Source organism: Pelobates fuscus, chromosome 9 (assembly GCF_036172605.1).
Source record: "Pelobates fuscus isolate aPelFus1 chromosome 9, aPelFus1.pri, whole genome shotgun sequence".
NCBI classification, from domain to species: domain Eukaryota; kingdom Metazoa; phylum Chordata; class Amphibia; order Anura; family Pelobatidae; genus Pelobates; species Pelobates fuscus.
The window spans coordinates 167007822-167079910 of NC_086325.1; the positions used below are offsets into that span (position 1 = coordinate 167007822).

Consider the following 72089-nt stretch of genomic DNA (forward strand, 5'->3'; position numbering starts at 1 on the left):
GACGACTCAGAAATTTGCATATCTGATTAACAGTCACAATGTGCCCTGTTTAATCTTTTGAAGCATAACGAATTAACCCGCGTGTTCCCAAGCGGTGGATAAAAAAGAATAAGAAATTAATGTTACAAAGAGACATCCAAGCTGGGGCATTTTTTGCTTTGAATGTTTATCGGTTCGTTTTGAAAGTGTTAGAACTGAGTCTTCGTCTTCGTCTTCATCTCCCTCATATATTGAGTTTACAGTGATTTTAGGCATTTCCCTCCTCATTGGACACAGCATAGTGAATAAGGAAGGGCTCCATAGGGATTTGGGGTGGTGCGCAGTAATCTTGACTTAATTACGCCAAAGTAAAATTCTGTTTTGTGGACCTTATTTCTCACGATTCCCCTTTCGACATCAATAATGACGAAATCCGCACCTTTTATATGTCTAATATCTTTTGTTAGGAACGAACTGCTCTGGAGCAAAGCATAAACATTGGAGCAATCAGCAGGAACCGTGTGTTCCACGGCGACTGCTCCACATTCAGTGCTTTGCTCCGAAATTGCTCTTTATAGTGAACTGGTGGGGGTCAAACAAAATGGCGCGAGTTGTAAAAGTGCGTTAATCCCACCTACTGGCGTAGCGCGGGTTGACAGTTCTCAGGGCAAAGCAAGTATTGCGCCCCCTGTAGAATACTTAAACATTGTGACGGAGAGGTTGCACTATTTTTTATTATTAATGCTTTCTTTTTTTATTTTATTTTGAAATTAAGTTCCCAGGGCAACCGCCTCTGTGGCCCCCCCACATACTATGCCACTGATCCCACCAGTCTTGTTTTCATTCCTCGCCGCGGCGATTGCCCCAACATCTGACCTTTGCACCATTTTTCATATGATGACACTTTGCTACCGCCTCTCCACCCAATGCGTCTATTTGGTGCAGACATCAAGAAAAAATAAATCTTATTCTTCCCAACACTCGGCCATTAACCAGAGGATTTGCCAGGCGCAAGAGTATCTTTTACAGCATTGCCAGCGCCTGTTTATATAAAATTCATTATTTCAATAAGAAAACTGAGCAAATGATAAAGAAACGAAGACGTAAGCACAAAAACACGATGGGAAAGGGAAAAGAATGAAGAGGAACTGCGCATCTAATCACCAACTCTGATCCAAAAATACGCCACCACTAATTCATTTGCAGTTTTAATTAGTTCTTGTCTGAGGATGGGAGGGGGCACTTTAGCACAGAGGGGTTGCAGAGTGAAGGGTGGGGGTGGCTTTAGAAATGTTACCGGTGAAACCGCGTTTTTTTTAATTACTACGCCGGGGCTCGGGCCCGGATCTGCTGATGTCTGGGGATCGAGTTAATTAAAATCCGCATTATTTTACTTTTAATTAGTTTCCCTCTTTTGTTTCCTCCTCGCCATATGGCCGCGTCCCGTAGTCAAATTAACTTAATTAAGCTAATTACACTGATCAGTTTAATTATTCACGAGACTCTGATTGGGTGAGAGGGGAATTTTTTTTTTCATACCCTGAAGCTTTTTGATTTAAGATCTCTCTTTCGCCGCCGTTGGAGACACATCACAGATTTTAACCCTCTGTTGTCAAGGCATTTTTGCTGCTAGTTTTCAATGAGTTAACCCTGTGTTAGTGGATGATGTGCATTGCTGTGTATAGTGCAGGATCCTTGCTGTGTATCTCAGAGCCTTCCACGGCGAAGTGCAATATTCTCAATAATCCCAGCAAGCGCTCGATTTATGAAGCATTACGGAGCGGTTCTTGACGTTTTCTCTATTGCTGCTTAATAGTACAGTATACAATCAATAATCCAATTTTAAATTGGGGGAGGGATTGGTTGGTGAATATTCTATCCCAGCAGAATCAGTCTCATTAAATATTATTCATACAGGGTTTGAATGGGGCCTCTTCGCAGTTTGACAGGGAATATACGCCTCCTCAACGTATTATGTTTTAAGTCAGGTCCGATCTCTCATTGGCTGATTATGAAGGCAGTCAAAGAGGAAATTGCTAGCTCGACATGATTTAATTAATATTTTTCTATGGCTGGTGATGAGGGAAATTGGGTTTCCGCACATTTTTGCACCCCCTTCATGCCTTGGCAATGTTCACAGCCCTACCACCATTTTGCAGCTGCCTGTAACGAGATCAATCAGAAGCAGAGTTAGCGTTAGACTTACAGCTAGCATTAGGAGGAGTTATTAAATATCAAAATGTATACTGTTAATGCTTAGAAATTCTAATTTATGACCAAGGGGTAGAGGAAGAGTAACATTGATATAATACGGTGGTTAGGCTTAATTTTCCATAATCCTAATTATACACCAAATCTTGAATCTCCTTTTTTTGACAATGAATTCCTAAATCTGACGGCTTGTGATTAAGTACCATGCAGGGTGCGAAATGCACCAAGTACAAAGCTACTTTTCTTTTTTGATGAAAACTAAAGGTTATGTTTTAATACTAACCCTTTCAGATGATGTGTCATTTCTGGGGATTGTCTTGGTACGAGGTATCTGTTGGGAAAACCGAATTCTGGATAAGTCTATGATGTCAGACGTGCCCACCATGTGGTTTTAAAAGCCACGCCAGGAAGATGCCACGTAGCAGTAGTAGCTCACGCCACGAATCAAGATGCCACAAAATAAATTGAGATGACGTGTCATCCTTAAACAAAGTGCTAACTGGGGACATGGATGTGCTTTACTAATGTATATAATATACAACATCTTACATGTTCACAATGTATGATCTCTCAATGTGTTATATATGATATGGAACACATGTGACATTTGGTTTCCAACCAAAAGTCCCACTAATGCAATTAGAAACCTTGTTATCTCTCTGGAGCCCCTTGTTACTAGAATTCCCAGTCATTTATAAATATGTCCAGTCAAGTTTCCTGCACCCTACGCAGCGTACGGCGGTAAATGTCGCTTTGTTGCGCAGAGATCCATGTAACTAACACTACATCGAGTTTAGCACATGGCATTTAATACAGGATGGTTATTCACTAAGAACTTGTTCCTCTGCTCCTAATGTTATATATCTGTTAAGCGTTAAGGGACAAATGGCTCTATTTAATGACAGGTCCCATGTATACACAGGATTCCAGTACGTTGATTAGCGTTTTGCGGCTTGCTGTTTGCATATATGGCAAGAAAAGGCACGTTTTACAATCGATTGCAATAGCAACTGTGAACGGTTTGTTCAATGCCGACGTGCTCCACCTGAGATGGTCCGGACAAGCTTCCCTTACACCTGGATTTAGTGCTTTACTGACCAAAAACCATATTACATGCCATGCTTTAAGATTTAACATGGAGTCACGAATGTGTCTTTATCTTCACACCTGACGGGCCGCCATTATTACCATCTAGCCTTGGAACCAGATTGTAAATAATCCTGCAGTGCTTATAGTGATTTCATTGCCCCTTTATTCTTCACGCTTTAATAAGGTCAGCGTGTTGTTATAAAGTATCTGAAACGGTGATTTGTGATTGGATGTAACATTGCTAATGGCTCATCTGCAGCCAATAACATCTCCATAAATATCTAATGATGGATTAAGAATGACCCCAGAATGTTTTAGATCCCACCTTTCAGACATTGCGTGTTTTATCAAATTTTAAAACACTTCCTATTTAGTCTTGATATAGGGAACAATTCATATTTCCCAAAAAAATTTTTATGCGATACCATATTTTTCCATTATTTTGTGTCTGCTTTAAGATCTAAAAAAAATTCATATACATTTTAAAAAGTGTCTCTCCCTGCCGATTTCCAGTCTCTGAACTGAATTAGCTTAATCAGCGTGGAATGCAAGCTCTGTGTGTAAATAAACAAAATGTGCAAATAATCGGGCGCAAACGATGTTTTGAAAAGTAATTTCCTCTAACTTGTGGTTAAATTGCCCTCAAACAGTCAAATCACTTTACAAAGTGCGTAGCGCCTCTGATCAGTACAGCCGGCGATATTTACTGATATTGTCTGTCTTCTAAAACACCTTTATATAATCTGTCTACTTTTGTAGCAGACACAACACAGAAACCATAATTACTCAAATTCCAAATAAAGCAACGACTCCCACATTTTGATAAGAGAGTCGGCATCGAGCCTTTGTGTGCCTTTGGTTGCACACATTACATAATCCCGTTTTGCTGTCCCCTGTTCAGACCTCACTTCTCTTGAGATCTCTTTCTCAGACTGTCAGGACATATTAGGCTCAATCTAAGAGCAGAATAAATTAACAGGGATAAACTATCATGTAAATGGATTTAATATGATGCATCAATTTATATGAGCATTTTGCAAGATGATCGTTCTACGTTCATTAAATGATCACACTCTCTGCTATTGAGATAGAATCTTTTTGAAATACTAATATTGTGCTAGAATGTGACTGAACTTCCAACCCAGTCAAGCGATATACTGATACAAAGTAGGGACTCTGTATTTGTCCTACACCTGACACTTCTTGACAATGGGTGGAGCTACTGCCGTCTAGCAGTGTCAATAAACCCAGCCGTCACCCACCAGTGACGGCTGCAGGCAATTGGCTTTGTCTATGGAGGATCCTGTGGGATCCTCTATAACCACAATTATGTAACCTCACACATGCGCAACAGTACAGCAGTGACCGGCTCCTGGCATAGATCCGCCTGAAGATGGTGGCACCCATGAGGGACAGGTTCCGGTAAGTAGAACTCACCTTTGCTTTGTATTATTACTGTGGAGCTCTTTTATACACTCAGACACATTACTGGAAGTATTATTGCTGGGGAGCTCTGTTATACACTCAGACACATTACTGGGAGTATTATTACTGTGGAGCTCTGTTATGCACTCAGACACATTACTGGGAGTATTATTGCTGTGGAGCTCTGTTATACACTCAGACACATTACTGGGAGTATTATTACTGTGGAGCTCTGTTATACACTCAGACACATTACTGGGAGTATTATTGCTGTGGAGCTCTGTTATACACTCAGACACATTACTGGGAGTATTATTGCTGTGGAGCTCTGTTATACACTCAGACACATTACTGGGAGTATTATTGCTGTGGAGCTCTGTTATACACTCAGACACATTACTGGGAGTATTATTGCTGTGGAGCTCTGTAATGCACTCAGACACATTACTGGGAGTGTTATTGCTGTGGAGCTATGTTATACACTCAGACACATTACTGGGAGTATTATTCCTGTGGGGCTCTCTAATACACTCAGACACATTACTGGGAGTATTATTACTGTGGGGCTCTGTTATACACTCAGACACATTACTGGGAGTATTATTGATGTGGAGCTCTGTTATCAGGGCCAGATTAAGAGCCCAGTGGGCCTGGTGCTGACAATTATGATGGGGCCTAATTACAGAATCTTATCGACCAAAAACACTAAAACAGTCATACCTCTCAAGCATCATGTATCTGATGGAGTTGGTGTTGGTGGGAAGAGGATGCAGCTATAAGAAAACACATACTCTATGCTAATCTCTATCTTATTCATGCTTTCATCTTTCAAGTTAATCCATACCCCATAATAGCAGTGTCCAGTGAAGCAGGAAGTCAATGGGCAGGGTAAAAGGATGTGCCACTGACATGAATCACGTGACCAGAACTGCCAAAAGGGGCGAACATGCCAAAAAAATGGGGGGGGGGGGGGGGGGGGGAATGTCTGTCTAAAGAATTGGAAGGCCAGCCTGGCATCAGTATCCCTATGTATCACAGTGTCAGTGTCCCCATGTTTCCCAGTCTCCCAGTGTCCCCATGTCTCAGTGTCTCCCTGGTCATTAGGATACTAGGGAACACTGAGAGACATGGGGACACTGAGAGACCCAGGGACACTGGGAGACATGGGGGCACTTGTGGATATAGACATGGGGACACTGGGAGACATGGAGACACTGGAAGACATGGGGACACTGGGAGAAATGTGGTTACAGACACCAGGGACACGGAGACATGGGGACACCGATATTTAGGGTAACTAAGACACTAGGGACACAGAGACATGGGGACACAGACATTTGGGGTAACTAAGACACTAGGGACTCTGAGAGACATGGGGACACAGACATTTGGGGTAACTAAGACACTAGGGACTCAGAGACATGGGAACACAGACACTTGGAGACTAGGGGACACTGGGAGACATGGGGACAGACACTAGGGGCACTGGCTGGGAGGCATGGGGACACAGACACTTGGAGACACTGGTAGACATTGGGGCACTTGTGGACATAGACATGGGGACACTGGGAGACATGGGGACACAGACATTTGGGGACACTGGGAGACATGGGGACACTAGGGACACAGAGACATGGGGACACTGGCTGGGAGACATGTGGACACAGGAAGACATGGGGACACAGACATTTGGGGACACCCTGAGACATGGGGACACAGAGACTGGGAGACTGGGAGACATGGTGACACTGAGACACTGTCGGGGGAGACATGTGGACACAGGGAGACATGGTGACACAGGCATTTGGGGACACTCTGAGACATGGGGACACAGAGACATGGGGACACAGACTTTGGGAGACTAGGGGACACAGGGAGCCATGGGGACACTGAGATACTAGGGACAATGGCTGGGAGACATGGGGACACTGGGAGACATGGAGACACTGTGTCCCTAGAGTCTCCGTGTCCCATGTGTCTCAGCATCCCCATGTCTCACAGTGTCTCAGTGTCCACATGTTTCCCGGTGTCCCCAAATGTTTTAGTGTCCCCACATCTCCTACTGTCCCCTAATGTCTCAGTGTCCCCATGTGTCCCCTAGTGTCTGTGTCCCCATGTATCCCTGCTGCCTTTCCCCCCATCCTTCACCTACCTGAGCTGTAGTCTGTCTCTGCAGGCTGGGAGCTGCTGTCTGGACTTTCTGTACTGTGTAGCTCAGTGGTAGTCAACCTTTTTCTGACTACCGCCCACTAATGCATCTTTTTGGTTGAAAAAATTTCCTTACCGCCCACCAGTTTTCGCGCAAGTGCAGAATATTTTTTTTCGAAAGGAGGGTGTACGTACATTTATCTTTTTATTTCCAATTAATGCATGTTTATAATGTTTTTAACTTTATAAAGTTTAATGAGAAAACAATAAGTAAATTGAAATTACCTTTACTAGTGATTAATGAGACCCTTGAGGTTGATGCTGCAAGACTAAATATTTGATATCTGGTTCGATTTTCGTAAGGAACAAACAAAGGTCTCCTCTTTCGGTGATATTTAGACGACTTCTCTGTTTGCGCATAATATGATTTCTCATCTGTGCGTCAGCTCCCCTCTTCTCCCTCCTCAATTCCCCTCCCCACCTTTTTTTGCCTTTTTTTAACCTTCCTTATAGCAATGCCCATTAGGAAGGCTGAGCTAGGTATCCCTACAGACACACACAAAACATACATACAAAGACACATACACACACAAGACATACATACAAAGACACACACACAAGACATACATACAAAGACACATACGCACACAAGACACACACACAAGACATACATACAAAGACACACACACACAAGACATACATGCAAAGAAGACACACATACACACAGACATATACACACAAGACTCATACATAAGACACACATACAGACACACACAAGACATACATACAAAGACACAGACACAAGAAACATATACTTTCAAAGACGACACACATACATACACACACACACACGACACATACAAAGACACACATACAGACAGACACACACAAGACATACATACAAAGACACACACAAGACATACATACAAAGAAAAGACACATATATACAGACACACACATACAGACACACACAAGACATACATACAAAGACACATACATACAGACACAAGAAACATACATACAAAGACAAGACACACATATATACAGACACACACACGACACATACAAAGACACACATACAGACAGACACACACAAGACATACATACAAAGAAAAGACACATATATACAGACACACACATACAGACACACACAAGACATACATACAAAGACACATACACAAACAAACACATATTTAAGTCACCCTCCTGTTTCCTACCTTTAAGGTGCAGGAGGGTGACTTTCCCTGGGGTCCAGTGGTGGTTTAGGTGGATGGGAGTCAGAGTTCCCACTCTGACTCCCTCTTCCTTCTTCCTCCCGCGCAGGCTGTCTGTATGCTGGGAGGAGTGACCGGGGAATCACTTCCTCCCAGCAGAGATGATGTCATCACAGGGGGCCCGGTCACGCTGTTAAAGCGCCCAGCGTAGACCGGGCCTCCTCACAATCCACATCCATCGGGTGGCCCTGACAGCATGGGCCACCCGATGGACCCCTCCATATGCGGCCCCGGCGGTTTGCCGCCCGGGCCGGGGCCGCAAGTGGTGATGGCAGTACCCGGTCGCAGGGGTACCGCCGGCTCAAACCCGCCCGCCCGCTCACGCAATCTGTAAAAAAATTAGAAAATCCCTACCGCCCACCTGGAATCCTGAAACGCCCACTAGTGGGCGGTAGGGACCAGGTTGACGACCCATGGTGTAGCTGCTCCCACGCGGATCATTGAGTAGAGAGAGGCAGGGAGATGCTGTAACTTCATATCCCTGCCTCGCTTCATATACAGTGACCCCTACTGGCCGGTGCTGGTATTGCAGAGTAATCTCCATTTACACTGAGAAAAATATTTGCATTTATATTGCTGGTATTACTGCAATAGCGTCACGGCCAGGCAGCCTCAAATACCGGATGTGCCTTAAAATACCAGTCAGGTGTCAACCTGAGAGTAGTGTGTGTGTAAAAAAAAAAAAAAAAAATTTTTTTTTTTTTTTTTTTAAATGGGCCTATTACATGGGCCTGGGCCTGGAGCTGCAGCTCCATCAGCCCCTATGTTAATCCGGCCCTGTCTGTTATACACTCAGACACATTACTGGGAGTATTACTGCTGTGGAGTTCTGTTATGCACTCAGACACATTACTGGGAGTGTTATTGCTGTGGAGCTCTGTTATACACTCAGACACATTACTGGGAGTATTATTGCTGTGGGGCTCTGTTATACACTCAGACACATTACTGGGAGTGTTATTGCTGTGGGGCTCTCTAATACACTCAGACACATTACTGAGAGTATTATTACTGTGGGGCTCTGTTATACACTCAGACACATTACTGGGAGTATTATTGCTGTGGAGCTCTGTTATACGCTCAGACACATTACTGGGAGTATTATTGCTGTGGAGCTCTGTTATACGCTCAGACACATTACTGGGAGTATTATTACTGTGGAGCTCTGTTATACACTCAGACATTACTGGGAGTATTATTGCTGTGGAGCTCTGTTATACGCTCAGACACATTACTGGGAGTATTATTACTGTGGAGCTCTGTTATACACTCAGACACATTACTGGGAGTATTATTGCTGTGGAGCTATGTTATACGCTCAGACACATTACTGGGAGTATTATTGCTGTGGAGCTCTGTTATACACGCAGACACATTACTGGGAGTATTATTACTGTGGAGCTCTGTTATACACTCAGACACATTACTGGGAGTATTATTGCTGTGGAGCTCTGTTATACACTCAGACACATTACTGGGAGAATTATTACTGTGGGGCTCTGTTATACACTCAGACACATTACTGGGAGTATTATTGCTGTGGAGCTCTGTTATACACTCAGACACATTACTGGGAGTATTATTGCTGTGGAGCTCTGTGATACACTCAGACACACCAACAATATGGAGTTCCAGCTCAATGAAGTGGTCTGGGTGCCAGGTCCCTCTAGGATTAACCCTTTTTGCTGTAAACATAGCAGTTTCAGAGAAACTGCTATGTTTACATTAGGGTTAATCCAGCCTCTCGTGGCTGTCTCATTGACAGCCGCTAGAGGCGCTTCCGCGCTTCTCACTGTGATTTTCGCAGTAAAAATATGCCAGTGTCCATAGGAAAGCATTGAGAATGCTTTCCTATGGTCTGACTGAATGCGCGGGCGGCTTGTGCCGTGCATTCGCATTCAGCCGATGACGGGAAAGGAGGAGGAGAGTCCCCAGGGCCGAGGGAGCCCGGCAGTGGAGAAAAGTTTAACCCAGAGGGTGAAGGGGACCCAAGGACCCTATAGAGCCAGGAAAACAAGTATATTTTCCTGGCACTATATTGATCCTTTAAGTCATTCTTACAGAGTCTTCGCCATGTTTTTTCCGCCTCCGCTAGGTCTAAAGGAACGTTCTCTGCAAACTCTCCATATATCCTCTGTACGATAGGAGATTACCTACATTGATAAATATCTGTCCCATTGCCCGGCCTCTGCTGGTTACACTGTATAAACACCCTGCAGGGAGAATGCTTTATATTCCTGCGTAAACCCCAATGTCTTATCTCCCAGCTGTCCTTAAAGGGAACACTCTACTGAGAATGTCACATTTAAGGTGAAAATCCACCTACGCTTTCATTTCGACTCCTCTGGCCTTAAATTTTACTTTAAATTCTCACTTAAGTAAATATATAGTATATACCACCCACTAGTGGGGAAGGTGCCAGGATCACCCGCACTAGACTTAACTACCAATATATACGTCTTCGGTTCCCGTCTGAACAGCCAGATATAAATATATACATCCATCCGTCAAGCGGCCATCTGAAAATAAATGTTCAGAGGAAGGGGGGTACATGTGATCATTAGCTGCGCCAGCCATTACTCATCACAAATAAAAACACTTCACTTCTCGGAGCAGCTGGGAATCATACAAGAGATTGAGTGATATTTATTATCTCTCCCAGATGCTATAGAACCGGCTCTCCAATCACAAACCCAGGATTGTATTTCGGTAATTGGCATCTTTTAGAGCAAGTTGTTGGTGAATAGCCTGATGAGTAGTTTAAGGAGATAGTGACCTATTAGAATTTGGGTTCTACGGATAAAAGCCGTTCAGAAAGTTGTTTCCTGGTAGTAGAGCCACAGGTGATACATTGTCATTCAGGTAGACCGAGAACCTGTGTAGACGGGGCCGTGTAAGCACTATTTATCGGCGTAGAAGCAGATGTAGCTTTGGGGTGGAGGTTAGCTGGTAAATGTGTATTTATTGAAAGCTTTGTTTATGTGTCTCGGCACAGGCTGTCCAGCTCAGGCCCCTGTGATCTCGGGGATTAATGTCTCTGCAGGTGTCTGACTGAAGATGAATTGTTAATTCAAGTCTTCAGTTTCCATTTTACCACCTGACGGAAGGAAGTCCAGCCTGGGTGGTCTGTGGCCACGTCTGTCGTTCCTGGGCCTGGAAGGAGTTTACAGATTATTAGGGTTAGGGTTAAGGAAATCTGTAAAAAACCTCGCTATACACAATACATGGTGTGCATTATACACTATACACAGAGTGTGTTATACACAGTATACACTATACACAGAGTGTGTTATACACAGTATACACTATACACAGAGTGTGTTATACACAGTATACACTATACACAGAGTGCGTTACACACAGTATACACTATACACAGTGCGTTATACACAGTATACACTATACACAGTGCGTTATACACAGTATACACTATACACAGTGCGTTATACACAGTATACACTATACACAGAGTGCGTTATACACAGTATACACTATACACAGAGTGCGTTATACACAGTATACACTATACACAGAGTGCGTTATACACAGTATACACTATACACAGAGTGCATTATACATAGCATACACTATACACAGAGTGCATTATACACAGTGTACAGTATACACTATACACAGACAGAGCAGTATACACAGCGTGCATTATACACTATACACAGTATACACTATACACAGTATACACTGTACACAGAGTGCAGTATACACAGCATGTATTATACACAATATACACTATACACAGAGAATGCTATACACATAGTGCACTATACAGAATATACACTAAATACAGAGAGCACTATAAACAGTATACGCTATACACAGAGTGTACTATATACAGAGATGCATGTTACACATTGTGCACTATAAATAGAGCATGCTATATGCAGAGTACACATTACACAGAGCATGCTATATACAGAGTGCACTATACAAAGTCAGTACTGATCATTACAGACCCTGAAACAGAAATTAGCTCAGAAATAAGCAAAGTTTGGTCCAGGAGAATTGATTATACTGTTTACTGATCAATTCTGGCAGACTGTTAAATCCTATTGGATGGAAATGACAAGTTAATAATAATAATCAGAGATCTCCGGGGATTAGAGGCCTGGAATCCCCATCGGGGAAAGTGTGAGAACGAGCAAGGTATCGGTAGGGTTAAGGCTGGAGCTAGGATCCTTTTCACCAACATCTGCCGTGCAGAGCTCGGAGCAGACAGACAGGAGTCTGAGGGTGCAGAGCCTCATTAGTTTCAACAATCTGAGCTGCAAAAAAAGATGGATGCCTCATTAATCCCAGCTAATGAACACTTCTCATTAACTAGTACAGAAACAGAACAGGGCAGCCTCCCCCCTCCATGCGGCACCCCCCGGGGGGGGGCTCGTATTGATACCAGACGGGTGTTTAGCTGCACTGAACTCACTCTCCGCACCGAGCAATTAAGAGTTTAGATTTGATTGCGGCAGAGTCTCCTTATTCAGGCCCGCAAGAAAAGCGGCTAAACTGGAGAACCTTCCCCCGGGACCTCCGCCACGGTCAGCTTCGGAACAGCTGCACAAGGCCAAATAATTATTATTATATTTATATAGCGCCAACAATACGGAATAATTGGCCTTTATCAGCTCCACACCCTCTCCCAAGATTAATTACAATTATCGTAACCAGCTTTACAATGCCGGCTGCTGGCAGACTGGGCGGCGGGCTCGGTCTAGTCATTACGCCTTTCAATGCCCAGAGGATGCGGGCAGAGGTAGACAATGCCCCGAGACCCTGGCAGAGCTATTCACTAACCTCTGAACTGCAACAAACACAATGCAGACAGAGCTATTCACTAACCTCCGAACTGCAAAAAACAAAAAGCAGACAGAGCTATTCACTAACCTCCGAACTGCAACAAACGCAAAGCAGACAGAGCTATTCACTAACCTCCGAACTGCAACAAACACAAAGCAGACAGAGCTATTCACTAACCTCCGAACTGCAACAAACACAAAGCAGACAGAGCTATTCACTAACCTCCGAACTGCAACAAACGCAAAGCAGACAGAGCTATTCACTAACCTCCGAACTACAACAAACGCAAAGCAGACAGAGCTACTCACTAACCTCCGAACTGCAACAAACGCAAAGCAGACAGAGCTATTCACTAACCTCCGAACTGCAACAAACACTAAGCAGACAGAGCTATTCACTAACCTCCAAACTGCAACAAACGCAAAGCAGACAGAGCTATTCACTAACCCCGAACTGCAACAAACAAAAAGCAGACAGAGCTATTCACTAACCTCCGAACTGCAACAAACGCAAAGCAGACAGAGCTATTCACTAACCTCCGAACTGCAACAAATACAAAGCAGACAGAGCTATTCACTAACCTCGAACTGCAACAAACGCAAAGCAGACAGAGCTATTCACTAACCTCCGAACTGCACCAAACGCAAAGCAGACAGAGCTATTCACTAACCTCCGAACTGCACCAAACGCAAAGCAGACAGAGCTATTCACTAACCTCCGAACTGCAACAAACGCAAAGCAGACAGAGCTATTCACTAACCTCCGAACTGCAACAAACACAAAGCAGACAGAGCTATTCACTAACCTCCGAACTGCACCAAACGCAAAGCAGACAGAGCTATTCACTAACCTCCGAACTGCAACAAACGCAAAGCAGACAAAGCTATTCACTAACCTCCGAACTGCAACAAACGCAAAGCAGACAGAGCTATTCACTAACCTCTGAACTGCACCAAACGCAAAGCAGACAGAGCTATTCACTAACCTCCGAACTGCAACAAACGCAAAGCAGACAGAGCTATTCACTAACCTCCGAACTGCAACAAACGCAAAGCAGACAGAGCTATTCACTAACCTCCGAACTGCAACAAACGCAAAGCAGACAGAGCTATTCACTAACCTCCGAACTGCAACAAACACAAAGCAGACAGAGCTATTCACTAACCTCCGAACTACAACAAACGCAAAGCAGACAGAGCTATTCACTAACCTCCGAACTGCAACAAACGCAAAGCAGACAGAGCTATTCACTAACCTCTGAACTGCAACAAACGCAAAGCAGACAAAGCTATTCACTAACCTCCGAACTGCAACAAACGCAAAGCAGACAGAGCTATTCACTAACCTCCGAACTGCACCAAACGCAAAGCAGACAGAGCTATTCACTAACCTCCGAACTGCAACAAACACAAAGCAGACAGAGCTATTCACTAACCTCCGAACTACAACAAACGCAAAGCAGACAGAGCTATTCACTAACCTCCGAACTGCAACAAACACAAAGCAGACAGAGCTATTTACTAACCTCCGAACTACAACAAACGCAAAGCAGACAGAGCTATTCACTAACCTCCGAACTGCAACAAACACAAAGCAGACAGAGCTATTCACTAACCTCCGAACTGCAACAAACGCAAAGCAGACAGAGCTATTCACTAACCTCCGAACTGCAACAAACACAAAGCAGACAGAGCTATTCACTAAAGTAAGAATTCAAAGAGAATTTCACATTATAAGACACAGTAGTCAGATTATAAGTCACAGTAGTCAGATTAGAACAAAATCATCGGTTTTAGCTATATTTTAGGTTCAGATACGTAGGACGAATTTTTTTCATTTTTTTTTCAACTTTTTATTATTATTAAATTTGTCACTATAATTACATTTGTACAAAAAAGTATTTTAAAACATTCATATACATAGACAAAGACAAGAGAAAAAAAAACAACACCCCACCCCCCCACGAGAGTTCTCCAGACTTCCAACCCCTCTATCACACTTCAGATGGTAGTAATATTATATCTGTAGTAATTTTTTTCCCAGTTGTCCCATAGGCTCCTGTCATCATTCAAAAGCTCGCAGTGATCCTTCTCCATTTTAAGTTGGTAAACCAACTGTATTGTTATTAACTTGATGTTAAAGGGGGTGTCTCCCTTCCAATTTATTGCTATTACTATTTTACAGGCTATTAAACCATTTGTAATTAGAAATTGTTTTATTTTATTAAATTTTGGCCATTGGCAGTGTAATAGCATAATTTCAGGTTTTAGAAATATTTTAACCCCGCACAGTGTATGAATAATAAATTGAGCCCATTGCCATACAACAATCACTTCTTTACATGATCACCACATGTGGATATAGTTTCCTTTTTCCTCTCTACATTTCCAACACTTTATATCCATAGATTTATCGAATTTAGATATTTTAGTTGGCGTCATATACCATTGATAAGCCATCTTGAAGTGTGTTTCTATCAATACAAAGGAGTGAACAAATGTATACATTTTTTGGAAGATAACCATTTCCGTTAGTTCTATATTTATTTTTAAATCAGTATTCCATTTTTTAATAGCACTGGGAGGAACAGAACCATACAGTGGCTCCAACATTCTAACACATCTAGAAAAGAGCTGCTTTATTTTATTCTGGTATAAGATTGATTTTAATATATCATACGTCTTACCCTCTTTAACTAACACTACTTTCTCCAAATAGTGTTTTACTCTGACATAGGTATAAACATCTTAAGCAGAGATCTTGAACTCCTCTATAGGCGTTTTATAAGGCTTGATTTTACCATCTTTGGTCAAATCTTTTAATGTATTTATTCCATTTTCTTTCCATAATTTTAAGGAAATACTATCCATATTTAGTTCTATTATATATACGTTTTGAAAAGCGAATATTTTGTTGACCAAATCAATTTTTTTCCTTATTTTTTGCCATATTGGAGTGATCTGTCCTAAAATATATGATCTGGATAGATTACATTTTTTTGCATTCCAGATTAACTCTAGGTGATCTCTTAATTGGCTAGTTTCTAATTCTGACCACCACCATACTTCTTCTTTATTTTGTTGTAGTTGACTTGCCATAACATGCTCCCTGATGATCCCTGCTTCATAATATTTTATTATATTTGGGTAGCCTAAGCCTCCCTTCTTTATTCCTCTTGACAGTACTCCATTTTTAATTCTGGGTTTTTTCCCTCGCCATACGAAGTTAGAGAAAGCCTTGTTAATCATTGTCAGCCATGCTTTCGGTATTTCTAATGGTAGCATTCTAAACAAATAAATCCATTTTGGCAAAACGTATGATTTCAGAATATTTATTCTTCCTCCCCAAGGTACTTCTAATTTTCTCCATTCTTTTAGATTTTTATTAGTTTCTTTTAAGAGATCCATAAAATTTATTCGCATGATGCTTTCTACGTTTTTGCAAATTTGAATTCCTAGGTATAAAAACGTTTTGGCTTTAATAAAGCTATATATTTCTTGATAGGAATCTATTTCTTGATTTGACATATTGATATATATTGCAATTGATTTTGTTTTATTTAATTTGTAATTTGATACTGCACTATATAGCTCAATTTCTGACATTGCACTTAGTATTGAAGTTGACGGATTACTTAAAAATAGAATAGTATCGTCAGCATAAAGAGATACTTTCAGTTCTTTTTGTTTTGCTATGAATCCCTTAATATTTGCGTTGTGTCTGATTCTGTTAGCTAGAACCCCTAGTGTTAATATAAGCAATAAAGGGGACAAAGGGCATCCTTGTCTGGTCCCATTATTCAGTTTGAACCAGTCTGAGCATATACCAGGGCCAATTGTTCTCGCCTTTGGGTCTTTATATAAAGCTAGAATTGCGTTAAGCAACCATCCCTGTATGCATAGTTCTCTAAGGTAAACTTCATAAAGTCCCAGCTGACCCTGTCAAAGGCTTTTTCAGCATCTAAAAACAGGATCAGGGGGGGCGGGGCCGGGCCGCCGAGTCGAGCGGCAGCCATCCTTGCCGGCTCCGGCACCAAGCGACACAAAACGCCCGAAAAAGGGCACAAAACCTACCACCATACTCACGGAACACCGAGCAATCAAGAGGTGAGACACCCGGGAGCCCAGAGCCGTGATACCGACCCGACAGGCAACGCCATCGGCGCACGGCAAGCCCTAGAAGCCTGAGGCACGCTACACAAGCAGGCAACAGGAGGAGGAGAAGTAGGAGAAAGTGAAACGGCCCGGTCCCGTTCCCCCCCCACCCGGCCGGGGGGGGGGTGATCCCGGCCCAAGAGTCAAAGCTTCAGATACTGGAGATGGGGACATGCCAGACACACAAGGTATGCCCACGTTGAGCTAAAATGGCCGACGAACGCTCTATGTCAATACAGCGAGGGGTAACCTGCGCGCACGTGGCGGAGGCCCAGGCTGAGAAATCCCAGCCCCTAGAGCGGAGGATCCCGTGACTGAACTCCAAAGGCGGCGGACCGGTCGGCATGGAGCCGGCTCTGACCTCTGGATTCGGGGGTGGTCCGGAGAATAAGCCCCCACTTCTGTGAGCCCTGTGGCGCTAGAGGGCGCGGGCCCCACGGCGGACCGGTGGCCGGGGGGACGCACACCGGCGCCATGTATGAGACCGGAGGCGGGAGAGGCAAGTCGGGGCTGAAGCTCCAGGGGGGCTCTGCTGCAGCTGGGGAGGTGCAGGAGGCCGGAGCCCTGGCTGATCCTACGGGGGGGGAGAAGCTAGACAACTGTGGCCTCTGAGTGCCCACAGAGCGGTGGAGCTTACCGCAGGCACGGACGCAAGCCTTGGGGGGGAAGGAGGGGGACCTGCTGTGATAGGAGAAGCTGGGGGGACTCAGGTGGGGACAACTGACCCACTGAGCGCACACAAACCCCGTAATAACCTACGGCGCAGCCATGCTGGAGGGAAGCCCACGGACACACTAATTAGGCAGTTGGAAGCCGAGCACTGGACAGTCCTCTCCCACAGGGCGTCAAATTACCCGCTCCAGTGAAGCGACTCAAATTTTTCCTTTTTTACCTTCTTTTTTCCTTTTTTTTAATTTAATTTTTTTTTTTTATTAAGTACGTTTTGAAACTCCTAAACATGCAATAGCATATCTATAAATTCTTATACCTGCGTTGTTTAAGTAGCTACATTCTGCTCCTGATAGAAGCGCTATAGAAGGAAAACGGTGGTATAGTCGCTTACTACCGTGTACATGACAACCTGATAGCTCCGGTATCTATTACTGCACAGCAGCTTAAAAAACAAATATACTCCTAATGCTTAAATGTTTGCAAGTTATTTTTACTATTTGTATACCTACTTCATAGCACACATATGGCACAAATCATTAAAACATAGTCATAATGCTCATAACTATGATTTACTATGCACCGCTTTGGCCACAAAAGAGTTAAAGCACTCATGTTAACTATACTGAGTACAGCAAGTTAAATGTGTTAAACATGCCACCTCTCCTTATTGGGGGAACCCGTCTGCATTTCATATGATTTGTTTAAGTTTTTTATATGTTTTATGTATATAGAATCTAAAGGCAGTCACACTGTGATAATTAGCCGCTTGCTCTCTGACATATTGTAAGCGAACAATAGGAAGATAGTGCTAGCCCAAATACAAAGAAGGTTCCTTATACTGGAAACTTAATCGCATGCTCAGACAGACAGAATCAGCCTATGCAATGAAGTGTAGGGTAATGCTTTTGTAGATGTACTGCGCTATGTTTGATGATAGCTGAAACTCGCCTGTTAGAATCAAAACCTACGAGGTGCTAATACCGAGCTCTATGTAAAGAGTCAATTTCTGTATTCCTTAGCTGTAATAGCACCACCAGCCTGCGTAACGTAGTAAGACCACTCAGCCTAACAGTGCATTCACCTATCTATGTATTGCTTGTTTATTTTGACTTCAATGCCTCTGCACAGGCAACGAAATTTTATTTTTACCGATTCATAAAATGTCTTCCTACGCACTCTAGCGACTCTAATAAACAAATTCAAAACAGAAAAAAAAAAATAAAAAAAAAAAAAAAACAGGATCAGTTTTGATATGTCTAATACATCTATCAAGCGTCTAATATTATTGCTTGTCATTCTGTCCGGAACAAAACCTGTTTGATCAGGGTGGATTCATTGTTTCTTAACTACTTTTAATCTACTAGCTATAATAGAGGAACATATCTTAATATCTACATTTATTAGCTTTGAACTTTAGTTGGATCTTTCTCTGGTTTCAATATGGGTAGGATATTTGCTTTAAGCATTTCGTCTGGGAAGTATTTTTTAGGTGACCTATCAATTGAAGTTTCATTGTTTTATAAAATGTATTCCCAAAACCATCCGGACCTGGCGTTTTATGATTTTCTAATCTATCTATTATTATATTGATCTCTTCTTCCGTGATCTCTTTATTTCGATTATTTGCTTGTATTTCTGTTATTTTATTCAATTTAGCTGATTTAATATATTCTTTTATTATTTCTGAAGGAGTGGTTACTGAAAGACTATATAAGTTGGCATAATACTCATTGAATGCTTTCCCTATCTGTTCGGGAAGAAGGGAGATGGTATCATTGCTTATTATTTTATCAACCTGATTGATTGTATTTCTTTTTTTCAGCATATTGGACATTATTTTATCAGCTCTATTAGATTTATGATAGTATTTAATTTTAAGTTTATACATATTTGTTCTGATTTTTTCATAATTTTTTCCTGGATCTCTAATTTAATATTCTCTATTTTTAACTGATTATCCTTGGTTGGGTGTGCATTATTTTTCAATTTTAAATTATATAGTTTAGGCAAAGGAAAGGTTTTTAGGCAAAGGAAAGGTTTTTAGGCAAAGGAAAGGTTTTTTTACTGTAAGAACAATCAGGATGTGGAATTCTCTGCCTGAAGAAGTGGTTTTATCAGAGTCCATACAGATGTTTAAACAGCTACTAGATGCATACTTGCAAAGACAGAATATTCAAGGATATAATCTTTCAATGTAGGGTAATAACTGCTTGATTCAAGGATAAATCTGACTGCCATTCTGGGGTCAAGAAGGAATTTTTTGTCCTAGCTTGTTGCAAAATTGTGCTTCAAACTGGGGTTTTTTGTTTTTTTTTGCCTTTTGGATCAACAGCAAAAAACAGGTGTGAGGAAGGCTGAACTTGATGGACGCAAGTCTCTTTTCAGCTATCTAACTATGTAACTATGTAACTATGTTCAATGTGGAGATCTTGTAAGTTAGCGCCTTTCTTTTTATTCTTTAATTTATTTAGCATTATACAGTGTCCCCTTATTACTGCTTTAAATGAGCACCATAGAGTATCGTTCTCAACTTGTCCATTGTTATATTCTTCAAAATAACACATGGTCATTTTGTCTATGTAGTCTTTATATTCCTTATTTAATAATAAAGAGTCATCCAACCTCCAAGTTGTATTATTACTGCTCTTTAATCTATTATTGTGTAATTCTAGGCACACACTATCATGATCTGACCATATTACTGGTTTGATTTCTATTTTATATGTTCTATCCATCAATTTTGAGTCTCCAAAAATAAGATCTATTCGAGAATAAGAATTGTGGGGCCAGGAATACAACGTAAATTCTTTGACTGCAGGATTATTAAGTCTCCATTTATCAAATAGTCCTTCTCTTTTCATCAAGTTATTAAAAGTCCTTGCATTTTTTAGAACTTGTTTGTCCCAGATAGTTTGCTTTTCAGAGAACTTGTCGATTGGATGGGTCTTGTGTGCAATTAAAGTCCCCGGCATAGATCTTTATACCTACTCCTACGTTCTCAGCCCTATTTAATACTTTTCTCAAAAGGCTTATGGGATTTTTGTTGGGCAGATAAACATTAATTAGAGTAAAGGGTTCGTCATTAATTGTACATACAAGAATGATAAATCTCCCTTCTAAATCTATTTCCATGAGTTTTATATTTATTTTTAGATCTTTTGCAAAAAATATTGCAACTCCTCCCTTTTTTCCCTCCTCTCTAGAGGAACATATTTTTAAAGGAAAAGATCTACTGGTCCTTTTTTTTTTCCAATCCTGTTTACGCCAGTGTGTCTCTTGGACCATAGCAATTTGGACATTTTTCTTTTTCAAATAATCTTGAACAGCTTGTCTTTTTGAGGGATATTTAAGCCGTGAGTATTTATCGTTATTAATTTAACCATTGTCATATATTATTTTCTTGGGTAGTCTAGTGAGCTCTCGTGAACAATAAAAAAGATTAACATTACAATACATACATAAAACAACTTCAAGTACATTCGGTATTTGAAGTATATTTTCAGTCATTCTGAAGACTCTAAAAAGAGTCAAAAAACACTCTGGTGGGTCTTGGTGGGTCTTAATGCCCACTTTTAACCTTTTTGAGGTTACCGCAGGGGAGGCTATGTCTCCAACAGGGAAGAACCGACTTAGGACGAAATTTTGAAACTCACTTTGAATTCCCAGCAGTTCACACTTTAACGAGTAAACCCTCTCCCGGACTTCGTCACGTTAAATTTTGCTATTTTCATTGTGGCGTCAATCTTACGGAGCGCGAGGAATACGTGATCCACTTTCACAATTTGCCACCGCGAGCCTGGAAAGCGCAAAATAGCAAATAGATATTTATTGGCTTTGCCTGAAATAACAACATCAAATACAATAGGTCCTTCGTTTTCTCCCCGGTCAGATAAACCAGGGTTTCTCAACCTTTTATTGGGCAGACTAGATGGGCCGAATGGTTCTTATCTGCCGTCACATTCTATGTTTCTATGTTTTACAGAGAATTACCCCACAGGTCTAAAAATAATTCCTAATACCCCGCAGGTCTAATAATAATTCCTAATACCCCGCAGGTCTAATAATAATTCCTAATACCCCACAGGTCTAATAATAATTCCTAATTACCCCACAGGTCTAATAATAATTCCAAATTACCCCTGCAGGTCTAAAAATAATTCCTAATACCCGACAGGTCTAATAATAATTCCTAATACCCCACAGGTCTAATAATAATTCCTAATACCCCACAGGTCTAAAAATAATTCCTAATACCCCACAGGTCTAATAATAATTCCTAATTACCCCACAGGTCTAATATTAATTCCTAATTACCCCACAGGTCTAATAATAATTCCTAATACCCCACAAGTCTAATAATAATTCCTAATTACCCCACAGGTCTAATATTAATTCCTAATTACCCCTGCAGGTCTAATAATAATTCCTAACTACCCCCACAGATCTAAAAATAAATTCCTTGGTAACCCCTCCTCGAGAAAGTAATTTCTAGGGATATAATTGCCAAGTGATACGTGCAGACAATGATTTTTAGTTTAATCCCACATTGGAAAACAAGGCTGGTTAAAGGGAGTAAATAATATTTATAACATAAATATGACATAATTTGAATATTGTGTATGTAAGGAGTGTAGGGAATATTAATCTGAAGTATAAAAGTCACAAAATGGAAATATAATACACGCATAATAGTTACACACTGACACACACTGACAGACACTGACAGACACATACACATTCTCTCACACACTCGCAAATGATTTGTATTTCAATCCACCCAGCCTCCCTACATTTGGAAGAGCTGGAGTGGATCCTTGGGGTCTAGTATGGCTGCTGTCATCTTCATGGTCATCTTGCTCTGCTCCTTCACGCGCTGTTTAGTGATCCCGGGGCTGGAGTGACACCATAACCCGGCTCTCTGTATCACCGCAGGGTGCGTGATGGAGCAGTGCTGGTTACAGCCTCCCCAACACTGTTTGGGCACAGTAAGCAAGTGCCTACTCTGCCTTAGCGCACAGCAGACCGCCCCCTAGGGTGACCTATGCTGGTCAGCCAGTCAGCTCTTGGCCTTCCCCTGCTTTTGGTGCGCGTACTGTACCACAGGTTGAGACACCAGGAACGAAACATTCTTTTATGTTCCATGATTTTTCCAAAGACACGTTTAGAAAGTTCATCCACCACACATCGAAATATCTGCCGGCTGCGCCCACTGCGAATTCTAGGCTAGGATAAGAAAGCACAGTAAGTGCTGGAAAAAAAACAGTGTATTCTACGTCTGATGGAAATTATTTGAATTTCGAAAACTCAAGTCTTTTTAAAAATCCGATCGTTAAATGAACGAAGCTTATTTAAGCAAATTAAAAATAGTTATTTTGATATTCTTAGTTTGTAGCTTGTACGCACAAAAAGATTCGGATAAATCAGGTGATGTCGGGGAGAAGGGGGAGGACTTTGGTGCTGGTGGCAAAAAGGGGTCAAAAATTGCGCTTCTGGATTAGAAATGTGCTAGTTTTACGTCCTCTGCCAGGGGCGAGGGAGGAATGCTGATAGTGAGTGAATTAGATACACTGTAATTCACAAGAGTGATGTCATAACTATGAATTACAGGTTCTGAAATTGTTAAACAATAAACCGCATTTTAAATTAAACTGGTTGCATGATTTGATTAGTGTTTTTAAATACACAAACACACACATTCTATCTATTATATACACATTTTATTTTTTATCTTTCCTTTTGTCTGTGCATAACGTGTTTTTACCCATAATGAAGGCGATATTCCTGCGTACAGGTTATTGCTGCAAGCAAGGCTGATACAATTCAATTCCCCCGTAATAACGCAAACAGCTGATATTAAAATATTACTGGATTTGGATTATATACTTTTCCAGTAAATCATATTTTGATTAAAAAGGAAAAAAAAAGACAGCGAGACGGTTGTCATGGAAACCTGTTTTTTTTTATTATTTAATATAGATCAAAATAGGGGAAAGGGTGAAAAAAGTGCAATTAATAGAATTTTTTCTTGTTACAAAACTTTTTTTTTTTTTTTTTGGCCCCAAGATTGGAAGCTACACAGCGGGGGAGAAAAAAAAAAAATCACAATAATATTTTCTACAATAAAAAGCACAATATTTCATTTAGTTTTAATTATTTACAAATTGAGCCGTCAATATTGCATATACACGAGGCCTCTGGGGTGAACGGGAATGAACGGGTGTACAGTACAGGATATACATTGCAAAAAAAGTCACACTATTAAGAGAAAAATATACTGGTTTGTGCAGAAGTGTGGAACGCCTGTTTGTATCGTAATGACTTATTCCATAATGAAAGGGTTCTACTAACTGGGGTTATTAGGTGAATTGTTACCTGGTAGGGGAGCTTAGTGGCCATCAGAGTGGGCAGATCATTTTTTGACTGATTCGTGAATGAGAAGGTGTGGGAATATAGTGATTGGAGAGACGTTTAATAATGGAATTGCTAAGATGTGACAGATGTGGAAACTCCATAAAATGTTCTGCATCTTTACCCCAAAAATCCACTCTTTCTGCAGATAATTTGTTACTAAACGTTATGGGGTGAATTCCCATCTGATTGCCTGCTGTTACTTACTCTTATGAGGAGTTTTAGAATATATAAATATTTAATTTCTTTTAGTTTATATAAATCTCATTAGTAAGCGATTAGAGATTTATAAAAATGGTAAAGTCAAAAAGACTAAAAATAAATATATATAACTCCCAGTAAGTCAGCACTATCTGATTCGCAGCTGAGCCACTTAAGGAATTTTCATAAAAATGACTTATGAATCCAGAACCATTTTAACCATTAAGCTGTAAAATGATCAATATTGCAATATTTTGAAATGTTTTTGTTGTTTAGCCATCGACAGATGTGTTCGGGTTTACTGACTTGTAAAGACCATGCAGTATATATATTCTGATCCAATTGGTTTGTGGGCACAACATGGTAATTTGTGGCACTGTTGGTTATTGGCTAGGGGTTAAAAGATAACCGAGAGGGCCACTGGGGCGGAGGAGGAGTTAGCCTTGACCAAATCAGCGCCAGTATTTATTGCCTTGGAATCCATGTCCAGCACTCGTTGTCTTTTCCCAGAATTTAAATGCAATTAACCTTTGCCCCATTAAGTCATCACTCAGCATGTGTTTGGCACGGGTCATTCTCGTTTGTCATTTCGGACCCTTTCAGGTCGCCCACAGTGGAAATTTAGACTGGGAGAAAAATCTACAGGTTTCAGGACATCATCATGCAAATCTGACAAGAATTGGTATAAGCTAAATTTAATCAGACAATAAGCAAATTTCTAATTCATTTTTAAATCTGGCAAATTGTAATACTGGGGGACCAGAATGCGGAGAGTGACAAGAAAAGGGTAGTAGATACGTGGAATAGCCTTCCAGTGGGAGCAGTAACAGTGATATAGAAAGGATAGTACATACTTGGAATAGTCTTCCAGTGGGAGCAGTAACAGTGATATAGAAAGGGTAGTAGATACTTGGAATAGCCTTCCAGTGGGAGCAGTAACAGTGATATAGAAAGGGTAGTCGATACCTGGAATAGCCTTACAGTGGGAGTAGTAACAGTGATATAGAAAGGGTAGTAGATATGTGGAATAACCTTCCAGTGGGAGCAGTAACAGTGATACAGAAAGGGTAGTAGATACCTGGAATAGCCTTCCAGTGGGAGCAGTAACAGTGATACAGAAAGGGCAGTGGATAACAGGAATAGACTTCCAGTGGGAGCAGTAACAGTGATATAGAAAGGGTAGTAGATACCTGGAATAGCCTTCCAGTGGGAGCAGTAACAGTGATATAGAAAGGGTAGTAGATACCTGGAATAGCCTTCCAGTGGGAGTAGTAATAGCTACCAGTGATACAGAAAGGGTAATTACCATCTGTTCTTTTTAACCCATTTGACATCCATACCTGATATAAATATGAACATATAATATGCAATATTCTGCAGTATGTACCTGGAATTCCCTATCAGTGGAAGCAGTAAAAGCTACTCCCCTTTCTATTTCACCGTTAGCCTTTACTGCCTATGCTGGAAGGCTATTCCATGTATCTAGGATAATTTGTGTATTGTAGTATTTTAATTTCTTAGTCTAACACCCTCCACCTGCAAAGCTGCCCTATGGTCTCGTGCTTCATGCCGCTTTCTTGTACTTTTTTATTCCTTCAATATATATTGCAGGTGCTCTTTAGGGCTGGGTTTGGAGATTGTGACAAATATTCCTTTTAATAAGGGGCTTCATACTGCAATGTGAACGGGGACCAGCAGTCTGCTCATCACATTGATGGGTGCTTATGGCTCCCAAGTATGTAAAGACCCCCAGGTTAGTTTGATACGTATACCTTACTCAGATACAAAGTATTTAATCCCTGCTTGTTATATTATTAGCTTTCCACTGGTAACCTTTCCACCCGTCCACACCTTTCATTCTGTCCCGGTCTCACCTCCAACCTGCGGCTCTATCTCGCTGAATTGCAATAAATACATTTAGAACGTTTGAGCTTATTGGAGTCGAATAAGTTGAAAGGAGAGCTCTGCCCACTCTCCCCATAGCAAGGGTGTAAGGTTTTAATGCGATGGGCGGCACTGCCCACAGTTTAAATCCACTGGGTGAGAGAGCGTGTGGGTTTGGACAGTCCGCAACGGTGATGGAGATCTCGCAAAAATGCTTAACGATAAATAGTCCAGAAAAATCAAAACCTTCTGATTGCTCAGCGCCAGTTGTGATGTCAGCAGTGAAAAGTAAAATGAGATCAGTGTCCTATTTACACAGAGAGCCCCATTCTCTTCCGATCCGAGTGTCTGAGAAACAATTCATAATGTGAAAAGTTCCAAAATACTATATCTTTTTTATACATCCGATTTACAAGTTCTTCATCCCTCCTCAAATATTGAAAACACAAAGTGTGGATGTCAGCAGCGAATGAAACACTGCGCGCGCGGACACCACGCATGGAATCTAGAGAAATATGGAAAAGGAGGAATATATATATATTTATATATAGGTATCTCTATACGCCAACAATGTGTGACCGAGGTTCTATTCACAGAAGGCACAAGGATACATGCCCGGTGCTTCATTAGCAAACCTGGGGGAAAAACAGAAGAAAAACAATTTTAGGGAATCAGAATGCAAATATACAGATTTATTTAAAAAAATTAGAAATTAAATTCAAGGTCAATTCAGTTCTCAGTTGGGCTATTTTGGCCTTAAATGTTTAATTCCTGGGGATTCTCACATTATTAAGTAACGTGTTAGTGGTTTATAGAGAAAGGATGGGGTGGGAGACAAGAACTGGGCAGGTAAAAGAGAACATTCATATTTTCATATTTTAGAAGAACAGACGGAGACGTTAACAGGTTAAAAAGGACATGACGCATCAAGCTAGCAAATACAAGAGAGATTGTTGATTAAAAATATGGTTTTAATCAGTTTTCCAATCAGTATGATGTCACTAGAAGCCCTGTATGCAAATTAAGTACCGGCTTTGTGACCATCAATTTAAATACCAGACAGAATGGCCACATAACAAATGTCCTGAAGATTTAAATCCGATTATTCATGTTTGTAGCTCATTTTGCATTTGTAAGTATAATATAAATATAAAGTTTAATTTGTGGTCAAAATAAAAGGTGTTTATTAGTTAAATGCCGAATTGGAGTAAATTAAAACGAAAAAGTAAATTTGAAGCATAAAGTGCTGATTTGGTAAATTCTCCAAGCCATCTATAGTCCGAGCTTTACCGTTTTATCGAGAATTTTGAGATTAGGTGTCACTACAATACAGTGATTAGGACGGAGGACGGAGAGACATACAAAGATACTCACTTTCTGGTCTGGGAGCATGGGGTTACTCTGTAGCGGGTTACTCTGTAAGGGGTTTAAGTGACCATTTAGGAGAGCCGTGGGCCTGTCGTGTTCACAGAAGATGGTTCCGTTGATATAATGAAACCGGTCACCTGGTACCAATCGGTTCCTGCACGTGGCACACGTGAAACACTGGGGGGAGAAGATAAGACACCACAGTAAGAACGTACCCTGCTATTAGTACACCTCCTTCATTCTACACCCCAAAAATAGCTCCAATGAGAAGAGATCTACAGCGTGGCTCACTATCAGGGTTATTCACTACCGTGCGAATACCAGGAATCCATAGTGAATTCACATCTCAAATTTCTTGTATGTCAAATGTCAAACAAAAAGAACCAAAATGAAAACACACCGGGTTTGAAGGATGTTTTCAATGAGTCTGTTTGATCTAATATTTAAAATTCCACCACTTCACACTTTATTGAAAAGCCCTTTGGGTAGATTTCTGATCATATAAGATCGTTATAGTAACTATTAGGTTTAAAGTTGGAGTTGGAAGAAAAGTGGACTGTAAACGTGATCTTTCATTTTTATACCTAATGAAAACAATGTTTGCAAATGGAAATAGTGCGCTAAGTTTAAAATATATTGTGGATTTTATCCCCCCGCTAGTCTGCCTGTTGCCATTGAATGAGGGTCCCTTTTCTCCTCTAAGCAGTGCTTATCAGACTACTGCCACTGATCTAAACAGTTAGACAGACCGACTGCTGTCTGTAGAATACTCAGGGGACTGCTCAGCTCACACTGGAGGGGGTAATTAACCAAAAAAAAACAATATCTTTTACACTAAAGGGATACGGACATTACAATGTAACTGCTGTCTGTAGAATACTCAGGGAACACAGCAGCTCACACTGGAGGGGGCAATTAACCAAACCCCCCAATATCTTTTACACTAAAGGGATACGGACATTACAATGTAACTGCTGTCTGTAGAATACTCAGGGATCCCAGCAGCTCACACTGGAGGGGGCAATTAACCAAACCCCCCAATATCTTTTACACTAAAGGGATACGGACATTACAATGTAACTGCTGTCTGTAGAATACTCAGGGAACACAGCAGCTCACACTGGAGGGGGGCAATTAACCAAACCCCCCAATATCTCTTACATTAATGGGATACGGACATTACAATGTAACTGCTGTCGATTATCAATGATCCAGTTTTTACTATATTACCCTATGTCTATGTTCCTTTTTGTTTTGAGATCTATCTACTGTATGTGCCATTTGTGGTAACATTTAATTTATAGTGTGCTCTCACCATTTTTACTGTACCCCAAACATCACTGCTGGCAAAGAACTGTTTTGTGTTTGTTCTATGGAATTCTAAGGATTTATTGACATTTATTAATAATAAGAACCCATTTAAAAGATTCCTAAATATATTAAAATGCTATGACATGTGTCACGCTGGTGGAGGACTGGAGATGTGATAGTGGGATGAAGATGTAGTGGTGGTGGGATGGAGATGTAGTGGTGTCAGGCTGGAGGTGCAGTGGTTGTCGGGCTGGAGATGTAGTGGTGTCAGGCTGGAGATGTAGTGGTGTCAGGCTGTAGATGTAGTAGTGGCGGGCTGGAGATGTAGTAGTGGCGGGCTGGAGATGTAGTAGTGTCAGGCTGGAGATGTAGTAGTGGGAGACTGGAGATGTAATGGTGGTGGGCTGGAGATGTAGTATTGTTGGGCTGGATATGTAGTAGCAGCAGGCTGGAGATGTAGTGGTGGTGGACTGGAGATGTAGTGGTGGCGGGCTGGAGATATAATGATGGTGGGCTGAAGATGTAGTGTTGTCGTGCTGGAGAGGTAGCGCTGTTTGTGTGATTTTTACCCAGTTTGGGCAATGACTGACTGGCATTTCTTACCTTCAAGTGGTATACGCTGCCCTGTGCCCTCATCACCATCTCACTGGCTGGTATTGACTGCCCACATGCACTGCACGCCCCGCTGCTCCCAAACAACCTGCAACAAAACAGAGACAGAGCAATTAGTTAAAGCAATACGGCAGATTCACCAAACATTAAACCGGGACCAGAGAGGAATTTAACGTATAACTAATACCAGCAGCTCTCTAACACAGAGACAGAACCTGTTGGGATATGCATTGCTAACATCAAGAAATAGTTTACAAAAGGAGTCATAGATACATGGAAAGGACTTCCAGAGGAGTTTGGTAGATATTACCAATTAATATCAATTTGATATCGACTCCAGGCGCAAGCTAAGCAAACCGTATGGGCCAATAACAACAGGACTAATGGGAAAAGTATACATAATTATAAAGCAACAACATATGCTGTAGAGTTGTATGACTGTATATAAAGAGGGGTTTATTAACTAAACAACGATTGAAGTGAATTCAAAATTGACCCCAAAACAGCTCATTTGAAAGTTAAACTTTAGTCACTATTTGGCTATTTTAGTGTGAATTTTCATATTCAGTTTTAATTCTCTTTAATGTGGTGTTCAGTGAATAAAGGGTTAAGTGTGTGAGCGCAGGCCTGCGGAGGCCACGGCGATGTTAACTGCGCGATTCCCCTGTGAATACTGTAGTATCAGAGTGCCCAATCTATTGATTAATGTGGGCTGATTGAACCATTGCCCGGCCCCAGACTCTCCGTCCTATAACAGTAACTATGTTTTAATTAGACGTCCAACCTCTGAACGACCAGAAGGGAAATGTCTCCTCTAACCTCAGGAATCACTTTATCGTACAGCAATTTAACGCCACCATTATACGCGCAGATCATGATTTTCCCAGACACAAGAATTACACATTCAGTCACATTTCTGCAGGTCTGTTTAATCCCAATAGCGCAGAATTAGGGCGTCAGAGGGTCTCATAACTTATTAGGGGAACAAAACGTCACTCTAGTACAGTCACGCACCCCAAGCTTTGATGAAAGCCCTCTGTGTGGAGTGCTCCCACACCTTCCATGGTCTGAACAACCCAAATAAACAAACAAATTGGGCAGAGAGAACTTTTGGTTGGTAGATAGATAGATAGATAGATAGCAATAATCCCAGATGTTCGTGCCAAACATCACAAACATCTGAGATGCGAGGATTAGTGATCACTGCCCTGGTGAAACGCAAGGACGAAGACGTGTGTGCAAACACGCTCGTGCAAATCGCAGTGCACTCTGCGCACTGGGACACAACGCTTCCCATTTTAAAACCACTGGAAACACGTGGGACAGTTTAGCAAACAGATGTGACTGTGTGCTGGGGACAGTGAATGAAATTTACACAGAAGCTTCCTCTCCCCCTTCTCACTTTAAAAGGAAAAAAAACAACAACCTTCTATTAAATGAGCTGCTCTTTTTATTAAATGCTTTCTCTGCGTCTCCTTGAAAATCTCGTCTGAATCGGCCATGTAATTGATGTGAGTTTGTCTTTAATATCCTGTCTCTGGCTCTTTGACACAATCCTAGCACAGCCGCCAAACTGCGGCCCAATCTAATAAAAGGTTCCCCGTAATGAATTTTCGATCTTAATTTAAACAGTAATTTAAGCGGGGAGAGGGAGGGAGGGCTGGACAAGAAAGCCCTGTTATTTCTTCCAATTTAAATTTGTCTTTGAGAGAAAGGAGAGTCGTGGGGGAAGGGGCAGGCAGGGAATAATAGGTCCGTTGGCCAGGGAAAGCTGTAAAGGAACACAGTAAACCCATGCCGTTACTCTATAACAAGTCAGAAAGCACGTTAATTACCAGATCACACGTCTCTGGCATTTTATGGCTGACTCACAACTGCTACAATATCACAAGATGGCTTTACTTCCTAATGTGCACAGCGTCTACACCCAAACTCAGCCGCCCACAGCCTCTACATCCGAACTCAGCTGCCCACAGCGTCCACACCCGAACTCAGCTGCCCACAGCGTCTACACCCGAACTCAGGCGTCCACAGCGTCTATACCTGAACTCAGCTGCCCACAGCGTCTACACCCAAACTCAGGCGTCCACAGCGTCTATACCCAAACTCAGCTGCCCACAGCGTCTACACCCAAACTCAGCTGCCCACAGCGTCTACACCCAAACTCAGCTGCCCACAGCGTCTACACCCAAACTCAGCCGCCCACAGCGTCTACACCCGAACTCAGCCGCCCACAGCGTCTACACCTGAACTCAGCCGCCCACAGCGTCTACACCTGAACTCAGCCACCCACAGCGTCTACACCCGAACTCAGCCGCCCACAGCCTCTACACCCAAACTCAGCCGCCCACAACATCTACACCCGAACTCAGCCGCCCACAGCGTCTACACCCGAACTCAGCAGCCCACAGCGTCTACACCTGAACTCAGCCACCCACAGCGTCTACACCCGAACTCAGCCGCCCACAGCGTCTACACCTGAACTCAGCCACCCACAGCGTCTACACCCGAACTCAGCCGCCCAGTGTCTACACCCGAACTCAGCCGCCCACAGCGTCTACACCTGAACTCAGCCACCCACAGCGTCTACACCTGAACTCAGCCACCCACAGCGTCTACACCTGAACTCAGCCACCCACAGCGTCTACACCTGAACTCAGCCGCCCACAGCGTCTACACCTGAACTCAGCCGCCCACAGCGTCTACACCCAAACTCAGCCGCCCACAGCGTCTACACCTGAACTCAGCCACCCACAGCGTCTACACCCGAACTCAGCCACCCACAGCGTCTACACCCGAACTCAGCCGCCCACAGTGTCTACACCCGAACTCAGCCGCCCACAGCGTCTACACCTGAACTCAGCCACCCACAGCGTCTACACCTGAACTCAGCCGCCCACAGCGTCTACACCCAAACTCAGCCGCCCACAGCGTCTACACCTGAACTCAGCCACCCACAGCGTCTACACCCGAACTCAGCCGCCCACAGTGTCTACACCCGAACTCAGCTGACGACAGCGTCTACACCCGAACTCAGCCGAGCACAGCGTCTACACCCAAACCAAACCGACCACAGCGTCTACATGGGAACTAAGCACACCCTCTACCTACCCACAGCCTCTCACTTCATCTGCACTCAACCTACCCACAGCCTCCCCCTACATGTGGATAAGTTAGGGGTATTATGTGGCAGTGAAGCTGCAAAATAAGGTTAAACATTCAGTTCTGTATAAAGAGCAATTCTGGGACAACATTCTACAACATTCCGTAGGTTGCTATGGCGACTGCTCCACTTTTAGAACTTTGCACCAGAATTACTCCTTTTCAAAAGAACCTTTCTGTGCCGTGTACCCCTGGTAATTTTTTAGATTTTTGTTGTTTTTGCAAATAATTTGATGTGGAAGAGGTTCATTCTTTATGTAAATAGGAATCCACACTTTAACCCCAGTTACACCACGCTCCCGTTCTAAGGGGACGACTTTAAGAAATCACTGGATCTATAAAAAGGCGACTTGTAATGAATGCGATGGCAGCCGTCCTGCATTTTCTAATACGATTATGGTGTAAAAGGAATTCTGTGGGTGTATGTTCCGGATTCAGGGAGGGGAAGGAGAGAGTTCCCTAATGTATTTATTATAGCTTGAGCGGAAGGCAGGGCACTGCGGGAATTTATATCGGCCATCCGATAATGCAATGTGGGCCTGGCTCATTCTGCTAAGCGGCATTTTATGGAAATGAAAAGTCACTGCACAGCCACAATAACGCATTCATGTTCTTAAAGGAATTCGAGAAACAGACTGAGGAAGGGTTAATAGGCATGGCCCAGGGGGGACAGGAGAGCCCCCCTCCCCCCAGTGTGAAACAGAATTGAACCTAATAGAAAATAACAGGGACTTAATTGGTGCCATATGTTTCAATAACGCCAACGGGGAGCTTCACCTGCCAAGGGGGCCGCTCGCTTGTGAGAGCGTTAATATCTGAATACGCTTTGTGTTAGTTTGCAGGGGATTTGAGGTTCTCTCTTCGCTGCTGGGTGAGGCCTAGCGGGGCCTAGCAAGGTTCAGTGGTAAAGCTCCGATCTCATTAGAACGTGCGTTGGAAGGAAACGCGATGAATAAACACTGTTTGTACGTCCGCACGCTGTGCATGTTCAGGTCTGGGACCCAAACCGGCTTCCTGAATACCTGGGACGCAGACTATAAACATTTACACAACACACATTCTGCTGTAACGCGAACAAACTCCCCAAATTCCACCATTTACTAATTACTGTACCATACAAAGCCGAGAGAAATTCGCTCAAAGTTCAGCAGTCTATATAAATACACAAGTATTGTTTGATTTACTTTCCACTCAGTGATGGGACGTTCCTCGCCCTCTCTCCTTCCACCATGTTTTCACTTACATGGACTATAACAGCAAGCAAACACGCTCCAGTCTACGCCCTCTACTGTCTGTGTTCAGCAAACCAGCACACACAGCGCAGACACTTTATTCACTAAACACCAAAAGGGAGTGAATTGAACATGTCTGGGTTAAAAAAGCCATCCTGTGATTATAGCTGTGTGGATGAATTTGACCTAATTAGCTCTTTTCACTGAAATCTTAATTTATGTTGGAATTCACTACAATTGATTGTTTAGTAAATACGCCGCAGTGTGTAGGTAGGTCGCAGAGCTTTGGGTGTCTTTCTAGACTAGTAAAGGGGGCGGGTCTATAGAAGACGCCGTTACAATGACCGCCACACTCGGTGATATCGTTTCAATGTAATGATTTAATATTGCTCCATCTAAGCACACATTTAGCAGGAGGTGGCCGGTTAAGGGGATATAATATTGGCCAGATGCATTTTGCTGCTGAATTTTCACTTTTTCGGCAGTAGAGCTGACAGTGTCAAAGACTCAAATCGCTTGATTATTTCTGAGCCTTGATCAGTGGCTAACCGGCTAGCGTCAGATTACAGCCAATCAGATCTCCCCCGCAGGGAGCAATGTTTTGATTGGACCTGTATTTAGCTGCACGTACTGTTACGGAGATTGCACTTGAAAACACCATTTACAGCACAGGAAACAACGGCAAATCCGCTGATTATTTGATTCCTTGTTGTACAGAAATAATGTCATGAGCTCCTTTCACCTTACCTTTTATCCTGCACTGCAGAAAATATTTATCACATTTGAAATTAATGGAATAGACGCTCTTTCAAGGTAATTTGTAACTTTGCACTAACTGGATGGGACACAATGAGATTTCATCAGTCACTGGGTCCTTCACTAAAGTGTCAACAATTGTTTGGAGTTCAAAGTGAAATCAAACTGAATTTAAATGTGTATCTAATAATAATGGGGCTAGCTGGGGTCTGTAGGACATTGATATTATTTGGATTTGTCTATCTGTAGTTTTATCTCCTTTTCACCCATTTCTATCTTTTTTAAAAACTCCAATTTCCTATTGTGCGTCACTGAAAGTTCTCCGACATACTGGCGGTGGGGGATCTATAGATGGGCACTGCCCTCTAACAACCCTGTACCAGGGTATATGAACATAACGTGATGGAGCCATTACCCCTCGTTTCACTAGAATGAAGGCAAGTCCACCCACCACGGAAGGTCTATCAATGCCGAGGATGTCACATGTCGTAAGGAATGAGCCATGACCAGTTGTGCTTACCGTATGTAGTCGTTCCGGCACAGGATCATGCCACTTTTGGTGTAACAGGAAGTGCCGATCTCGCCGAGCTGGGCCTGGCAGCACGAACACTTTAGGCAGCGGGTATGCCAATATCGTTCCATGGAGTAGAGAAGGAATCGGTCGGCGATCTTCCCCCCGCAGCCTGCGCAGGCTTTGGGGGGTGAACCGTTGCTGCTTACTGCCGTGGTGGTGGATTCGGAGGTTCGATTATTAACCATTCCTGATCTGGAAGAAGACAGAGGAACAACATTAGCATCTCTGGTGGGAAAAACGATCCGCAATCTTTATAGTCGGCAGCATCGACCCTACGACAACCCTCTGGCCCTCCCGCTGTAGTGGGTTCTCTGACTCATTATAAGTAACCAGCTGGGATTATGGGAAACATAGTCCAGAACAGGGGAAAGCTGGGGATGGGGGGGGTTAGCCATCAATGCTATAACTTCACTCCCAACTCTTAACTAGCAGCAATGCATCACTTCTACACAACACACAGGTATCTGGACACACCTGTGTGCAAGCAGGTATTAGAGAGGTTTCCATGGTGAGGGTGAGGGGGGGATTATTTATCTCATATTGTGACACAATGTCTAAACTGGTACAATAAGAACTGATACAATGTCTCAGTCCAGATATACAGCACCCCTTCAATGTGGAGTTACTAAGGGGTAAATTTGGGGTTACTAAATGCTATGTGCGGGGTGGATTACTGTGTTAGAGAGGGGAAGCATTCTAAATTTAAAGGGATAGTCACCCATTTTTAGAGAGACATACTGTGGGCAGAAATCCTTACACTGCCAGGCAGTGGCTGGAAATGGCTTTGAAGCCGCAATGCACAGACGCTCTCATTGCTCAGTGTGTGAGAAAACATAATACGTGATTAAAAGGAGCACTTTGCTCAAGCACCAGAAAATAGCTTATTACAGACGAGAGTTCCCCAGAGAGCAGAGCTAATCACCCCTTCAACAGATCCAACAGCCTAATCCCTGCAGCCAGCCCAGATATATCTACAGCTAGCCCAGATATACCTACAGCGAGCCCAGATATCATACAGCTATCCCAGATATACCTACAGCTAGCCCAGATATATCTACAGCTATCCCAGATATACCTACAGCCAGCCCAGATATATCTACAGCGAGCCCAGATATCATACAGCTATCCTAGATATACCTACAGCCAGCCCAGATATACCTACAGCCAGCCCAGATATACCTACAGCCAGCCCAGATATATCTACAGCGAGCCCAGATATCATACAGCTATCCCAGATATACCTACAGCTAGCCCAGATATATCTACAGCGAGCCCAGATATCATACAGCTATCCCAGATATACCTGCAGCTAGCCCAGATATACCTGCAGCCAGCCCAGATATACCTGCAGCCAGCCCAGATATACCTGCAGCCAGCCCAGATATACCTGCAGCCAGCCCAGATATACCTGCAGCCAGCCCAGATATACCTGCAGCCAGCCCAGATATATCTACAGCGAGCCCAGATATCATACAGCTATCCCAGATATACCTGCAGCGAGCCCAGATATCATACAGCTAGCCCAGATATACCTACAGCTAGCCCAGATATCATACAGTTAGCCCAGATATACCTGCAGCTAGCCCAGATATACCTACAGCTAGCCCAGATATCATACAGTTAGCCCAGATATCATACAGTTAGCCCAGATATACCTGCAGCCAGCCCAGATATCATACAGCTATCCCAGATATACCTACAGCTAGCCCAGATATACCTGCAGCCAGCCCAGATATACCTGCAGCCAGCCCAGATATACCTGCAGCCAGCCCAGATATCATACAGCTAGCCCAGATATACCTACAGCCAGCCCAGATATACCTACAGCCAGCCCAGATATATCTACAGCGAGCCCAGATTTCATACAGCTAGCCCAGATATCATACAGCTAGCCCAGATATCATACAGCAAGCCCAGATATCATACAGCTAGCCCAGATATCATACAGCTAGCCCAGATATACCTACAGCCAGCCCAGATATACCTACAGCCAGCCCAGATATACCTGCAGCCAGCCCAGATATCATACAGCTAGCCCAGATATACCTACAGCCAGCCCAGATATACCTACAGCCAGCCCAGATATACCTACAGCCAGCCCAGATATACCTACAGCCAGCCCAGATATACCTACAGCCAGCCCAGATATACCTGCAGCCAGCCCAGATATACCTACAGCCAGCCCAGATATACCTACAGCTAGCCCAGATATACCTACAGCTAGCCCAGATATACCTACAGCTAGCCCAGATATACCTACAGCCAGCCCAGATATACCTACAGCTAGCCCAGATATACCTACAGCCAGCCCAGATATATCTACAGCGAGCCCAGATATCATACAGCTATCCCAGATATACCTACAGCAATCCCAGATATACCTGCAGCCAGCCCAGATATCATACAGCTAGCCCAGATATACCTACAGCTAGCCCAGATATCATACAGCTAGCCCAGATATACCTGCAGCTATCCCAGATATACCTGCAGCCAGCCCAGATATCATACAGCTAGCCCAGATATACCTACAGCCAGCCCAGATATACCTACAGCTAGCCCAGATATACCTACAGCTAGCCCAGATATACCTACAGCCAGCCCAGATATACCTACAGCTAGCCCAGATATACCTACAGCTAGCCCAGATATACCTACAGCTAGCCCAGATATACCTGCAGCCAGCCCAGATATACCTGCAGCCAGCCCAGATATACCTGCAGCCAGCCCAGATATCATACAGCCAGCCCAGATATACCTACAGCCAGCCCAGATATACCTGCAGCTAGCCCAGATATACCTGCAGCTAGCCCAGATATAAGCTAGCCCAGAAGTGAATACAGATAGCCCAGATATCCCCACAGCTAGCCTCCTCATTCTACTACCCATTTGTATTTGCTTGGTGTGAGAACATACTGCCATCCTCCACAGTATACAGGAGCTATGCTATGAGTGTTGAGCACCGAGTGACGGACGCTGGTTTACACAATGTGTGTCGGCCACAGACAGCACGGTCACACCATACAAGCACTTGTACGTCAAACAAGGGAGCGACTCTTCCCCAAATGCCATCAGCAGGAAGGGGCTGGAAAGAAAACGAAGAAACTGCCACAGATTCATTGCACAATAACAACTTCAATAATCTGTACAATGAGCCTCGCAGTATGGTTACGGTGCTTGGCGTGTCCAGTTAATTGTGATTTGCTGCCTATTCTAAATTATAAAAGCCGGCTCCTGAATTCTGAAACCCAGCAGAGAGCAGCCAGTAAGAGGGAAGCGGTTTTCAAGGCTGCAGAGTGCATCTATGCACCGACATCGATGGAGCGTCCTTCTCCACGTTGCCGTATTCATCGTTTATCTCATTAATTCTAGATTCTGGCCATGTGACAAAAGGCGACCGGGAACCTCCATGGGCTGTGTCCACAGATTTGGGAATTGTGGTGAATTGAACAGAGAATTGTACATTTTAATGCCGTGGCAGCCAAACCAAAGAAAATGTTAAGTTGGAGAATTTATTTGAACCTAATCTCCGCTAATCTGGTAAAAAAAAAATCACAATTCCCTTGTCAACGTTTAAACTAATAAACCACACGGTTTTGTCACAATCAATAATATTAAAATGTGTGCATTATGCATTTGCTTCATTTAATAAATGTATTTGCTTTTTAATAAAAAAGCTTTATACGCATGCATCACTACAAAATCACCCATTTTTCACACTAATAAATTCTTCATTCTCTGGTCCTTGGCTTGAAAGTGCTGCCCAGATGTGTATTATTTTCTCGACTGCCGGAAGGCACTAAAGCATTTCCTAACTTTCTGTCTCCGGCCTGCGCTGGGGATTGTACTATCCTCGCGTTACAGCAGCCACCGTTGGTGCGTAAAGACACCCAGATCACACTCTGCACACAGGACAGCCTTCAGCGCAGCAATTAACCAGGGATTTGCACATTATCCCGCGGGGTAATCCCAGACCAGCAGAGCTGTGATAACTTGCTAATTTAGCCCTAACCTGCAGAACGTTACACACTGTGATGCTTACAAAGGCCCCCCTTCTCCCCAAAAAGGTCTGGGACGGAAATATTGAATTTTACAAGCGCAATTAAAACCTTAACCACTTCACTGCCGAAATGGAGAGAAATATTAGTCTGGCAGTTTCCTGCAGGTCCATTTGGCTACAGAGGGGGTTAAAGGAACAGTTTAGGCACCATAACAACTTCATCAAAATAAAGTTGTTATGGTGCCAGGAGGTCCCGGGTGCTGGCTCGCCTTAAGGGGATAAATACATTTGCAGCCAAGAGCTTTGTAAAACAAAGTGTAACCCGGGTTTGGCTGCAGCTCGGGTTAGGCTTTCTTTTCATTGGTTCATTACATGAAAGGCTGTTAACCTCTCAAAGAACAAATTGAAACAATCTGGATCCTACAGAGACAGAGCCTACAAGTGGTACCGGCGGTGGTAAAAGATTCTGGGAAATACAGCTGTGATTTTTACAGAGTTAATTTTCAAAATATGGGATTTCTCTCCCCAATAAAAGCTTGGATCTCTGAGCAGCCAATCGGCACTCAGGATCAAGTCAGACGGCTAACAGTTGTGAGCGCGCAGGGCGCAATGAAAGCTGAACAAGCACTTTGTCAAATTGATGGAAGCCATGCCTCTAAGTGGGATTTCAGAAATTAAAGGGGAAGTTGTGAAAACATTCGGCTGTAATATTATGTAACAAAATATTATTAAACTACACTGCACTAAACTCATTTCATTGCTATTCCTGCAGAAAAACTCATTACACGTGTTCTGCGGGCAATAACTAGTCCCATACTAGGCTGATTGGCTCTGATTTACGGCGTTGGATTGTGACAACCAAAGTCGTGTTCAGCACGCGGGATGCTGAGCTGCATTGTTTTTTCAGCAGCAGTAAAGCATCGCTGTGTGTCTGTAGGCTTTCGACACCAAGAAATTTCAATTAGTATAAGGAGTCATGTCTGCCAACGCAAGCTAATTTACTCGAGAAAGGCTGGGCAAAGAAACCGCCACATCCCAGGATTATTTCAGAAGGTTTATAAATATGCAAATATGAATTGCGATAAATTAAGCATTTCTCTCACTGTAGAGTCGTTCGGCACGTCATTTGTCAAACTGCTCTTATGAAAAATGATACAAATCTTATTGACCTCACATACTTAAAGGGTTACAGAGGTCAAACGCTGAATGGAGGTTGACCAGAATGGTAAAATTTTTGTGTAAAATCTCCCCATCTAGTCATTTAAACCTTTCGACAGACAAAGCCGACCTCGTCTGACTGTACCAATGGATAATAAGTCTCTAAGATTTCAGATATCAATAACACAGAGTGCAATAAGTTACATTTGATTATCAGGCTCTCTGTAATGGTACAAATGAGCAAAAATAATTTGAGACCTGAGCGGGGATTTGCCGGAGGGCAAGCTACTGAGTTCCTCTAAGATTTTGTCTGTTCTCAGAGTTCTGATGATCTTAGTTTAAGTTACATTTCTTACCACAGACGGCCCAGCGCTATTTCTAGGGAACTTGCCTTCTGAATGCTCGGATATCGATGGTGCTTGGTCAAACAGATGAAGCAAAACGGTACCGCTAAACGCTAAAAGGGCAGTTATTGGCCAAAGGTAACCAATCAAGGTTGGTGAAGGCCTGTGATATATTTTGGGGCCAACAAAGTCCACTTCCTGGTTCTCTGGGACATGTGGCTGTACTATAAGCAGACTGAGGATCTGGCCAATAGCCACGTGTAGTCCAATCACCCTTATCTCAGGTCAGTGTGCCAGGCCTAGATTACCTATTTTGGGGACACAAGGCTGCAGACATATCACCGTCTGGTTTTCAGGATTTAAAATGACTGATTAGTATCCTCCATCCTGACATTATTTATGCTGTGTGTCTAGTGACCAACTTCAAAAATCTGACTTCCACGTAAAACAGAGAGAAGCGTGGCGCAGATAAGGTCTTATTTTGGAGGTGCAGGTCTGTCTGGGAATAAAATTCCCAAACCAGACAGCTGGATCTGAAACCCATGAACAAGGTGCAGTTTATCACCAACAGCAACTGTGCCGCTGTTCATAGCAAACTCCTCTCCTGACGATCAATTCCTAACCAGACGTAGCCAATTCTAATTCATGTCCTTATAAAGACTTACCATCAGATTATGAGCCCGAAATAATATACATGGATATTAGAAACCCCTTTTAGTTCTTAAAGGAACACTCCAAGCACCATAACCACTACCCTCATTGTGCTGGCCCCAGAAGTCGGTATGGTGCATTGACAAAGTTACAGCCATAACAATGTACAAGTTTCACTTCTCTGCCGCTGTTTGGCCAATCTTTCTCTAACGTTCCTTTATAGAATGATTGTCGTTTTATATAAGTGCACTATCTTTAAAACAGTCTTAAAGGTAATTTTGCTATGGTAATGTGGAACACCTGTTTGTATTTTTAGAAAGAGAACATTATAGAGGTTTTGAGGTTCTGCACCCCAAAATCAAATAAACTCTGCTCAACGCCATAATATAAGGTAAACAGTACGCAGTCATTTAACCTGTCCCGTACCAGAGGACTGAGCGGAACTTTCTATAAAGATAAATAAACCCCACATCTGTCGTTAACATAAATCAATCGACCAATGGATTGACAGAAACCACAGCTTGCTCCAAAAACCCTGTTCTGTCCTAAATCTTTAAAGATACAGGAAGTCAAGGAAGATGGTATGAAAGCCCCTTTAATGCCAAAATATCACACGGGGTGTAGTGACTAGACGTTATGGAGCATTTTACTTCTAAAGAAACGCAGCTTCTTATGCAGTGTAAATTAAACCCAGAAAAGCGATTTTATTATTCGCTACTGGATAAAGGTGTAAGATTCTAACCACAAATATTATACACCCCAACATCTTATTTATCTGCAAATATTATACACCCCAACATCTTATTTATCTGCAAATATTATACACCCAATATCTTATTTATCTGCAAATATTATACACCCCAATATCTTATTTATCTGCAAATATTATTCACCGTAAAAGCGTATCTGCAAATATTATACACCCCAATATCTTATTTATCTGCAAATATTATACACCCCAACATCTTATTTATCTGCAAATATTATACACCCCAATATCTTATTTATCTGCAAATATTATACACCCCAATATCTTATTTATCTGCAAATATTATACACCCCAATATCTTATTTATCTGCAAATATTATACACCCCAATATCTTATTTATCTGCAAATATTATACACCCCAATATCCTATTTATCTGCAAATATTATTCACCGTAAAAGCGTATCTGCAAATATTATGCACCTCAAAATCGTATTCACAAATATTATGCACCCCGACATCTTATTTATCTGCAAATATTAAACACCCCAATAACGGATCCGCAAATATTATAAACCCCAATATCTTATCTCCAAATATTATACACCCAAAATCGTATCTACAAATATTAAACACCCCAATATCTTATCTGCAAATATTAAACACCCCAATAACTTATCTACAAATATTATACACCCTAATATCTTATCTACAAATATTATACACCCAGAATCTTATCTACAAATATTAAACACCCCCATATCTTATCTGCAAATATTATACACCTCAAAATCGTATTCACAAATATTATACACCCCAACATCGTATGTATCTGCAAATATACACCTCAATATCTTATCTCCAAATATAATACACCCCAAAATCTTATCTCCAAATATTATACACCCAAATATTTTATCCGCTGATATTATATACCCCAATATCTTATCTACTAATATTATAGACCCCAACATTTTAACAACATATATTATACTCCCAATATCGTATCAACTGATATTATATACCCAAATATCTCATCGGCAAATATTATACACCTAAAAACCCTATCTACTGATATTATACACCCTAACAACTTATCTCTAAATATTATACACCCCAAAATCTTATCTACTGATAATATACACCCCAACATCTTATATACATATATTATACTCCCAATATCTTATCAACTGATATTATACACCCAAATATCTTATCAGCAAATATTATAGACCCTAAAATATTTTTGGGAAATATTATGCACCTTGTGATCTTACGTGCATATCCAAACATATCAATACTGTATCTGCAAATTTTACACCCTAATATCTTATCTGACAATATTAACTACCCTAAATTATTAAGAGGACGTATTATGATCAGATTTACACATACAGTGTTAGGGGGAGTGTTAGCAATCAAAGTACAACGCCCCAAAAAGTTCTGAGAGTGACAGCCAGCATCCCATTGTGTACAAACACAATCACACACAGGATACAGACCCAGACTGTGCTATGTGTATAAAGGACATTCAGTAAATCCCAATGACAAACAGTGTACACAGAGTATGCAATTATTCCAAATATAATGTGTATATTCCTCAATTAATAAAACCACAATCTGGATTTATACATATATAAAAAAAACACTCATTCATTCATGCTGTGTCACACACTGTGACCCATACACTAATATGTGTGCCATCACACACACACACACACACACAACTGTGTGCTACACACAGGATACATACAAAGCATACTGTGACGTGGATTGACACACAAAGAATGAAAGACAAACTGCAACAACATATTCACACAATTCCAGAATATATACTCAGTGCCAAAAATACACACATACTACCACAATATATACACACAGTGTTACAATATACACACTGACGCAATTTATACACACATTGTCAATATATATGTATAGCCATAAAATACACACTGCCACAATATACATAATGGCACAAAACACACTTATTTGCCACACTATATACACAAACACTGTTACATTATACACAATGACACTATATATATATACACACACACACACACTGTCACCATACACATAGTTTGTTACAATATATAATATACACATTGACACTATATACACACAATCTGTTACAATATACACACTGACACTATATACACACAATCTGTTATAATACACACACACTGAGCTGTGGTAGTTATCACATTACAAGGCTGTAAGTTACAAACTTGTGCAGGTTACACAATGCATTTCTGCTACAGACACAACTCGGAAAGATACACTCACAGCCCTAGGATGCATGTACACACAGAGTAGTGAAACACACACACACACACACATATAGTGAAACACATGGAATGACACATATGACACACACACAAAGTAACACACAGCAACACACAGAGAGAATGGCACACGCAGTGTCACACACACACACAGAGTAACACACACAGTGACACACAACACACACAGTGACACACACACAGAAGCAAACACACAGAGTAGCACACACACACACAGAGTAACACAAACACACACACACACACACACAGACTGGGTCCCTCAGCCAGCTTTCTGCACAGGGTCAGTCCCCCCAGCTCAGTGGCCCCTGGGAGCCTTGTGACCATGCAGGGTGTGTGAAGCTGGGACATTGGGGGCCTGGAGGTTCATGGCACTCACCTGTCTGCCTGGGTCCTGGCTCACTCTCAGCGCTCAGTAAGATCCACAAGATACAGTAAGCTGCCACAGATAGACTCCTCTGCTGAACAAACCCTGCACAGTGTCTGCAGACAGCCTGCCCCCTCCTTATATAACCATGCCTATGATGTCACTGCCACAAGGAGGAGGGCTACACTGACTGCAAACAAGATAAATGGATATTTAAAGAGTCCTATGTAAAGAGTCCAAGCCTCTCTCCTGCCCCCTACAGGCCTCTCAGGGTGGCTACACTGGAGCCTGGTCACTGGCACCAACTCTGATCCCATCCAGATTAAAGGATCTTTATCAGATTGTGATCCCTATCACTGGGAGCAGATTGGTTTAACTGTAACATTGTAACTGGGGACACACAATATTTACTAACACTGCCACACCGAGGGAGTTTATTATACTGTCTGATGTGTTTTCTATTACCATCAATAAATAAATGTATAAATATACTATAGGCTCCATCCACCACAGTGACATATTTCAATATTCCTTATTCTTTCAAATATTTAGAGTGTCAGTAATCTGAATAGATTGAAAGCTCATAGGGTCAGAGAGTCTATGTAATCGGTGAACTCCCAGACACCTTACTGTCTCAGGTCAGACAGCAGCCCAGGGGCACAGAGCACACTCTATGTGATCTCCTGGTGGAATAAGTGGGGAAGAAAATAAACAATAATTATTAGAAATGCCAGTTATTTCTGATCTCCAACTATGAGATAATATAACCTGATATAATATAAGAAATGCCCAATAATTCATTGTACAAACTGCTAACACACACGGTGAGCGACACACAATATTCTACATCCTGAATGATGTCACTTGGCGATATTTACATTACAGAAATATAGTAACGCTTAATGGGGGATGTATAGTGGGAATATAAAATACTAAAATAAATTATATCCAGCCGCTACTATCGCCGTAAAGAATCACATTTTTATTATTTTCTGTTTATTTAAATTAAACGTCCTATATTAGTGCTAATTAGTTGCCAATGTAAGATATAATACGTGATATCAAGGCTGTCCTGTTTATATTGCCATATAATGTTTTTTTGGGGAATATTACAAAAATACATAAATAGATTTATCTAATGCTGATATTCACAGAAGCGCATTGTCAAACATAATATATTTATTTATTCATATTAACATCTAATTATTAATTAATTACACCACACAAAATCTATCTATCTATCTATCTATCTATCTATCTATCTATCGCTCTGTCTGTCTGTCTTTCTATCTATCTATCTATCTATCGCTCTGTCTGTCTGTCTTTCTATCTATCTAGCTATCTATCTCTATCTGTCTGTCTGTCTATCGCTTTCTCTATCTATCTATCTCTCCATCTATCTATCTATCTCTCTATTTATCTGTCTGTCTATCTATCTGTCTATCTAGCTTTCTATCTATCTCTGTCTGTCTATCGCTTTCTCTGTCTCTCTATCTATCTATCTATCTATCTATCTATCGCTCTGTCTTTCTATCTATCTGTCTATCTATCTAGCCATCTATCTCTGTCTATCGCTTTCTCTGTCTCTCTATCTATCTATCTATCTATCCATCTGTCTGCATATCTATTATCTATCTCTCCATCTCTCTATCTATCTATCTATCTATCGCTTTCTCTGTCTGTCTGTCTATCTATCTATCGCTCTGTCTGTCTTTCTATCTATCTGTCTATCTATCTAGCTATCTATCTCTGTCCGTCTGTCTGTCTCCATATAATTACAAATTGGTTTATTAGCATATTATTATATTACCAGCATTTTATTAATGAGATTATGTTTTATTTCTCTCATGAGTGGTTAGATTAAAATATTGTATATCACAATACTTTCCCAAGATACTAATCTCATCATTAACCTGCCTTATTGATGTGTTTTTAACGAGACATTTGTGTATATACATTTTCCCACGGATATATAATTTATATAATTATACACAGAATAGTTTGTATCTGTATAGTGTGGGATATCTAATTCTATCAAAATACATTAACTCAAACAAGAGGAATTTTTCAAACACATTTGTAGAATCAGATTTAATATATTTTCCATTTAGATATAAAACACTTTAAAATGTGTAATTGCCTTAAAATCGTTTTCTTTCTAATATTAATAAAGAAAATGAATAAACAGTAATTATAGAAAGGGTTTTAAAGACAAAGCTGTCCCCATGTTCTATCGCCATACTTTGTGTTTCCCTGTCTCTCATTCCCTCTAGATTGTAAGCTGTGAGCCAAGCTCTCTCTATACCTTGTGTTTCCCTGTCTCCCGTTTCCTCTAGATTGTAAGCTGTGAGCCAAGCTCTCTCTATACCTTGTGTGTCCCTGTCTCTCATTCCCTCTAGATTGTAAGCTGTGAGCCAAGCTCTCTCTATACCTTGTGTGTCCCTGTCTCTCATTCCCTCTAGATTGTAAGCTGTGAGCCAAGCTCTCTCTATACCTTGTGTTTCCCTGTCTCTCATTCCCTCTAGATTGTAAGCTGTGAGCCAAGCTCTCTCTATACCTTGTGTTTCCCTGTCTCTCATTCCCTCTAGATTGTAAGCTGTGAGCCAAGCTCTCTCTATACCTTGTGTGTCCCTGTCTCTCATTCCCTCTAGATTGTAAGCTGTGAGCCAAGCTCTCTCTATACCTTGTCTTTCCCTGTCTCCCGTTTCCTCTAGATTGTAAGCTGTGAGCCAAGCTCTCTCTATACCTTGTGTTTCCCTGTCTCTCATTCCCTCTAGAGTGTAAGCTGTGAGCCAAGCTCTCTCTATACCTTGTCTTTCCCTGTCTCTCATTCCCTCTAGATTGTAAGCTGTGAGCCAAGCTCTCTCTATACCTTGTGTTTCCCTGTCTCTCATTCCCTCTAGATTGTAAGCTGTGAGCCAAGCTCTCTCTATACCTTGTCTTTCCCTGTCTCCCGTTTCCTCTAGATTGTAAGCTGAGCCAAGCTCTCTCTATACCTTGTGTTTCCCTGTCTCCCGTTTCCTCTAGATTGTAAGCTGTGAGCCAAGCTCTCTCTATACCTTGTGTGTCCCTGTCTCTCATTCCCTCTAGATTGTAAGCTGTGAGCCAAGCTCTCTCTATACCTTGTGTTTCCCTGTCTCTCATTCCCTCTAGATTGTAAGCTGTGAGCCAAGCTCTCTCTATACCTTGTGTTTCCCTGTCTCTCATTCCCTCTAGATTGTAAGCTGTGAGCCAAGCTCTCTCTATACCTTGTGTGTCCCTGTCTCTCATTCCCTCTAGATTGTAAGCTGTGAGCCAAGCTCTCTCTATACCTTGTCTTTCCCTGTCTCCCGTTTCCTCTAGATTGTAAGCTGTGAGCCAAGCTCTCTCTATACCTTGTGTTTCCCTGTCTCTCATTCCCTCTAGAGTGTAAGCTGTGAGCCAAGCTCTCTCTATACCTTGTCTTTCCCTGTCTCCCGTTTCCTCTAGATTGTAAGCTGTGAGCCAAGCTCTCTCTATACCTTGTGTTTCCCTGTCTCTCATTCCCTCTAGAGTGTAAGCTGTGAGCCAAGCTCTCTCTATACCTTGTCTTTCCCTGTCTCCCGTTTCCTCTAGATTGTAAGCTGAGCCAAGCTCTCTCTATACCTTGTGTTTCCCTGTCTCCCGTTTCCTCTAGATTGTAAGCTGTGAGCCAAGCTCTCTCTATACCTTGTGTGTCCCTGTCTCTCATTCCCTCTAGATTGTAAGCTGTGAGCCAAGCTCTCTCTATACCTTGTGTTTCCCTGTCTCTCATTCCCTCTAGATTGTAAGCTGTGAGCCAAGCTCTCTCTATACCTTGTGTTTCCCTGTCTCTCATTCCCTCTAGATTGTAAGCTGTGAGCCAAGCTCTCTCTATACCTTGTGTTTCCCTGTCTCTCATTCCCTCTAGATTGTAAGCTGTGAGCCAAGCTCTCTCTATACCTTGTCTTTCCCTGTCTCCCGTTTCCTCTAGATTGTAAGCTGAGCCAAGCTCTCTCTATACCTTGTGTTTCCCTGTCTCCCGTTTCCTCTAGATTGTAAGCTGTGAGCCAAGCTCTCTCTATACCTTGTGTGTCCCTGTCTCTCATTCCCTCTAGATTGTAAGCTGTGAGCCAAGCTCTCTCTATACCTTGTGTTTCCCTGTCTCTCATTCCCTCTAGATTGTAAGCTGTGAGCCAAGCTCTCTCTATACCTTGTGTTTCCCTGTCTCTCATTCCCTCTAGATTGTAAGCTGTGAGCCAAGCTCTCTCTATACCTTGTGTTTCCCTGTCTCTCATTCCCTCTAGATTGTAAGCTGTGAGCCAAGCTCTCTTTATACCTTGTGTTTCCCTGTCTCCCGTTTCCTCTAGATTGTAAGCTGTGAGCCAAGCTCTCTCTATACCTTGTCTTTCCCTGTCTCCCGTTTCCTCTAGATTGTAAACTGTGAGCCAAGCTCTCTCTATACCTTGTGTTTCCCTGTCTCCCGTTTCCTCTAGATTGTAAGCTGTGAGCCAAGCTCTCTCTATACCTTGTGTGTCCCTGTCTCTCATTCCCTCTAGATTGTAAGCTGTGAGCCAAGCTCTCTCTATACCTTGTGTTTCCCTGTTTCTCATTCCCTCTAGATTGTAAGCTGTGAGCCAAGCTCTCTCTATACCTTGTGTTTCCCTGTCTCTCATTCCCTCTAGATTGTAAGCTGTGAGCCAAGCTCTCTCTATACCTTGTGTTTCCCTGTCTCTCATTCCCTCTATATTGTAAGCCGTGAGCCAAGCTCTCTTTATACCTTGTGTTTCCCTGTCTCCCGTTTCCTCTAGATTGTAAGCTGTGAGCCAAGCTCTCTCTATACCTTGTCTTTCCCTGTCTCCCGTTTCCTCTAGATTGTAAGCTGTGAGCCAAGCTCTCTCTATACCTTGTGTTTCCCTGTCTCCCGTTTCCTCTAGATTGTAAGCTGTGAGCCAAGCTCTCTCTATACCTTGTGTGTCCCTGTCTCTCATTCCCTCTAGATTGTAAGCTGTGAGCCAAGCTCTCTCTATACCTTGTGTTTCCCTGTCTTTCGTTCCCTCTAGAGTGTAAGCTGTGAGCCAAGCTCTCTCTATACCTTGTGTTTCCCTGTCTCTCGTTCCCTCTTGATTGTAAGCTGTGAGCCAAGCTCTCTCTATACCTTGTGTTTCACTGTCTCTCGTTCCCTCTAGAGTGTAAGCTGTGAGCCAAGCTCTCTCTATACCTTGTGTTTCCCTGTCTCTCGTTCCCTCTTGATTGTAAGCTGTGAGCCAAGCTCTCTTTATACCTTGTGTTTCCCTGTCTCCCGTTTCCTCTAGATTGTAAGCTGTGAGCCAAGCTCTCTCTATACCTTGTCTTTCCCTGTCTCCCGTTTCCTCTAGATTGTAAGCTGTGAGCCAAGCTCTCTCTATACCTTGTGTTTCCCTGTCTCCCGTTTCCTCTAGATTGTAAGCTGTGAGCCAAGCTCTCTCTATACCTTGTGTGTCCCTGTCTCTCATTCCCTCTAGATTGTAAGCTGTGAGCCAAGCTCTCTCTATACCTTGTGTTTCCCTGTCTTTCGTTCCCTCTAGAGTGTAAGCTGTGAGCCAAGCTCTCTCTATACCTTGTGTTTCCCTGTCTCTCGTTCCCTCTTGATTGTAAGCTGTGAGACAGCTCTCTCTATACCTTGTGTTTCACTGTCTCTCGTTCCCTCTAGAGTGTAAGCTGTGAGCCAAGCTCTCTCTATACCTTGTGTTTCCCTGTCTCTCGTTCCCTCTTGATTGTAAGCTGTGAGCCAAGCTCTCTCTATACCTTGTGTTTCACTGTCTCTCGTTCCCTCTAGATTGTAAGCTGTGAGCCAAGCTCTCTCTATACCTTGTGTTTCCCTGTCTCCCGTTTCCTCTAGATTGTAAGCTGTGAGCCAAGCTCTCTCTATACCATGTGTTTCCCTGTCTCCCGTTTCCTCTAGATTGTAAGCTGTGAGCCAAGCTCTCTCTATACCTTGTGTTTCCCTGTCTCCCGTTTCCTCTAGATTGTAAGCTGTGAGCCAAGCTCTCTTTATACCTTGTGATCCCCTGTCTCCCGTTCCCTCTAGATTGTAAGCTGTGAGCCAAGCTTTTTCTATACCTTGTGCTTTACCTGTCTTCTATTCCCTCTTAATTTTTCTTTATATATTGTATTTCTATGTCCCCCCATTCCCTCTAGATTGTAAGCTTTTGAGACGAGCTCTCTGCATACATTTTAAGCTAGATTGCAGCTAATTTGAAAAATTCTTCTGGTTCAGCAAGTTTGACTTAAAATGTTCAGTTTCACAAATCCCAATTTTAGTAAATAAACCATTATTGGGATGACTAGGCAGATTGTGTTAGAAAAATGTACAGATTTTCAGGGTCTCGGTGTGAATGGCCAGATTCTTGGGGTGATGAGACAGATTCTCAGGGGGTGAAGGGATATTTTCTTGGGATGACGCTGTCTGTGCTTTGATGGGTGTATTGTGTCTGTCGTTGAGGAATTGTCTGGTTGAATACAGGTTATCCCTTGGAGAAGTGATGGCCGCAAGGATTGAACGGATCACCCAGCTCGTCCTGCAGCAGATCCCAAACAGCAAATACCAGCAATGTCCATCTGTCCACTAAACCATGGCTAAACCTGCTTCCAATTCATGTGTGTGCACAAATTCTCTGCATTTTCTTCATATTCGGCTCCTTTTCCAGAACAAGAGTCTGTTCACTAAGCAATGACACTGATTGGACTGTCAACTGGTCAGCTAAATCGGACGATTTGGCAAAAAGCTCCAGATTTCGGTTCAGTTTTAGAATTCTTTACCAAAGTTGTTTCTCACCTCCCGCAACTCACTGTTTAGTCAATTTACCCCCCAGTGCAGGAATGCAGCTCTCATTATCGAACAGGCCAGCAATTCGTACTTAACCTATTCAGTGCCCACAGGTGGAGACGCAGTAAACCTTTGTACAGGAGTTAAATTCTTTCTAACCAGCCCGTGGGCCTGCGAGCTGTGACCTGTCTGTTACCCAGCCTTTTAAGGGCGGGTGCCCATAGCAGATCACGAAATTGACTCCATGTTCTGCCAGAGAATATCTTCACCTGTACCTGACCTGTGTGCCTGCGAGGTCCTCAGCCCCCCGTAGCGGTGTACAGACACAGGCATTTTATGGGAAACTTTTATGTGAAGTCTGTTACACCTTGACTTGTCTGGATGGTATTGTGGCGTAGTGAATGGGGAGATTGACAGCGTAAATGGAAAAATTAGTCATTTATTGTTGAATTTCCCCCTTTTCTAATATTGTAAAGCGCTGCGAAATAAGTTGGCGTTGTATAAATGGTAAAAATAATATTTTATCCTACAGTCTTGAAAATCGTCCCATTGCGGGAAAGGTATCTCAGTGGACAGACATGAATTCTACATGTACTTCTGTAGGGCATTCAAGTGCTCTCCATATGAATTTTCCCTCGGTGTGATATCGGTTTATCGCGGCCAGGCTCCCTCAGAAGCAACTGTGATTAAATAATTGATTTCGCATGAATCCCACATACAGTCCAACAATATGTTCACACCCTGCCTGATTGAACTGAGAATTCTGGGGAGAAACACGATGATCTGGCAAGATTATTTGGGAAGGAGAGATAGAGTGAAATTTTCTGAATACAAAGCTAAACCTTGCACTGTCTCTAGACAAGCTCCAATTTGCATGCAATTCAAGATAATTAATTGTAACTTTTTCACCCCAATTGTCCACATGCATCTAACGACCCTGTATTGTAAATTGACTTGTACATGCAAGATGTTTCCAGCCGCATCGTCTCTCTCTATAAAACATTCCTTTGATCTCTTTTTGCTTTTTATAATTTGCAGAGTTATCCAAGTTTGGGATCTTGTCATTCTAACAGACATGGCAGTATCCCGGACCCTCATCTCGTGTGTAATTAGAAAAGGAAAGGAGTTGTAAGGCCGGAGAGCCCTGGGGTTCACTCCATCTTATTTCTTTGAAGCTTTTCATATTCTAATGGGTTGTGTTGGGGAAAATACTGCGACGTAAAGAGTCCGAAAGAGATCTAGGTTCCCAAAGTGATTTAACACTTTGATGTGCTTAAGTTAATAATCAGAGCTGAATGGATGTTGTGCTATCACATTGTCAGATCAGGAGGCTCCATTTATCCCCGCGCCGAATTTGTTTAGCATGACAAATGACTTCAAGGACCTCACTGGAAGGAGAGGACAATGGCACCTTTAGAGACCAAATTTAGGATCCGATCAGTAGCCTCGCTCCCCCTCCTGCTGTCACTGATATCGCAGTGGCAAGATGGCAGACAAGACCACCAGAAACACCAATTCCAACCAGAGGTGGCACAGTCTAAGCGGGTTATTAATTCGTACCAACAGAACAGGCCTCAGCTAACGCCGTAAAACAAGAAATTAAACAGACGCTGGGCCTTATTATAGACTCTGTGAAACAGCAGACGTTCGATTAGTGTTTGCCAATATCGCACTTGTTTCCCTAGATTAATTCTTTGTATATAGTAGGATATCCAGAAAATAGCCGGAGTAATTTGCCTGTGCCGCATTGATTGTTTATTAAATTAGTTATTGATCGCTATGCCAAGGTAATTAGCTGCAGATTATTCGCTCCGGCCAATGGGAGCGAGACGGGGCGATCTCACTTCGGGAAATGTCTGTCTTGCAGTAATGAATGCACAATTTAACCAACCTTTCACGGTCCGCACTGGCAGTTAAAGGGTTAATGGCATCTCTACGGGTTCAAGGTTCCTGGGCTTTGATTCGCAGTGAAGGAGCTGCGTTCACAGAGCGCCATTTATAAACTGTATGTCAGCACTGTGCCCCACGCTGGAACCCCGCTTTTGTAGGAAATAAGGGGTACCTGAGTTTCAAAATTTCACATGCCCAAGCTGACTTCTACCCCTGTCACTCTCCTTTTTTGAGGTTCCACTGTGACGCTCGCTTTTTATTAATTCTGCAACCAAGTCACAAGGGATTTTAGAAGAGGTGTTCGCCGTTATAAGGTAGCTTTGCGAGCGCACACCTCTCTACTCTCTAATAGCAATGATCAGAATCATAGATGGCACACAATCTCTGCATTCTGTGATCCTGGCGCACTCTGTGCAGTAGGTGGGCAATGAAAGAGGTAAGTGAATTTTTACAGAGTGTAGCTGGGATTGTAGCCAAGTGGTAGAGCTATTCCATGACTTGTGACCTCTTAAAATACATTTATGGAAATGTAATTTACACCGTGGAAAACACATTGAGTTTAAAAACACATTACTGGGAGTATTATTGCTGTGGAGCTCTGTTATACACTCAGACACATTACTGGGAGTATTATTGCAGTGGAGCTCTGTTATACACTCAGACACATTACTGGGAGTATTATTGCTGTGGAGCTCTGTTATACACTCAGACACATTACTGGGAGTGTTATTGCTGTGGGGCTCTGTTATACAATCAGATACGTTACTGGGAGTATTATTACTGTGGAGCTCTGTTATACACTCAGACACATTACTGGGAGTATCATTGCTGTGGGGCTCTGTTATACAATCAGATACGTTACTGGGAGTATTATTACTGTGGAGCTCTGTTATACATTCAGACACATTACTGGGAGTATTATTGCCGTGGAGCTCTGTTATACACTCAGACACATTACTGGGAGTATTATTGCCGTGGGGCTCTGTTATACACTCAGACACATTACTGGGAGTATTATTGCTGTGGAGCTCTGTTATACACTCAGACACATTACTGGAAGTATTATTGCTGTGGAGCTCTGTCATATGCTCAGACACATTACTGGGAGTATTATTGCTGTGGAGCTCTGTTATACACTCAGACACATTACTGGGAGTATTATTGCTGTGGAGCTCTGTTATACACTCAGACACATTACTGGGAGTATTATTGCTGTGGAGCTCTGTTATACACTCAGACACATTACTGGGAGTATTATTGCTGCTGAGCTCTGTTATACGCTCAAACACATTACTGGGAGTATTATTGCTATGGAGCTCTGTTATACACTCAGACCCATTACTGGGAGTATTATTACTGTGAGCTCTCTTATACACTCAGACACATTACTGGGAGTATTATTGCTGTGGAGCTCTGCCATACACTCAGACACATACTGGGAGTATTATTGCTATGGAGCTCTGTTATACACTCAGACACACCAACAATATGGAGCTCCTAGAAAAGAGGGACAGAGGGATTTGGGCCAAAAATAGGGACTGTCCCTCCTAAAGAGGGCCACTTGGCAGGTATGCACTCTTGTAATATTTGTATTGTAAATTGCTGGAGGTCTAATCTGTGTTATCTTGTTGACCCCACCAAGCCTGTGTTCCCTCTCAGCAAGTTTTGTTTAATTTAGCCTGATTGCTCCGGGGGTTTGTTATATCAAGGCGTGCCCATGCACTCTGAGATTGGACATTAAATCGCTCTGGAGCCGTGGACAAGGCAAGGGAAAATTAGCATTTTACAGGATAGTCTAAGAATTCAAGATATCTCCAGCTATTTTATAAAACTGGCAGCCATAACCAGTACGGCGTGAGGGTCTCCTGTTTGTCCCCCATTTCGTGATCCATTAATAGAAAAAAATAAGCAAAGTACTCGCACTCTGAACACTCACAGCGTCACTCACTGGAGCGAGGACTGTCAGGAAGACAATGCGAGTCTCAAAATTCAGACTAAAAAGACAAAGGTGGAAATCCAGCTATGTCTTCGCAGACCAGAACTGGTGTAAATATTTTCTGTATGTGATTTGAAGTGAAATTGTCGTGTCCCTTTAATATACGACAATGCCCTCTATTAAAGCTCACTGTCCTCTGTTACTATATTAAGGGCCCAGCGGCGTTCTCTGAGCGAACAGAGTGAGCGCCACCTAATGGAGAACTGGATAATCTGTGAAAGAATTAGTTGCAGCGTTGATAGGACAGACACATTACATTTTCATGTTGATGGATATTGTATGAAAAGGGCTGCCCTGCTCCAGATAGGATTTCTAATTGGATAATAATTCTACATATTGTAAGGCAGCACTTTTCATGTCTTGTCCCATCAGCGTGATACATGGATATGTGTCTAGGACAGGGGTAGGCAACATTTGGCACTCCAGATGTTGTGGACTACATCTCCCATAATGCACTTTCAGCCACAATAGCATAGCATAGCATCAAGGGAGATGTAGTCCAAAACATCTGGAGGGCTGAACATTGCCAACTCCTGCTCTACGGCAACACGGTGAATCCAGAAAATTCTCGTTAGATATCACTTTAATGACATCACCCCTGTCTATCTCTCTAACTTCAATCAATCAATCCTTCTGGAAACCAAATGGATTCTCGACTCACTCACTAGTGACTCAGCAACCCACCGGGAGAAAACGTCTGAATGACTATTTTATTAATTGTACGATATAAAGGCGAAAAGGGCAAACATTGGTTTTTCCCCACAAAAACCGCATTCGAATATTTACAGTAACAGATTTAAAGTGAATCAGATGGAAAAAGCAGAACTAAGAATTAAAGTCATGAAGAAAATGTAACGATGTTAGCAATTTAAAGAGATCGTTTGAAAGTCTCATTATACTTTGTTACCGTTACGCTAATTCCCAGCATTCACCTGGCCTATTCCAGATTGGAATAGAGAGTTTTCCTGCTCAAAGGTAAAGCACACTTTACAAAGATGTATTCCTAACACTATACTGACTCCCTATGGCCCCCATGACCTCTTCTTTCACTTACCTGATTCCAGCGTCGATGTCCCTCTGTGCTGGGTTGGGCTTCTCCTCCACCATTGGTCTATCAGGGGGAACATAAAGCACCCACATTAGGCCCCCTAGGAGAGCATTGACATCTCAATGAGGGGAAGTAATCTGGGTGCCTATAGCGTCCCTTCAAGTTTGCCAGATTCACCGAGTTTCCCTGTTCACATGGAAAAGGGACGCCCAGAGAGACAGAAAATTAATAACCTGCTGCAAGAGGAGGGGAAATCAGAGATAAATCTCCCTGTCTGAGTGATTGATTGATTTCTCACTTGTAATATTTAAATGCTTTGTACTTTAGGGCAACACTTTTCCTGCAAAGCAGGACGAAACCATCAGAAAGCATCGTGAATCTCGCAGTCCTACTCTCGGTTGGTTTTCAGCTGTGTAGAATCAACAAAAATAAAAACTGATTTCTGCAGTTTACATCACTATATATGGAGCTCTGTGATACCCTCATACATACTGCACATTACTGGGAGTTTTATTGCTGTGGAGCTCTGTGATACCCTCATACACACTGCACATTACTGTGAGTTTTATTGCTGTGGAGCTCTGTGATACCCTCATACATACTGCACATTACTGTGAGTTTTATTGCTGTGGAGCTCTGTGATACCCTCATACATACTGCACATTACTGTGAGTTTTATTGCTGTGGAGCTCTGTGATACTCTCATACAAACCCAATTTTAATAGGCTGTGCCCAGATAAAGACGATTTCTGTATCGAGTGCAGTGTGGTTGTCCCCAAACATAGTTCCTATCTAAATGTTAGCCTTGTCCCAACCTCCGGCCTATTCCAAGCTTTGTGAGTAAATCCGTCCTGCCGAGATGGACAATAGGGGCCGGACTCCTGCTACTTTGCTTATGAAGGTCCTCAAGACTTGCTTAATTTAATTTGTTAGGGACGGAGGGACCGTCCACGCAGCACCTGTTCCCAGCTATTAACCTCTTCACCCCTGTGGTCATTGCTGGCCATGTGCTTTCCCCAAAGACTAAAACTGATCTATTGCTGGAGGGAGCCGTGTAATCTGGAGAAAGACAGAAACTTTTTCCTGTGGACGCAGCGACTGAACACTAGAGATGGGGGTTTTAAATGTTTCAATTTAATAAAATAAAATGATATTTAATTAATAAACATTATGAGATCTCCAGGATTGCATCATGCTATTTAATGAGCACCGGGTCAGCGCCACTTTAACCCCTTAAGGACACATGACATGTGTGACATGTCATGATTCCCTTTTATTACAGAAGTTTGGTCCTTAAGGGGTTAAATTAATAGTGTACAGAAACCTCTGCCTTGGGGAGTCGGATATAGCCGGAGAATGACAATCTACGTCGGGGTTCACAACATCTGCCACTCAGCGTCACTGGGAAATCTGATCACAACATCTGGAGAGACAAAGGTTGGCCATTTCTTTTATAGATTGTTCAAACTGGATCTCAACTTTTACACTGTCACGTAACAGTACCACGAGTGAAACTACCTCACATTTTGTGGCCGAGGAACCACTTCTACACTCCACTCATCGCTCCATTCTCAGGACCAAGGATGACCAGGCAGGTGAGGATGGTCACACGGCCACTGGGGTAATAAACCTCTGATGGGCTCTCAGAACACGTGGCTACCAGAATATTTAAAACCTTGGTTGGATCTCCACCTGTTGAGTCATTGAATACGTGTGAAGAGGTCTGCACGCATGCTGTGTAAGGACCATCGAGATGCTCACTAATCCATGTAATGAAGTGGACTCATACTCAAGCCTGGATCAGGGATCAGTCACTCACACCTGAACTCTGGAGATTGAAATCGAAACCAGATTTCCAGTCTGATTAGCCTTTAGTCTGCTATGGAGAAATTTATGGATTATAAAGTATTCCTAACGTTTCCTGTGAAAATCCTGATTCCTGGCTACACCTATTCACCCGCTGCGACCCACTATGACCTGTACCTATGTCCCTTGGGGGGCTTTCACACCAACAGACCAAACTATGTCCAAGCCCATCCATAATACAATCCTGGTATCTCAATATCTAACTTGAAACCAAAACGGGTCACGCTAGAATGATTTCAAAGTTTGGCCAACTTTGCATTTCCTCCGCAGGACTAAGAAACAGGTCATTGAATGCAGAATGAGAAATGATCAGAGTCAGGAAAGCCGTAACATTTCCCTTAATCCGAATCAACAAACTCAACCCTACTGACATTACATCAAGGTATTTGAGAACTTTGAGGACCACCAAACAGGCTGAGATTATGGGTGTTCCTCTTGGCCCAAAGGATGCGGCTGACATTCAGTATTGCGCAGAGCGAGCGATGACATACGCACAGGCAGGCTCATTGCTTTCGACTCTTGTGGTCTTAATAAGGCAAGGGTCCAGGTTAGCTGTGTGTCTATCTATCCCCACTGCTAGAGAAAGGACCAATGAATATAAAAGCTTTAATAGGATTATAGGGGGGAGGAGAGGATGAAAGATCCTGAAACTCAAACCACTAATGATGTCTCTTTGTCAGTCTGACTTCTATACAAGACCCGCTGTGAGGACTGCACAGGGCAGAGGGATGTGTGAAAAGTGGGAGGCAGTTTGGCAAATCTATCAAAACATCTTTGATGTATCTTCCTTGGCTAAATACAGGAGCAAAGTTTTCTCTAGCGCAAAGAGACATTAATCTCTGGGTTTATTGGCCACACAGGGAATTTTGGTGAAATGTAAAATAAAATGTAAAAACTGAACATAAGTTTGGGGTATAATAGAAGAGTAGATTAAACTCCACCATTTCAGCTTTAATTTCGACCCAGCTATTTAGGTCAATATAGGGTTTAGCGAGTTAGTCCCTCCGGAAAACTCTGTTACTATTGTCAGACAGTACAGACCTTAAAATTATCCCAGATTTGGAAAATATTCTGTTTGCAAACTCAGAATGTTTCCAACAAAGGCCATGGTTGAATATTATTTAATAAGCTTTTCAAATGCTTTGTCTGCAAAAGTCACAGTTAAAGGCTATAGGGGAATGTTTGTAAATAAATTATTTGGAAAGTTAGCCAAACCCATAGCATAATACAAGATACACAAACACACATACATGCACAGACAAACACACAACACACACACATCATACACAGACAAACACACAACACACACACACACACATACATGCACAGACAAACACACAACACACACACACATACATGCACAGACAAACTCACAAAACACACACATACATGCACAGACAAACACACAACACACACATCATGCACAGACAAACACACACACACACACACACACATTAGATCTTAGATAGAAATGACTGCTTAGTAATTAATTTATTAAATAGCCATTAGTGGATAAACGTCACAACTGTGTAAATCGGTTCACAAAACAGAAACGCACGTTCTACGCCTGGCTGCTAATATTTTTTGCAAGTCTTGAATAGACGATATGTACACGAAACGCGTAGAAAGCCCTTTATCTTATTTCCCACCGTGTCTGCGAATGTACGAGATTGTTATTTGTGTTTTTTTGTGGGAACACATTATATTGAGGCCTAATGGGGGGAAATAAAGTCAATTGCTGATTCTACCGGGCTGGATTTAAAAAGGTCTGCTTTTAACATTTTATTTAGGGCATGGAGTGTTTCTGAATATCATGTTACACAAAGTGGGGGATTGTGGGAGCTCGCCCCCCTCTTGCCACCATCACGGTGCAGAAGCAGCTCTTCTCTCTAAAATCCCTACCTCGCTCATTGCTTAAATACGTTATGTTCATTTTGTGTTTTTTTTACGTTTTAATGACTTATACGAAGCCACCTCGAAGTGTTTTTGGAAGCTGTGCTCTTTGGATGGCGGGTAGAACAAATGGTTTGGTTACACCACTATACCTGCCTGCTGTCTGCTACGGCTCAGCAGTTGGCAGATGATTTATGTTTAAATGACACTGTCTGAGTTACCAAATAATAGCTACGGCCAATGCCAGTAGCCACGTCCTGGTGTTTTCCGAGTCATTCATTAAAGTGGCTGCGATCATGGACAATTTTAAGTTGAAGTCAGAGATTTTCAAATTTCATAATACTTTTTTTTTGAGATTTTGAACAGGCCTCTCTTTCTTGATGTGTGTTTTCCATTCCTTTTATATCTTAGTGATAACTGGGTAACTGACTTCGGACGGTCATGGCAAACATAATCAGAATGAGCACTCTGCTCCCAAGAGCTTGCAATCTAGCAGGCTGTTTCCTGTTAGTACATTGTCCCGGGCCTTGGGATAGGGCAGGAGGCCCTAGACCAGTCCTGATTGATTGTGCATTTGTCGTTCTAGTTTTGTAATGCCTGCAGACTCAGGCCTTTGGGTTGCAGTGCTTACAATACACAAAGCAGATAAGAGGCCATTAGAATAACTCATTTGTAACTCTCCAGTCTAATCCCTCAGAGGGGCTTTTTAACTTTTACTTTCTGATTCCTTATTTCTCAGTCTCACACCTTCCATGGCAGGCCAGTGTGAAAGAATGGCAGTTGCTGGGTGGCAGTTATAATGGCCCCAGTACTATTGTTCATAGTCAATTAAACCCTATGACAATGAATGGAAGCTGCTGACAATCACCCCACATCAATCACAAGTCTTAGTGCGTGTGAAGCTGGGATGGGGCTCCTGCTGTGCCAGTCATCCTCCTTCCAATCGTCTCCTGCGCCTTCCACGGCTCATTTGCATTAACCCTTCGTGCACCCAGAGAGAGCAGTCCTGAATGCTGAAGGACGAAAGATGAAAATTAATATTATTATTGGCCATACAGGGCCAACGTTGGGCTCCATTTAATATTTTTGGATAGACTTTTAAAATAATTAAATATTCTGAAAAATGTTTTAATATTTCCATATTTTTTTAACATATTGAATTAATTTTTTTATATTTTAATATTTTGTAAAAAAAATATTAGAATTTTTTTTTCCCAAAAAAGATTCAATTCTGGCTCTAATCTGATGTGATGTGCAAAGAGGGGGTCCCCGATTTCTTGTCAGTACGGAGTAAAATCACCCCCAAAACATTTCAGAATGTTATAAAAAGTGGACCCAGGTCGACAAACATTGAATAAATACTTTACGAAATCGAATCCTCTGGTTTAATTCGATTAACAGCAAATCTCTATGTAGCATCGAATGATTCAATGTCACAACCTTCACTTATGCATTAGTTATCTTTATAAATGTCAGACTTTTAACTGGAGATTCACATTAACAATGCTGATCTTATAGCAATAACATTGCTCCGCCATAATAGCGCTGCGTTCATTGGAGCAACATCTGCATAGAATTCCCATTAGTCGGCCTGGAATTCTTGTTCTGGGCTGGCTAATGACGCTCCAATCACGCTGCTCCAGGAGGCACTGGCAGCAGAGAGGTTAAACATTGTATATGCAGCATCTCATAGTAAAACGCTACTCCAGACACCATGACCACTTCAAATCACTGACGAGGCCATGGTACTTGGAGTAACCCTTTAAGTAGCCCATAATCGTAATGGTAGGGCTCAACATTTCCACTTGCCGTTGTCTGGTGAAAATGTAGTGCTGGCTCTGGTGAGTATAAATTCCCCCTTGGCTTGCAGTGGCTAGTCATTTTTAGAATTGGCTAGTAGCGTAGGAATTTGAGGCGCGCTCCTGGTATGATTTAAAATGACGACCGTGCCACATTCTTCCAGGAGTCCCAGGACTCGGACAGCACTTGCGATGATGATTTGTATTTTGACGTTTCCTACCTGTAGCAAGACGTCACCTGCCACAGAACCAAACGATATACCCATCATGCACCACCAGGATGGAGGTCAGGGCGGTCGAGGGTAGACGCCATGTTTCCATCAGTACAGGGAAGGAAGGTGTTAGTCTTATTATTTGTGAAGTTTGTGAGCGCTATATATAGAGTGAACGCGATCATTTCTGTGAGTACACTATGATTTGATTTCCTTCTCGTCCTTACATTCCACTCGTTACTGGAATAAAATACTAAACACAAAATATTGCATCGGGTAGGAAAAGTTTTGAATTCGAGCACAGGACAGCCACGTCGATCTCCTCGCCTACCTTGTAGAAGTTCAGCGCTGGCTCCATATGGTCTATTCCGTACGTCAAACAAAGGCGAGAGAGAAAAGAAAACTTGCCGCAGGAGGTCCAGTGTCTCTGATTCTCTCTGAAGCATCTTACTATTAAAAAAAGAAAAGAAAAAGACAGCGGTGATTTTGTGGCACGGTGGGATGCCCATCACCGGCCTCCTCCAGATGCTGCAGAGACCTGGCTGTCAGTGTACGGAACAGCATGGCGGCGGCACGCCAATTACGGAAATTAACATTAGAATTAAAGAAAGCACTTTACTGCTAAAGACACCTGTGACTCCCAAACCCCCCTGTCTGTGGCCGCATCCAGCTGCAGATGTGGGGACTTTTTTCAGAGGTTTTAGTTGGATTACGAATTTTGAGCGTGACATGGGGGATGGGGAGAAAGTTTTGAATTCAAAGAAACTCTGCCAGCTGAACGCCAATCATTCTACGGAATGTTCTGTGCAGTAAGATTCTACATACCGGAGGGCAGACATGCCCCAAATCTTCGTAAAACTACAATTCCCATAATGCTCAGACAGTCGTCCACTGGGCAATCTCATCTTCTTCAACACTGTTTACTTCATCAATACATCAATATTTAACCAAATTCAATAAAATGGAAGCTGCGTACATTAGCAAGTACACATCCCGCAACGTTATATTTATTGTTTCTTATCTGTCCAGCTAATCCTGCCGATTGCAGAGCAGTTCAGCAATGTCGCTGGGCCCAGGATCCCAGATATCCAGAGACACAGGTGGCTGGCTGCCGGTATTATGGGAGTCTTAGTCCGCAGAAGCTGGAATTCCGTAGGACTCATCGTGTGAAACTTCACGACCCAATGTATGAACCTTTCTAAACATTTATTAACCACCATCACTGCGTATCCTCGTCTTATCTCTGACATTTTGTCCAGATCGTTAATGAAGCTTTAATACGTGTTTTAAATGGTTCCTTAATATGAAGAAAGGCCTGGCAGGTGTCTGGCCCTCTCATTATCTCACTGAACAGGTTCTGTCTCAGTACAAGGAGCTTGCAGTCCAGGAATCCCATTTAACACGCAGGTCACAGGGTCACGGGGAGGAGCTGCAGGAAATTGCAACCTGACAGAAAGTCTTGCCCGCAGAGCTGACTATTGTCTCGATATAAACTAGTGAGGAGCTGGCTGAATGGAAATCATCATGGAGATTCTATTTAATATATGGAAGGGACGCTAGAAACTAGAAATTCCTTAAACGGTTTCAGGTTATTCACGAACGTGTAAACTGATGGCAATTCAATGGGAAAATTCAAATTTTAGGTTAAAACAGACAAACTGGAAATATATAATGTCCAGTCTGAGTATTTTGACCAAAAATGTGAACTTTACTTTGAATTCCTGACAGTTAACCCCATGTGTACAGTTGGTGCTGATATTAGACAAATACTTTTTGTTTCTGAAAGTGACATAAAAATCGCCTCCATTTAGCGGGATTATACAGTGGTATCGAGTAGCAGGACCTCTTTAATTCACAAAGGAGAATGTGTGCAAAAACATTCCCTGTTAGAGGAGGGAACCGAATGGGGTGTATTCACTACATTTCTGTTAAAATGGTTCAAACCCCATTAAAAGCCTTCACAAACCTTCCCTTTAATCGCAGTGATACAATGTGACATAGATCATTGCCGGGAATTCTGGGTTATTCTCAGCACACGAAGGCCAAGAGACCTGGCGTATCCGGCCTATCCCACCAGAGGCAGATTAATATTCGCACCATTAGGTATTTTAGGGCTACAATTCCCAGAATGCTTTGTCAGCCGCAGTCCAGTAGGGAATTCTGGGAAACTGAAATTAATAGCAAGACAATTATGTATTCCTATTTTTTTTTATGTTATCCAGCCAGACTTATCTAAGCAGTTTTCAAGGACACTAAAGGCACTATAACAACTTCAGCTTATTTAAGTGGTTATGGTGTTAAAGTACATTCTCTACACTTTTATATTGACAAAAACTAAAAAAAAGCAGAGTTCATAGCTCCCCCTACAAGCCCTCTCAATCAAAGAACAAGGATACCCACTCATACTAATTCATATCAATATGTATTTCACTTCTAATGTGGAAGCAAGCACTTCCAGTCCCAAGACTGCTCTGTCTCTCTGACATTTGGTGACAGACTGGGTCAGTCCGAGAGAGCTCCTGTCACGGTATGCTTGCTGAAGAGAGATGTGATTCCCAGTTCTTTGATTGACAGGGCTGTCAGCCCTATGTTATCAGTTTGACAAATTAGTCAATTATATGGGTGGAGGGATAATAACCTGGCATCATAACCACTTTAATTAACAGAAGTGGTTACGGTGCCTAGAGCGTCCCTTTATTTCCCTGTTATAGCATTATTTCCCCGTTATAGCATTATTTACTGCTGTAGAACTTGTGTTTGGCTGACATTAAAATTCCAGTCTATATTTAGCGTATACCATGGACCCATTCACACACAGTGGAGTCACCACAAAAGGCTGTTTTTGTTTAGATGATGAATGCAAAGAGAAGTAGAAAGGCAGTAAATGATTAACAGATTAATTAGATATATAATCTCTATCTGTAACCAGCGCACACAGGGCCCATTCTTTTCTGGCCGTCCCTCGTCCATCAATGTCCGAGAAGGTCTGGGCTGCTATTAAGGAGGTCCTTAACCCCATAAACCTTTTCCTACTCACATAATTAAAATACTTAACAGCACAAAAAGGCCAATAATAATGGTAGAAAGCCCAAACTGGGCACTTTGGCGGGAAGCGGATCATCCTGAGCCATATGTCGCTGGCGGTTTGTAACGACGTCGTTAAACCTTTTCACCCCATACAGCACAGCAAATAAAACACACATTGTATTTCATCAAATTAAATGTACACATGCGGATTGTAAGGAGATACAAAAAAGGATATAAATAAAGTAATGTACGTCTCGATGCAGACACCATTGTTATCATCAATGCAGCCAGAGCTTCAGAAACCAAACGCCACGCGAAACGCTGGGAAACTGATTGCTAAACGCAATGTGTTAGACAGTTCTGGCTCGTAGCGGGTTAATAATAAATAAATAAAGATTCAATTACTTCAGTCTGACCCTCTAAGGCAGGTTTCCCCAAACTCCGTCCCTCCAGATGTTGCTGAGCTACAACTCCCATGATTCTCAGCCTATCTATTTCATTTATAGAATCATGGGAGTTGTAGTTCAGTATTTTCTGGAGGGCCGGAGTTTGGGAAAGCCTGCACTAAGGGTTATTCACAAGTGTGAACTCTCTCGTATTCAAAGTGAATTTCCCATTTTAAGCTGAGCTCAAAGATCGTGGAAGATTTTTAAAAATCTGGTGTAAAGTTTGGAAATCACTTTAAATTTGTGATAATTCACAGCCAAGACCCTCAGTCAGTACATGATCTACAAATTGGGACAAAAACTGATATTTCTAAAGTTCTGCTTTAGGAATATCACAGAGGATCAGAGGGGCTGCAGGATACTTAGTGTCCCTTTAAAGCTACATGGTACATTGGCACCATCTAGTGGCAAAACAGGTTATTACAAACTGCTGTGAACTATAACAGCCCAACTGATGGTTACATTTCTAATAGATATTATTCACCAAGTCCAAAATTAGTGATATAAAATGGATAATACATGTGCCCATCGATTAAATGGATGCCATTGCTAAATAAACACATTAAAGTCAATTTAACTGAAGTCCCCTCATTCCTCTCACATGGAGGGTTAAACTTTCGAATTCGAATTTCGATTTTCGAATTTACAGCCACCGTAGTCAAAGTGAAAGCTGACCTGGAGAATGTCTGAATGTTCTGAATTCATACAGAAATCTCTTTTTAGTGAATAACTGTGAATGTGAAAAGGTAAAAGGTTTGACAGGTTGTTCGGGGCTGTATTGAGATGTCAATTATGATTAATTGTCAGTCCCAGTTAATCCCCTACTTACAGGATCTTATAAGAAAACACTATAAGAGCCGTAGCGCCCGGGCCGTGTATCTGGTGGAGACGGTGCTGGAGGGACACTTGCAGGATGCATTTCAAGTCTACAGAGTCAGCCCAGTCTGTCTGTCCATCTCGCAGCCCCCCCAGCTCCACTCTCCTCTCTCTCTCTCGTCTTCCCCTTCCTTCTAACTCTCCGGCAGAGCTCCTGCAGCCTGGGACAGAGAAAGTGGTGGATTTAGTGAGTGTGAATGACGGGAGGACGCAGTACGCAAAGACAGCTTCACATGAACTATTTTGTAGTTCATACTCGGAGCTTTGGCAATATGTGACTTGGAGATTTCTTCCAAATCTGCTTTTTTGGACGAGATTTTGCATCATTCAAGCTTTAGTGAATAGATCCTAGAAGTCATGTTAAACGCCAGAATATCCATAGATTTTAACAGACACGTCATGATTCTATCTTGTAAAATAATATTAAATCTCCAGAACAGGGTAGCGGACATTTAGAGGAACAGAGGATGTTTAAATGGACACTCCAGGCCGTCTAACATGCTTCGGTTTACTGAATGCTTTATGTGTGAATAGTAAAACTGGCACTTTTATAAATCAACCTGGTTACACCCCCCTGGCTGTCAATCAGACACCCGGTCCTGTTACTTCCTGGTTTGTTTAGAGGGACACTTAGAGGATAGCTTATTTGCACTGAACTCAAGATACAGATTTCTCATTGAGCTGCATTGGGAGTCTGTAATTGGACAGCCACAGAAAATCTGGGCGGGGTTAGAAGGGGAGGGCTTGTAAAGGCAGCAGACATGATATTTGTAGCTTTTACAAACTGGTTTTAGATATAACTAATAAAAAACGTCATAATTAAATTCAAGCATGTTTTATTGGGGGTTTATCTACTAAATAGTGATTTAAAAATATTTGGGCAATGGAGTGTCCAAATCACGTTTCGAGGTTCAGTATTGTAAATTAGTGATGTAGTATTTGACTTTTGCCAGCAGGTGGCACTAGAACACAGTAATATTTTTGTTTCTAAATATTATAATATATTTTTTTATTATTAAAATCTATAAATCCCAACAATGCTGTAATATGGGTGGATACAACATACAAATAAGTGCAAAAAATGTGTTTCACTTACAAGAACAAGGGGCTTTAAAGAGAGAAAATAACTTCAGGGATTTATTGAGGGGAATATATATTAATCAGTGATTTACACTGAGTGAATAGACTGTGACTTGTTCGACCGGGCACTGTGTGGTCTATGCCGACTATTACACAGGCCTTACACTGTGAAAGCCATCTTTATTAGTCTCTGCTGGGTCTTGCAATGGGCGCCATGACAGCCATCTTTATTAGTCTCTGCTGGGCCTTGCAATGGGCGCCATGACAGCCATCTTTATTAGTCTCTGCTGGGTCTTGCAATGGGCGCCATGACAGCCATCTTTATTAGTCTCTGCTGGGTCTTGCAATGGGCGCCATGACAGCCATCTTTATTAGTCTCTGCTGGGCCTCGCAACGGGCGCCATGACAGCCATCTTTATTAGTCTCTGCTGGGCCTCGCAATGGGCGCCATGACAGCCATCTTTATCAGTCTCTGCTGGGCCTCGCAATGGGCGCCATGACAGCCATCTTTATTAGTCTCTGCTGGGCCTCGCAACGGGCGCCATGACAGCCATCTTTATTAGTCTCTGCTGCGCCTTGCAACGGGCGCCATGACAGCCATCTTTATTAGTCTCTGCTGGGCCTCGCAATGGGCGCTATGACAGCCATCTTTATTAGTCTCTGCTGGGCCTCGCAATGGGCGCCATGACAGCCATCTTTATTAGTCTCTGCTGGGCCTCGCAACGGGCGCCATGACAGCCATCTTTATTAGTCTCTGCTGCGCCTTGCAACGGGCGCCATGACAGCCATCTTTATTAGTCTCTGCTGGACCTCGCAATGGGCGCCATGACAGCCATCTTTATTAGTCTCTGCTAGGCCTCGCAATGGGCGCCATGACAGCCATCTTTATTAGTCTCTGCTGGGCCTCGCAATGGGCGCCATGACAGCCATCTTTATTAGTCTCTGCTGGGCCTCGCAATGGGCGCCATGACAGCCATCTTTATTAGTCTCTGCTAGGCCTCGCAACGGGCGCCATGACAGCCATCTTTATTAGTCTCTGCTAGGCCTCGCAACGGGCGCCATGACAGCCATCTTTATTAGTCTCTGCTGCGCCTTGCAACGGGCGCCATGACAGCCATCTTTATTAGTCTCTGCTGCGCCTTGCAACGGGCGCCATGACAGCCATCTTTATTAGTCTCTGCTAGGCCTCGCAATGGGCGCCATGACAGCCATCTTTATTAGTCTCTGCTGGGCCTCGCAATGGGCGCCATGACAGCCATCTTTATTAGTCTCTGCTAGGCCTCGCAACGGGCGCCATGACAGCCATCTTTATTAGTCTCTGCTGCGCCTTGCAACGGGCGCCATGACAGCCATCTTTATTAGTCTCTGCTGGACCTCGCAATGGGCGCCATGACAGCCATCTTTATTAGTCTCTGCTAGGCCTCGCAATGGGCGCCATGACAGCCATCTTTATTAGTCTCTGCTGCGCCTTGCAACGGGCGCCATGACAGCCATCTTTATTAGTCTCTGCTAGGCCTCGCAACGGGCGCCATGACAGCCATCTTTATTAGTCTCTGCTGCGCCTTGCAACGGGCGCCATGACAGCCATCTTTATTAGTCTCTGCTGGACCTCGCAATGGGCGCCATGACAGCCATCTTTATTAGTCTCTGCTAGGCCTCGCAACGGGCGCCATGACAGCCATCTTTATTAGTCACTGCTGGACCTCGCAATGGGCGCCATGACAGCCATCTTTATTAGTCTCTGCTAGGCCTCGCAATGGGCGCCATGACAGCCATCTTTATTAGTCTCTGCTGGGCCTCGCAATGGGAGCCATGACAGCCATCTTTATTAGTCTCTGCTGCGCCTTGCAACGGGCGCCATGACAGCCATCTTTATTAGTCTCTGCTAGGCCTCGCAACGGGCGCCATGACAGCCATCTTTATTAGTCTCTGCTGCGCCTTGCAACGGGCGCCATGACAGCCATCTTTATTAGTCTCTGCTGCGCCTTGCAACGGGCGCCATGACAGCCATCTTTATTAGTCTCTGCTAGGCCTCGCAATGGGCGCCATGACAGCCATCTTTATTAGTCTCTGCTGGGCCTCGCAATGGGCGCCATGACAGCCATCTTTATTAGTCTCTGCTAGGCCTCGCAACGGGCGCCATGACAGCCATCTTTATTAGTCTCTGCTGCGCCTTGCAACGGGCGCCATGACAGCCATCTTTATTAGTCTCTGCTGGACCTCGCAATGGGCGCCATGACAGCCATCTTTATTAGTCTCTGCTAGGCCTCGCAATGGGCGCCATGACAGCCATCTTTATTAGTCTCTGCTGCGCCTTGCAACGGGCGCCATGACAGCCATCTTTATTAATCTCTGCTGGGCCTCGCAATGGGCGCCATGACATCTTCTTTTAGTGTAAATTTCATAATGTATTTTCATCTCATTTAAATTTGCATTCATTTACTGAATATATATCTTATAGAAGCTTTTTACCTGGCCTTGCAGGGCTAGTAGGGTTAATGAGATATTCCGGTGATAACCCAGGTATTCACAAGGTGACAGATCTGTTTGACGATTACCATCCCACTTTGAACAAGTTTGTTTTAGTAAGTTGATTCATGCATATTTAAAGTCATAATGACTGATTCTTCCCACACTGAATAAGTCATGTCACCTGCACAGTGTTTGTTCAGTGTCTGACGGGAATAAAGAGATCGGTTCATTGTGCACAAACCATCCCCATAATGTTTTTCTTCTCAAATTCCAGGAATCTGTGGAGGATTCCATTCGAGGAGTGGGCCAACATCCTGCCCTGAGTGGGTGTTATTAGATCATGTTGTGATCATGTTATTAGACATTGTCGTGAAGAAAGCCAACTCTGTGTGTTGTTCTAAAGGCACCAAAATGTTCCTGGGAGCAAGACACCAGATCTCCTGATTCTGAGAGATAACACGATAAATTGACCCGGCCCACCATAATAGCCCGTGTAATAAGTCTGTTTGGCCAGAAACCACCTCTGATTAAATTTCTTTGCCGTAAAATGTTACTTTCCTTAGTTGAGCCACTTCACTCATCAATGGTGAAGACTCCACTCAACCCAACCAGACCAGAGTGAGTTCCCAAATAAATATACGAAAATATGAGACTGACTGATTATAAATAAATTAGAATCTAGAAATAAAAAAAAGCAAAATACGATTTAATCAATTTCTTTATATGCTATAAATTAAGAGGCAAACTTTGGTGGAATTAAATTTATTGACACAGTTATTCTCACATTCACATTTTGAATTTTGGTGCAGAAATCAATGCTAAATTGAACCATTTTCCAAGATGGCTAATTTCCAGGTCAGTTATACTGCCCTAAAATGTTAAATTGACGATGTCTTCCAATATTTTACAGCTCCTACTTGCGTGAATAACATATTGTACTTAACAGTAAATCATATGAAGAAATCCTCCATTATCTCTGGAAACAACGTTAAAGAGATTGTCGTATTCTGGGTCTTTTTACACATTTTTAATGAGGACGTTTTTGGGCTGTTTGGGAATTTCACCGATTTTGTCTAAATACTGTTATCTGAACTCCTAGTACATTATGTTACGTGAAATGATAGATTCAAACATTAGTTAAAGGTCTTTTTTGACGCATTCAATTCACAGCTGTGTGGATAAAATAAAGGCTACAGTCTGATTAGATGTGTCTGTAAAATCACGTTAAAGGTACACTAAGCACCATAAACACTGCAGATTACTGCACACTGGATTGCAGTGTGTATGGTGCAAGGAGTATTTGGCAGTCGCTCCAGATTTTGAAAAACAGTTTTTGAGTGGATTGACAAAAATCAGGCCTCTCATGTCACCCACAGCTTAACCCTGTCTGCTGCCGCTGAGATTATAAAGAATTATCAATCCTGGGTTATCTCTACAAATCTGGACAAACAGAGGGATAGAGAAGGTAATCTGGGCACCGTATCATATCAGGCCCCACGTAATACTAAATCCGTAACATGTTTCCGAACAGGAATACTTGGTTATCATGATGAATCGATTGGAGAACCAGCAGGGTGCATCATAAAACTCTCAGCACCAACGGAGAGAAGCGTGAAGCAGACAGGTTGTTCCCGTAACACTGGATGGTCGGCTCACGCCAAGTACAGTTTGCCGGAAACAGACATTTTTTATTCAAATTCTCTGAAAAATTGTGTAAATCTCAGTTGAAGTGGATTAGTCATGGGTAAAAATCTCTAATTCCCCTCCTTGTTTTCCTTAACATGCGTTAATGTTGGCCTTTCATGTATGATCTGAGCACAGGGAAGGGAGTTTCAGGGCGAGCCATCCCATCGCTGCCCTGGGGCACCATGTTGGGAAACATGTCTAATAGCTTGACATTACCCAT

At 42.5% G+C, this 72089-nt stretch overlaps 1 protein-coding gene across 1 annotated transcript; it reads right to left on the reverse strand.

The window, feature by feature from the left end:
• Positions 1-24572: 24572 nt before the first annotated feature.
• LOC134573339 (LIM domain transcription factor LMO4-A) lies at positions 24573-44894 on the reverse strand. Its single transcript, XM_063433031.1, has 5 exons — positions 44807-44894; positions 35216-35461; positions 29537-29633; positions 27629-27799; positions 24573-26889 (listed from the first exon to the last, which is right to left on the reverse strand). The coding sequence occupies exons 2-5, from the start codon at positions 35452-35454 to the stop codon at positions 26881-26883; spliced, it is 516 nt and encodes a 171-aa protein (XP_063289101.1). The 5' UTR covers positions 35455-35461; positions 44807-44894; the 3' UTR covers positions 24573-26880.
• Positions 44895-72089: the final 27195 nt, after the last annotated feature.

What these genes read in the sequence shown, in the direction of transcription:
- LOC134573339 (XM_063433031.1), bottom strand. Translation starts at nt 35,454, where the DNA reads ATGGTTAATAATCGAACCTCCGAATCCACCACCACGGCAGTAAGCAGC. An exon ending in TGCCGGAACGACTACATACG is followed by an intron (nt 29,634 to 35,215) that starts GTAAGCACAACT and finishes GTTTTGTTGCAG; the next exon opens with GTTGTTTGGGAGCAGCGGGG. An exon ending in GCAGCGTATACCACTTGAAG is followed by an intron (nt 27,800 to 29,536) that starts GTAAGAAATGCC and finishes TTCTCCCCCCAG; the next exon opens with TGTTTCACGTGTGCCACGTG.